The 67,984-nt window shown below is 50.7% G+C and overlaps 3 protein-coding genes across 5 annotated transcripts; 1 reads left to right on the top strand and 2 right to left on the bottom strand.

Annotated features, from left to right (window-relative positions):
• The first annotated feature begins 4,577 nt into the window (after positions 1–4,577).
• On the top strand, positions 4,578–14,192 carry SENP2 (SUMO specific peptidase 2). The gene is made up of 17 exons (XM_077785605.2): positions 4,578–4,707; positions 5,684–5,736; positions 6,421–6,545; positions 6,774–6,840; positions 7,523–7,601; positions 8,226–8,355; positions 8,482–8,585; positions 9,001–9,089; positions 9,701–9,758; positions 10,799–10,862; positions 11,216–11,359; positions 11,520–11,651; positions 12,003–12,206; positions 12,312–12,391; positions 13,052–13,136; positions 13,377–13,472; positions 13,984–14,192. The coding sequence occupies exons 1-17, from the start codon at positions 4,592–4,594 to the stop codon at positions 14,059–14,061; spliced, it is 1,704 nt and encodes a 567-aa protein (XP_077641731.2). The 5' UTR covers positions 4,578–4,591; the 3' UTR covers positions 14,062–14,192.
• Positions 14,193–14,928: 736 nt separating this feature from the next.
• Positions 14,929–37,649, bottom strand: IGF2BP2 (insulin like growth factor 2 mRNA binding protein 2). Of its 2 annotated transcripts, none has more exons than XM_077785607.2 (17): positions 37,357–37,649; positions 36,822–36,882; positions 27,145–27,193; positions 26,744–26,795; positions 26,141–26,204; positions 24,548–24,820; positions 20,824–20,958; positions 20,550–20,672; positions 19,889–20,024; positions 19,637–19,765; positions 18,918–18,938; positions 18,295–18,363; positions 17,947–18,063; positions 17,609–17,683; positions 17,257–17,388; positions 16,859–16,972; positions 14,929–16,462 (listed from the first exon to the last, which is right to left on the bottom strand). In XM_077785607.2, exons 1-17 carry the CDS (start codon positions 37,544–37,546, stop codon positions 16,367–16,369), a joined length of 1,836 nt encoding a protein of 611 aa, XP_077641733.2. In that variant the 5' UTR covers positions 37,547–37,649; the 3' UTR covers positions 14,929–16,366. The 2 variants fall into 2 exon arrangements, with proteins under 2 accessions (XP_077641733.2, XP_077641732.2); XM_077785606.2 differs by having other exon boundaries at positions 18,918–18,941.
• A 5,450-nt stretch (positions 37,650–43,099) lies between these two features.
• On the bottom strand, positions 43,100–58,561 carry TRA2B (transformer 2 beta homolog). Of its 2 annotated transcripts, none has more exons than XM_021541448.4 (9): positions 58,446–58,561; positions 52,200–52,333; positions 48,696–48,858; positions 48,255–48,443; positions 47,333–47,448; positions 46,384–46,467; positions 44,562–44,624; positions 44,029–44,102; positions 43,100–43,519 (listed from the first exon to the last, which is right to left on the bottom strand). In XM_021541448.4, exons 1-9 carry the CDS (start codon positions 58,479–58,481, stop codon positions 43,509–43,511), a joined length of 870 nt encoding a protein of 289 aa, XP_021397123.1. In that variant the 5' UTR covers positions 58,482–58,561; the 3' UTR covers positions 43,100–43,508. The 2 variants fall into 2 exon arrangements, with proteins under 2 accessions (XP_021397123.1, XP_021397124.2); XM_021541449.4 differs by having other exon boundaries at positions 43,100–43,534.
• Positions 58,562–67,984: the final 9,423 nt, after the last annotated feature.

Here is a 67,984-nt window from a genome sequence, read left to right on the forward strand (position 1 = left end):
CCAACCTGGCCTGGAACACTTCCAGGGATGAGGCAGCCACAAGTTCCCCAGGCAAGCTGTTAATTATCCCAAAGTGCAGCCCATGCACAGGCACGAGTGGAGCTGCCTGCCCCAAAATCTCACCCCAGCCCCACTCCTGCAGCCCAAGCTTTCCCAGAGTTCCCCATGGCCATGGGGATGCTCCATGGATACAGATATGGGCTCGTGGCTCGCATGACTGAGGGTTTGCACAGCACAGCACATCATATCATTCCTGCAAGCAGCTCCTTGTGCTCCTCCTCTCTTTCCCCTGCTCATCAGCAGCAGCAGTCCAGGACCTTCCAACAGCCAGCTCATGGCTGGGACATGGATGCAGCCTTCAGGAGTTGGTTTTGTCCCAGTAAACAGTGGCTTTAATGTGGATAGTTTCAGCATTCTCTGAACACTGCCAGGGCTGTTTTGAGTGTGCAGCCCTTTCCCAGAAGCCAGCACCTTCCCTTCCCAGGGCTTTTCCAAGTGCTCTTTTCCAAGTGCTTCCAGCTTGGCAACTCCCATCTGAAGTCACTGGAGAAGCCATCCCGAGGGAGATGAGCACCCCACACCACCCAGGGACCAAGGACCCAGCAGCTGCTGGTGAAACACGATAAAAGATTGTGGGTCAGGAAGGAAGCGTTGTCAAGGATAATCCCTTGCTTGCACTGTAGAGGGTCAGGATAAACTCCCTGGAGTGTGGGGTGCAGGAGATGTGGTATCAGGAGAGACATTGCTGTCACCCATTGCTGGGCAGGCTGGAGGACTCTGTCTTCACACCAGGAGAATTCCCAAGGGCTCACAAGTTCAGAGTGGAGATGCATTCAGGCTCATCCAGGAGACCTCTGGCACCAGGCTGCTCAACCTGGGCATCTTCTGCCTCCTGGCTGGGAGGGCCTGGGAGTGGCAGGTGGGGAAATACTAAGGCAGGTGGAACTTCCCATCCTGTCCTCACAATGGGGTTGGGAGACCTACCCAGGCTGCTTCAGCTGCCCTCTGTCCTGCCTTGCCTTTCTTTACTTTACCTTCTCATTCTTTCCCTTGTTTTCCACTCTCTTACCTTGCCATGCCTCCCCAGCCCTCCCTTTTCCCTTGTTTTCCCTCACCATGCCTTCATTTCTCATCCCTTGTTTTGCCTTCACACTACTTCCTTTTCCTCCTCTTCTTAACCTTCCCATCCCTTCCCTTCTTTTCCTTACTTCCAATCCCTTCCCCTTCCCTCCCCTCCATCCAGGTTAACCACCTGCCCTGCAGGCACAGCTGTTCCACTCCTGCACTCATGTAAAAGAAAGGGATTTAAACGGCTTTATATCACTAAAATCATCTGTGTGCCTAGAACCACCCATCATTTCCCAAATTAACTCCTCAGTGGAATTACTTTGTTATCCCAATAATTTGAAACACGGGGTACTGGAGCCCCACTGCTGTCACATGGAACCTGCACTGAAGGTAGAGATGCTTTGAGCAATGCATAAATAATGAGCCATCATTAATAATTATTTATGGAAATTCTCTGCTCTCCCCCTGTTGTGGGAGAAGGGACAGATGTGATCCAGGTCTGTTTAGCCGGGAACAGCCAGGAACTGGATTTTGGTTTGCGTGCATCAAATATCATCACTTTGAGTCACGACACGTCAGTGCTCTGAGCAAGATGCTCAGGGGCAGAATAAGGATGAAGTCATGGAGGGAACCAGCAGCTGCAAAAATACAGGGATTGGGAAATGCAGCCGACGTCAAACTGCTCTGGGAAGGCATGGCAGGAGTTACAACACAGACACACGTTGTGTTTCTTGGGGGGAAAAAAAGAAGGGGAAACTTTTGCTGCATGGAAAGCAATACAAGAAGAAAGTTTGCTTAGTCTGGTGGCATTATTTTAATTAAAGTTTAATTTATTCACGTATTTTGTTATTGATGTTTCAGAGATCGTGATAGTCTGCATATCAACACTGTGGAAGAGAGAACCAGCTCACGTAATCCCACGTTAGTTATCCTGTGTTTGGGATAAACTCTTCCAGCTGCACAGCTTACAGGGACTTGGATGTGCAGCGATCGCTCCCACCCCACGGACACGGCCCCCAGCTCACGAAAATCCAACCACAGGCGTTAAAAATCATCTGGCAGCCCGAAAATCCTTCTCCTTCTATCCCGGCAGGATGAGGAAGGGATTGACGGGCGGCTCTGCAGGTCCTGCGTGGGGCTGCCGTGCCCTCTGCTGGGCTCTGCATCCAGGCTCAGCTTCCTTCCTTGAGGCCTGAAGCCTGGAAATTAAACTGCTAAAATAACCAGGAAGGTCGTTTTAATTAAAGCAGACCCCACGCTCCTTAGATTCCCTGCGGGATCTCCGGCTGGCGAAGCTGCCCAAGGCGCTTTAATCTGCCCGTTTTCCTCCCCGCTTTCCTTCAAACATCCTTTGCACTCCTGAGCAAAACGCTGGAGCCAGCTTGGAGCGAGCAGCTGGGAAGCAACAGGAAAAGCATTAAAAACCCCTTTTGCCACGGAAACTCGGGAATAAAACTCCTAAACACCAGCGCAGTATTAAGGAGCAGGCACGACTGCTCTCCGGGCTCAAGTTGCTACACGCGTTTACTGGCCAGGAGATTCCAATTTGTCAGCAAAGTGTTACATATTCCCAGGAAATTTGTTACTTTAGGGCCCTTGAACTGGGTTGGGCTCGCAAGAAAAGTTTCTTCTGCGGAACGGAGGACACGTTTAGCGGCGGGGTCATTCCCGGGGCTCCGGGAGCGGGCACCGGGCGAGCCCCGCGGCGCCGCCCGCGCCTCGCGCTGGAAGCCCCGGCTCGAGCCCGGCGGCTGCGGCTCGGTCACAGTTCGGTCGCGGTTCGGTCGCGGTTCAGTCGCGGTTCGGTCGCGACAGCAGCAGGCGAGCGCGATGCGGAGAAGCACAAATCGCCGACCAGAGCCCAGCGCCGGGGCTCGGTGAGCGCCGGGGAAGGGATTTCGCAGCGGGGGCACGAGAGGGAGGGCGGGGAGACACAGGGACCAGTCCCTGCTTTTCCTGGGATGCCGGGGGTTCTGCCCCCCGGAGTCCCGGGAAAGCACCAGAGCCCCAGGATATGCCCAGCAAGCTCATGATGCCAGGTGCCCCACCAAAGCCCGGCGACCGAGCCCTGGAGTAGGGAAAGCTGACTCTGTGCGAGTGCAAAACCTCCTGACCCCCCATAGGGACAAAGTTCCTGACTCTTGGAGTCGGAAAAGCCCCCTGACCCCCCAAGGGGACAAAGTTCCTGACTCTTGGAGTCGGAAAAGCCCCCTGACCCCCAAAGGGGACAAAGTTCCCGACTCGTTGAGTCGGAAAAGCTCCGAGACGGCAAAACCTCCTGACTCTAGGAGAGGACAAAGCTCCGGACCCAACCGTGCCAGCGCTGTCGGGGCCGGCTGGGGGAGAGAAAAGGGGACAGGAGCAGGAGAGGCAGAAATAGCCCAAATTTTAGCCTGGAAATGTTGCAGAACGCACGCGCGCATCGCTCCAGCCCGGTAGCGCGCGCTCCGGGAACGGGCACGGGAGGGGCGGGGCGAGCGGGGCCGGGGCGGGGCGAGCGGGGCCGGGGCGGGGCGAGCGGGGCGGGGCCGGGGCGAGCGGGGCCGGGGCGGGGCGAGCGGGGCCGGGGCGGGGCGAGCGGGGCCGGGGCGGGGCGAGCGGGGCCGGGGCGGGTCCAGGGGCGGGGTGTGTTCGGTCGTGGGCGGAGCCGGACGGGGCAGTGGGCGGGTCCATCAGGGCTGCGGGCGGCTCTATCAGAGTCAGCGGGCGGCTCTATCAGGGCTGCGGGCGAGTCCCGCCGAGCCGCGGGCCGGTCCCTCAGGCAGTGGCCGGCTTTATCAGGACTGCGGGCGGCTCTATCCGGGCAGCGGGCCGGTCCCTTAGACAGTGGACGTGTCACTAAGGGCAGCGGGCGGCTCTCTCAGGCAGCGGGCGGGTCCCTCAGGCAGCGGGCGGTCCCCGGGCAGCGGGCGTGTCCCTCAGGCAGCGGGCTCTATCCGGGCAGTGGGCGGTCCCCGGGCAGCGGGCTCTATCCGGGCAGCGGGCGGGTCCCTCAGGCAGTGGGCGGCTCTATCCGGGCAGCGGGCGGTCCCCGGGCAGCGGGCTCTATCCGGGCAGCGGGCGGTCCCCGGGCAGCGGGCTCTATCCGGGCAGCGGGCGTGTCCCTCAGGCAGTGGGCGGGTCCCTCAGGCAGCGGGCGGGTCCCTCAGGCAGCGGGCGGTCCCCGGGCAGCGGGCTCTATCCGGGCAGCGGGCGGTCCCCGGGCAGCGGGCTCTATCCGGGCAGCGGGCGTGTCCCTCAGGCAGTGGGCGGGTCCCTCAGGCAGCGGGCGGGTCCCTCAGGCAGTGGGCGGGTCCCTCAGGCAGCGGGCGGATCCCTCAGGCAGCGGGCGGTCCCCGGGCAGCGGGCGGTCCCCGGGCAGCGGGCGGTCCCCGGGCAGCGGGCTCTATCCGGGCAGCGGGCGGGTCCCTCAGGCAGTGGGCGGCTCTATCCGGGCAGCGGGCGGTCCCCGGGCAGCGGGCTCTATCCGGGCGCCGCCGCTGCGGCGCGGGGCGGGGCGCGCCGCCGGAAGTGCGCGCGGTCCATGTACCAATGGCTGCTCGCGGTCCTCCGCGCTCTCCGCGATGCCGCCCGCCAGGCCCCGGCCCCGGCCCTCGCCCTCAGCCCGGAGCCGCCGCCCCGAAAGAAACCGCCCCCCAGGTCAGCCCTGCCCGCCGCGCCTCCGCCCCGCCCGGCCGCCGTGCGGGTGTGGGAAATGCCCGGCGAGCGCCAGGTGCTGCCCGCAGCTGTGGCGGTGACTGCGGGTCCCGGATAGCGCCGGCCCATGCGCGGCCCCCAGGTGTTGCCTCCAGCCCCTGTTCATCTGCTCGGGGCGGGAGGGCTGGAGCAGGTGCTGGGGCAGCAGCAGGGCACACGCACCCCTGGGGACAGCTGGCTGGAAGGACGCCACGCACCGCGGATAGGAGCAGGATGCCGCCCCGGGCGCTAGCCGTGCTGCTGGCGGTGGCCGGAGCCGCTCGGGATGTACGGTGTGCAGGCTCCGGGAGGCCGTGCCCGCTGTCCCATCGCCGAGTGACACGAGGGAATGTGTCTGGAAACAGCCGCGCGTTGCTCCAGTGGCTCTCACTGAGGAGCAGCTCAGAAGGAATTGGCTCTTGTGGGGGGGAGGAATAAAAATAGGAACGTTCTTTGCGCCCTGTTCCTAAAGGACACGTTTTTACCGGACTTAAGTAGCAACTGATAAAAATCCTTGCGTTTAGGCTTGTGGGAAGGGGTGAGGTTGGTAATTGTTTCAAGGATTTGTTCCCGAGCTGACTCAGCAGGAAGCTGCTGGAGTGGATGTAAGCAGCACTGGCATTCCCACCTCGCATTTCCTGTTCTACCTAAACTTTCCTTTGCAGCTCAGCGTAGTGACATGGACTTGGGTGGCTTAGTGACCTCTGGAGTGCTTCTTTCCTGGAGGAAAGAGGACAGCGTTACCTATTAAGGCACTTTTTGGTGATAGGAACAAATGCAGAACACGAGGAAGAAAGAGAAGAGGCCTGATCTGCTTTAGTGGGATGATCAGCCCTCTGGGAGATGATCCTGGGGAAGCAGGAAAGCCCCCTTTGGAAGTTTGGGCCTGCTGGGAGCTGAATTGTGCTTGCAAACATGGTTTTGTCTGTTCTTCCCTCAGTCTGTCACCTGTGGAAGATCCTGATGAGATCCCGGCAAAGAGGCTGAAAACAGGTATTGCCCCTCAGAGAGGTTTGATATGCCTCATTTTCCTTGGGTTTGGGGTACCTTGGGGAACTCTGGGATTGCTGCTGAAGCTGAGGATTTTTGAGCCAGTCTTGTGGCTGGAGGGGGTCTCATGGGGCCTGGGTCTGTTGATGATGTGTGCCAGTGTTCATGGATGTGGCACTTGGGCACATGGGTCAGTGGTGGCCTTGGCAGTGCTGTGGGAACAGTTGGACTTGATGACCTTATAGGGTTTATCCAACCTTAATGGTTGTCTGATTTTCAAATCAAGTGGAGGATGGGAGATCCTGGTCAGATGAAGGCAGGAACAGAAGCAGGGAACAACTTTTTCCATCCTGGGAGGGCCATGTCTTTGCACCAAGGATAAATCCTGGCTGGGGCAGGGCATGGCATGTCCCAGCTCTCTCTGGCACTGAGCCCTGCAGGGCAGCACAAAGAGCATTTTCAGTGAAGGCTGTTGCAGTTCCATGGGGGATGTGGAGCTTCCTAATTCCTTCTTGGGAGCAAGATCCTCAGGGATGGGGTGGGGGGGTGCTGCTGGGCTGTTGCTGTGTTGTTGAAATGAGTTACCTGCTCCATGTGGGCTCAAGGAGCTGGGCTTGGGTGTAAGCAGAAATCCCAACCCCTGCTTCCATTCCCATTCTTCATGAGCTGGTGGTGTGGTTTTTCCAGAATGTGTCTCTGGGGCTAACAAGGAGCCTGAAGAGGTTTCTGTGGCTGACAAGTTGCTACCTAAGGCAACAAGTAGAAGCCAGGAGACTGAAGAGAGAGATGACTTCTCTGAGGCTGAAGAGAAGGTGAGCAAGGATTTTGATGGGAACTCGGGGATCAGCTCCCACAATCCCTGCAGGTGTTAGAGCCTGTGTTACAAAAGTGGTGCCATCAGTGCCCCTGCCTTCTGCTGCAACCCAAGCAAAACCATGGGCTCTGAGTCAGAACACAGCTGACTGGATTTCAGGAAAGGGAGGTGCTTGCTTGGATTCACATTCAGGTTATGCTCACTCTGGTATTTGCTTTTATTTCAGGTTGTGTACATTTCTTCTGACTCTTCATTTGCAGCATCTGGAGGGGATGAGGACACGAAAGAACCTGGTAGGGCTGACAGCAAGTCCTTCACTCATTCCTTTCTCCTGCTGCTCTGAGTCTGGGCAGCTCTGCCCAGGCTGGGGACTGCTTGCTGAAGGCGAGATATCTGGGTAGCACCCAGGAATAGTGGAGAGTGAGCTCTGTTTCTTCCCTGCATCCTGGTATTGCTTCTGGACTGGAGGCAGGGCCAGGAACAGGCTCCCCAGGGAATGGGCACAGCCCCAAGGCTGCCAGAGTTCCAGGAGCATTTGGACAATGCTCTCAGGCATGCACAGGCTGGGATTGTTGGGGTGTGTGTGCAGGGCCAGGGGTTGGACTGGGTGATTCTGTGGATCTCTTCCAACTGGGATATTCAGTTGGTTTATCCCAGGATGCTCATGTGATTGTGGATCCTAGATATTAACTGCCTTGGGTGCAGTTCTAGTGTGTCCCACTGCTGGCTTGCCAGAAAGAAATGGGTGTAAATGTTGATTTTAGGTAGTAGAGCCTCAGAACTCTTTTGTATTATACTTAGGCTGGCAACATTCTGTAGTTGTCAATATGAAAATACCCTGAAGCAACATAACACAAATAATATTAGAACATGAGGAATAAAATGGGAGTAGTTTATCTTTGGTGAAGCTCTTCAAACTTGTATAACTTCTGTTTTCCTGACCACTTGCTGATGGCTTGTGCTCTTCTCCCACAGACAAAATGCCTTGTGACACCAACCTGTGCTTGACTGAGGAAATACCATCCCCTCTTTGCAAGAGAGCTCCATATCTGAGGTAAAAATCCTTCTGGTTTTTTCACTTCTGCTTTGAAGGGTTTTTTTGCCTTTCACTTTCATCCTTGAGCTTCCCATGTTGCCCAGCATTTGTGTTTGTGTCCACAGAGCAACATTCTTCCATGTCCTGGGACTCCTCCTGGCTGCCTTACTGAGGGAGGTCTTCAGCTGTGTTCTTGCCTTTTTAAACCAGTTTTAAACTTTCTCTTTAAATCCAGATAGTTGGTAGACTCAGGAGATCAGAGAAGGATGACCAAGTTCAACACTCTTACCTCCTGTGGTAGGAGGAAGTGTTGAATTGGGAAGAGGCCAAACCCAGGAATGCAAACAGAAAAACCCACAACTACAAGGAAAAAAAAATCCCCCCAAAACCCCAGAGAATTTTCATTTCCCCATTGGGAAACACTTTTATGTTTTTCCTGTGAGGGTGTTCAGCTACTGCCACAGGTCACCTAGAGAGGTTGTGGAGTCTGTCCATGGAGATGTTGGAAAACTCTCCTGGACACAGTCCTAGGCAGCTTACTGTGCCTCCTTGAATCAGGAGGTGCTAATTGAAACCTAATTAATAAATCAGGAGCTTTGAATGTTCTCTTAATACCATTTCTTCTGCCTTTGGTGTTTTCAGCCTGGGCAAGAATAACCACATCCAAGCTGCTCCGGAGAGCCCTGTTACACCCAGGCCCCCCATTAAGGAGCTGGGTCCCAACTCTCCAGGAGTCAGTGGCACCAGGAGGCCTTTGTGTGCTGCTGAAGAGGTAAAGTGGGGAGAAGGGAATTCTTTTGGGATGAAACAGCTGTGGAGTTCCTGTGCAGTTAGACTGAGACAAAAGGAAGGGCTGGGAATGCCTGCTAAAGTCTCTTCTTTCCTTCCCTTCTGCAAGGATGTTCAGCAAGCAGAAAATAAGAAATACAAAGATCTCTTGCGTCTGTTCAAGGAAAAATATTCTGGAAGATTTACTTCTCCACGATCAGCAAGACTGAAAAAGTAATTATGAGCAAAATAACCCTTAACTTTGTGGTGGTGAGTTTGTTGTATGTGGAAGGGGAGGAGAATTGATCTTTTTCCTGCTCTCAGAGTTCTGGACAGAATCAAATGTAATGATTGAGTCTCTTTTGGAATCGTGGAGACAGAAAATTTGACTCTTGTATGTTCATGGTGCCTGAGCTGAAGGTGGCCAAACTTCTGGATGTAAACTCCTCAAAATGCCCTTTGCATCTTGTCATGGAACCAGTGACAGCATGGTTCTGTTAAGGATTAAACAGACTAATTTTACTTTATATATTTCTGTTGCTTTCATTTAGCCAGTTGTGTACAAATAGCCATGTCCTCTACAGTGAATTGAGGTGCACTGGTAACAAATCACCTGTAAAAACTGTCTTTTTCTTCTGCTACACCACAGAGTTCAAACCAAGGATCCAGGGATGACTGGGAGTCCCCTGAAAGAACAAAAACCCAGAGGTGCCTCTCCACCTGTGCCAGAAAGGACCAGTGAGTATCCCCAGCATCCAGGGCTGCTTCACTCTGTTGGTAGAAGTCCAGCCCAAACAGGGCATTTTCCTCGTTATTGGCTAAACTGGGTTTGTGAAGTTTTTTACTGAAGGGGAAGAACTGGTTTAAAATGGTATTTAGAGCTGTGGCAGTGCAGTTTGTAGCTGGATGTGACCCCCCCCTGCACAGGAGGAGGTTGTAGTTCCTGTTTTACCTGGGTTTTTTTTTTTACCAGGGGAGGGGGATATTTGACTCTGCATCCTCAGAGCTGCACTTTAATCCCTTTTTAATACTAGACAGGACTATTTCCATAAAAGCAGAGCTTCCAGAGCAAGTAAGCTAATTACATGTAAGTTTAATATTGTCCCAGGATTTTTCCCTGCCTGTTCATTACTTAAATACTTTTTCATCTCTATTTCTTTTATATCTTAGACTTTGTGACATGATCATATGGGGATTTAAATGATTTCTGAGCAGGTGCCAGAGTTTGAACTTCCGAGTTGAAAATGCCGATGAAATGTCTGTGATGCCACCCAGAAACTGAGAACTCTGTGCAGCTGTTGGGATGGGAAGTCACCTCCTTGTTCTCATATTGCTGCTTTTCCCTGCAGGTGTCAAGCATGGGGATGTTTTCAGCCCCCAGCTGCCTCAGAGAGGTGTCATGATCAGGTGAGAGTCTCTTCTAACCATGCCTCTTGTTTCTTTTGGCTCTGTCAGCCTCCAGAAGACCAGTCCTGTTCAGTGTCTCAGCGCTGGGGGAGAGGAACAGCTGGTTTGAGGAATTGCTCACAGCCAGTTGTCCCTCAAATCCAGCTCCCCTGTCACAGCTGGGCAGCTGTGGGGTGTGCTGGGTGTTTTTTGGGAGAAGGAAGTAGGGGTGACAGCCCAAGTTGTCTCTGGGTTTGCAGAATCTGTTTTTGCTCCTAAGTGTCTTTTTGCCACACCATTAATCAGCTGACTTTGCATTTCCTGTGGCTGCTGAGCCAAAGGAGTAGGGAGCTTGTAAACCTGGGGGGACTGAGGCAGTTTTTGAAGCCTGCAGGATGCTTTGGGTTGGAATAGGAGACCAAAAGGGAGTGTTGCTGTCCCTCATCAGGGACCAGGGGACTCCGTGGTGGCAGGATGGGAGTGCAGGAGGCTCCTTGTGAAGGGAAAGGGGCTTTTGTCTGCAGCTCCAGGGAGGGATTTTGGTGTGGCAGCTTGGTGCCCTCCTCTTCCTCCTTTCAGACAAGAGAGGAGAGAGTGCAGATAGAGCAGAGAGAAGTTTGGTTGTGGCAGGTCTGATTTGGGATGATTTTTTCCCTGCTCTCTTTCTCCCTTAGACATGAGCACTGTGCATTTGTCCTGAGTTAAATTGTCACTGTCCGCTGAGCTCAAGGGAAGAGAAAAAATAACTAGTGGTGTGGCATTTGTCACCAGGAGATTGCAAAGCACTTGGTAGAGAAAGTGCTGGTTGCTTCCCTGCTTTCCAAAGATTAAAACTGAGAAACAAAAAGAGTTTGGCACCTGATGGTGGAAGAAAGTTGGTGAAGCTTCCAGCTCTTCATCTATCCTGGTCTGGCTGCTACAAAAGGAGTGGGGAAGGAAACTGAGATGTTGTCATGTGTCAGAATCAGCCTTGAAAATGCATTTCTTGTCAGAAGGTGAATGTTGGAGAATTTCATGGGGCAGTGTGGATATCCAGGTCATTTTTCTTTCTCTTCTGACAGCTACTACACACCACCAGAAGAGTCTCGTGGACAGAGAAAAGGAGAGAAACGAGCTGCTTCAGTGGTAAGCTTCAGTTAGTCACTACTTCACTTTGTTTTCTGGAAAATATAACTCACCTCTGCTCAGGACTGAGATCCAAAATAAAATTTGAAGTGGGGAAATCAGAAATCCTTATCTTAATCTCAGCTTGATACCTGCATGTGGAGGCTTTGCTGGGGTGCTGGATGTTAATCCAAGCCCAGGGAAAGCCCTGCCTTTCTGGGCACAGTTGAATGCAGTCACCAGTCAGATGTGACTTTGGGGATTGCTGCTGGGATGTGTTTACACAACCCCTTGCAGTTTCTTGCAGAATTCTCTGCCCTGTCCCCCAGCAAACCCCTTGTGCTTCTCTGACTTCCTGTCCTTGTGCCTGGCAGGGCCAGCATGAAGCCGAAGTCCCCCAGAAAAAGTTGTTCCAGTTCCATGTGACACCTGTCCTGTCCAAAGACCTCTTTTTTGTGGACAGTGAGCCACTGACATGCCCAGAAAAGCCAGGAGATGATCTGGCTCCACTGACAGAGGTACCTGTGCTCGGCAGCAAGCCAGTGCTGTGGCTGGTTCAGCAGAGGCCTGTAAGGCTCTTTGCTCTGGCACTGGAGCTGCACTTGGAGGCCTTCTGGGGGGCTGGTGTGCTCCATGTGCTGTTCCACGAGCCCTTCCCCACTGAATCCTTTGTTCCAGGCCATGGAGAGTGAGATCTCTGCTGCCTTTGACAGTGGTGAGCCCGAGGATATCCTGAGCAGGGCCTTCAAGCTCTCTGTCACCCGTGAGGACATCTGCACCCTGCAGCCCCTGGGCTGGCTCAACGACAGGGTATGGGATCCTGCACTTCCTGGGAAATCCCCCCCTCCCTGGGCATAGCAGTCTTCCAGGAGCTCCACTGCAGATCCCAGAAATAGCTCTACACTCCTTATTTTGGGTACTGTGTGGGCTGGTGTTTCTGGAAGCTTTCACTTGGATGATGCAGCTCCCAGGAGTCAGTCTGGGTTATCAGAGTGGGTGTGGGGGCTTTAAACAGCAGCACAAGTCCCCCAGTGTGAAATTCTGGGAGCAAAAGCTACCAAGTGAAGTTTTCTCAGCTTGAGGGTGGCCAGCAAGGACATGTTGCTGTCTTTTTAATTGAGTGTCTTATTTCACATCTCACTTTGCCTCTCTCTGTTCCAGATAATGAATTTCTACATGGGTCTTCTGGTGGAAAGAAGCAAGAAGGAAGGATATCCAACAGTCTATGCTTTTAACACCTTCTTCTATTCCAAGCTATGCTCTACAAGCCACAAGGGAGTAAAGAAATGGACCAAAGGTGTGGATATCTTTGAGCATGATGTCATCTTGGTGCCTATTCACCTCAGAATTCACTGGACACTGCTGGTGAGTCAAATTTGCTTTCTATTTAGGGGATGGGGAGAAGAAAACTAGCAAGCAAAGTCCTTTAGTGTTTGGGTGTGCTTTGTCTAAGTCACCTTCTAACCCCAGGTCGTAGACATCCGAGAGAAAACCATCAAATACTTTGACTCCTTGGGACAGAAAGGAGACCACATTTGTAAAACTGTCTTGTGAGTAGCTGCTTTTTTATCCATTTTGGTTGTTTCTGATGCCCTTTCCCCTCCCCATGTGAAGTGTTTCTGCCCTGTCCTGTGGTGCTGCTCACTTTGTACCTCTTCTGTTCTGCTCAGTGTTTTAAATCCCCCAGAGTGTCAGAGGTGCACGTTTTCACATGTGCTGCACATCCTGACTTGTCTTTGTCAGTAAAAACCCTCCATCCAGCAGCTTTGTAGGGTGATAGCAGGAGAGCAGCCCCGCAGAGACAAATCCCAGAATCACTGAGGTTGGAAAAGCCCTCCAGGATCATTGAGTCCATCCCATGACTGATCCTCACCTTGTCACCAGCCCAGAGCCCTGTGCAGAGCCTTCCTGCCCTCCACAGGCCCACCCAGCGTGGTGTCACCTACAAAGGCACTGGGGGTGCCCAATCCCCTCGTCCAGGTCATAGATAAAGATATTACACAGGGCTGTGCCCTGGGGAGCCCTGCTCACAGCCTCTCACTGTGTCTCTAAGATTGGGATTTTCCCTCCACATTCCTCAAATCCTCTGCTGTGAGGATCCCCTGGCATTTCACTGTGATTTATCTTCCTATCACCTTTCAACAGCTTTTTTTGTTGTTGTTGCTCTAAATCAGGGAGATGGAAAGTGATTTTGATGTTGTTTTCAACAGAAAATACCTAGAAGAGGAAAGCAGGGAAAAAAGAAACATTGAATTGACTGCTTCTGAGTGGACCCTTCACAGCATGGGCACAGAGGTATGGGAGCAATGCCTGGATTTAGAATGGGAGCTAGAGCTCCTTGTCACAGAGGATTTAACACTTCCCAGGCAAGCAGAGGGAGATGATGTGCAGTTAACTGGGACTATTCCTTAGGTTTGGGAGCAGCAAATTGATTATGGAAATAGGTTTTCAGGAGTAGGTGTGGGTAAAATGTGTGCTATGACCAGATTGCTGCTCTTTCAAGACAACCATTCTCCCTGTTTTTGTATTCCTCAGGAAATCCCTCAACAAAATAATGGAAATGACTGTGGAGTTTTTGTTTGCAAATTTGCAGATTTCATCTCCAGAGACAAGCCCATCATCTTCACCCCGGTGAGAGGGGTGTAAACAGCTCCAGCCTTTCCCATGCCCATGCGAGAGCCAGGGAAGCTGCACAGCAGCTGGGGCAGGGCCTGGGGGTTTGTTCCTCATGTCTGGTGACTGCTTCCTGGGCAAGATCATGGATTCATGGAATGCCAGGGTGGTTTGGGTTGGAATGGACTTTAAAGACCATCTCATTCCAATGCCAGGATGCTGCAGCCAGTGGTTTGGGATACCTGGCCTTTGTATCTCTTTGTGAAATAGGTTTCCCCCCTTGGACCTACCTGCTCAGACCCTGGTTATTTTCCAATGTGGTGGTCTTTAATAAATGTCCCTGTAAAGAAATGTGGGTGTTTGTTGGGTGGTCGTGTCACCCTGGTGTGAAACCCAGCAGATGATCTGGCTCTGCTGAAGGTGCTCAAAAGCAGCTTCCCACTCAAGAATTCCCTGGGTGTTAATGGAGATTTCCTGCCTCTTTCTCCCCTGGCTTCCTGTGTGATGGATTTTTCCTGTTTCTTTTCAGGAACACATGCCTTATTTCCGCAGGAGGATGGTGTGGGAAATAATCCATCAGCAGCTGCTGGGAGACATGCACTGTTAAGAAAACACTGTTCTGTAAAAGATTAGTATTTATTTCTTATTAGTTAGGTAAGATAAATATTAACTTATGTAAGAGCCTTATTGTATGGGAACGTTACTTGTTAACAGAGTAATTTATTTTTTAATTGAAAATTGATTTGTTGTCTTTGTGGTTTTTAACTTGCCCCCCCCCCCATTTGAAGAAGAACATGGGCTGTCTCCTCTCCTGGTGGCTCTGGGGCCATCCTTGTGCTGCTCCTGACCCAAAAGATCCCTGTAGAGGGGCTTTGTCTGTCTTTGCTTTCACTGATTGGTTCAATCTGCCAAAACCTCGGGGCAGATTCTCCAAAGGAGGAACAATTCCAGCGACACTCGTGTTTTATCCTTACAAATAATTGATCAGGGTTAATTAAACTTTGCTGAGGATGCAGAACAACTGAGCACGAGGATGCAGCAGCTGGGAGTGTTTGAGGTGTCCTTTCCCCTTCCCTTTGGTCCCTCCTGTTTGGGGCTGTAGTTTTGACTGTCCCAGGTGCCACCAGAGCAGCATTCCCAATGCTGGATGGGTGGGAGGGCTCATGGAGCGGGGGTCCCTCATTGCAGCACCTGTCAGCATCCCAGGCAGCCCCACCCTGCCCCCAGGGCCATCCCAGCCCCATTTGGTGCCTTTCCCCACTGGGTGTTCCATCCAGGGATGTGCAGGGAGGGAGAGGTGGCTTTGTGGTGACAACACTTCCCAGGTCCCAGGGTAAAACCACACCTGGCAATGCCTACAACCCCACATCCAGCCCTTCCCTCCCTGGCAGCACAGAATTGGGCACCAGGGAGGAACTCCCAGCCGTGACCACCAAAAGGGACCCCAAAGAAAGCAACAGAAAGCAGGTCAGGCTCTGGTTAGCTGGATATATTTCTCTTTTTTGTTGGTGTCTCGGGTTGGTTTTCACAGAACACTTTGCAGTAGAGGAAAACGCGGATTCGCAGCCCAGGGGAGGGGCGCTGGCACCAGCACCTCTGCTCCCATCCCTGCTCTTGCCTGTCGGCTTTCACTGTTTCCATCCATCACCTGGATTTGCTTAAACCCTTTTTCAAATTGTGTTTGGCTATTTTTATTTTTCCTTTTTTTTTTTTTTTTTTTTTTTTGTTCTTTTTAACCATTTCTCAAGCTTTCTCTGAAGGAACAGCCACTGGCTCTCTCGGCTTGCAGGAGACTAGGGAAGAGCTCTGGGACACGGGGGTTGGTTTCCTTCTTCCACCTTGCAGCTGACTTGGTCGAGATCATTTTTCCAACTCGTTTTTTTTTTATTACAAAAATAAAAAAATGCTCCAACTATCAGTTTTACAAGGCATACAAAAATCTCTAAAAGGGCAACACAAGCGCAAGGTGCTGAGGTACGAAAACCTGAGGTAGTTTTTCTCTGTGTGTGTGTGTGTGTGTGTCGGGAGGGTTATTTGGGTTGTTTTTCATTTGAAGCCAATTTTGCTGGTTGGGTTTTCCAGCCCTGGGCTGACAACCTCTTGTAAATCCATTTTTTTCACCCATTTCCCCCTCCTCTCCCTGCAACAGGGATCTTTCCCCAAGGATCCCAGTCCAAAGCGGGCAGGGCTGGTGCTGCCCGTTATTTTCCACGGATGTCAGTGCTGGGCAGTGATGGAGAGAGGACAGACAGACAGAAAGGGGGGACAGAACAGATGCAAACCCTGCTTTTGGAGTCCAAAGCAAAGAGGAAAAGGTGTGTGAAGGAGAGGAACAATTCCTACACGAGGAATATTCTTGGCTCCTACAGGCCCTGCTCTTCTCAAAGCCCTTCAGAAACTGCTTTTTAACACTTAATTAGTATTTTTTTCCCTGCTGGCGATCCTACAGCTCTGCTCTACGGTGCATTAGAGAACCAATGAACCAGCTCCTGCCATTAAACCTCTAGAAAAGCCTGCTTTTGCTAAAAACAAACAGCCCCCTCCCCCAAAAAAATTTAAAAAGTGAGTTAAAAAATAAAACCTTACAAAACTTAAAAATCGCCGTTAGTTTCGTTATTGATATATTAATTCTAAATTAACGAGCGCCGCGGCCCCCCCGAGGCCGGGCGAGCTCCTCCGGGGTGGAGTGGGCAGGTTTGGGGGAGAATTCCAAAATAAAAACCACCTCTCTCTGCCTGCGTTAGTCCAGCTGCCGGGGGAGGCGATGGATAAGGCGGAAGCTGCGGGGTGGAAGAGCCCCCCGTGCCCCGGCTCTGCGCCGCCGGGGGGCTCGGGGCTCTTTGGCTGTGCCCTGCCCTGCCGGGCCGGCGGCGCTGGCGGGGTTACATTCCTCGGGCGGTGCTGCGGGAGCCTCACTTGCTGTGCTGCGAGGCCGCGGCTCCCTGAGCGTGTTTGTGCTCCTGCTGCTTCACCTGCTGCACGATTTCCCTGATCTTGCGCTGCGCGGTCTGGGGGAGGGCAAGAAACGGGGGCTGAGCACCACAGCTCTGCAGCTTTTAACACCAGGCCAAGCATGGAAGTGAGCCTTTAGCATGTGAGGGTGTGCTAAAGCAAGGGTTTGGCTTGTTCTTCCGTCGCTCAAGATTTTGGGGTATCACCATGCCCTCGCACTCATGAACCCAGCCTGGTTAGATGCACCCAAGTGGGATGCAGGAGCTATTCCCATCCCGTGTCCAAGGCACAGATTTTTGGCTGAATAGAGCCAATCTTTAATTTCAATGCAGACATAAACTCCTTCAGTGCACCTTAGGTGCACAGAAACCACTCAGAGCAGCTCAGGGGATGCTGTGCTTGGCAGCTTTCCTCAAACTGGGGATGCTGGGAGAGCCATGGCCAAACCTTACCTGACTGGCAAAGAAATGCCCAATGATTTTGACAACGACCTCCTCGTTCTCATCCGGGGTTTGGTCTCGCGGCACGATGACTTCTGCGCTCGTTAAGTTCTGCAGTTCATTCACCTGGAGCAAATGACAGAGATCCAGGATTTGCTGGGGAAGAGCCCAAATCCTTCTCTGCTGGTGCCACCCCAGCTCTGAGGCAGGGCAGGCTGCTGTGGCTCACACCCTGTCCCCTCGGGATGGCTGCCATCCAAGAGCCACCCCCAGGACAGGGGCTGGGACCAAGACATCGCTGATACCACAGCACCCAGAGGTGATGGGATGGACAGGGCATGGAGAGGGATGGAGAGGGGATATCCAGCTCTCTGCTCCCTGGCAGATGGGACCACACGCACCCCACCTACCGTCTTGCCACCTTTGCCGATGACGCGGCCGGCGGCGAAGGAAGGCACCTTGATGTGTGCTTCGAGCTTCACTTCTTCTTTCGGGTTGAAGAAGTTTTCTTCTTTCAGCTTCCCAAATATTCGCCCCTGGGCCTGGAGAGGGCACAAAAGGGACAATAGAGATGGTGGTGGGCATGCTGGAGGTGGCGTGCTGTGCCCTTCATTCCCACAGGCAATGATGTGCCAATGTCTGGCAGCACCAACCGTGGTCCCAAGCTCAGAAGCCCCCCTGGCACGGTGGGAACCGAAAGGATGCTCTGACCCTGTCCCTGCCCATGCCCCCAAGCCAGCCCCCACCTTGTGGCCACCCCACCTTGAACTGAGCCTCAGGTGGCCCCGTGATGATCACCATGCGCTCGCTGGCATCCGGACCTTCTGCCGGGGCGATCTGCAGGGGACAGGGAAGGAGTGTGAGTGTGACCCCTCCTCGGGCAAAACCTCCCCTGCGTGGGATGTGCCCCCATGCAGGGACACTCCCACGCAGAGACACCTCCCTGCCCGAGCAGTGGTGACAATCAGGACGCTGCAGGACTGGGTTTCTACTCATATGGGGAGCAAAACCATTCACCAAGGGCTCCCTTCTCCGTCCTCAGCAGTGGGAAAGGGAAACTGAGGCACAAAGCCCTGACCCAGCCCCTCATTCCCACTCACCTTGATGGAGGCGCCAGCAAACCGTGCCAGCTGCTTGATGTGCTGCCCCTTCTTCCCAATGATGGCCCCCACTGCCTGCGTTGGGATGAACAAGTTCACAACCTCCTGCTCCGGCAGCTGGAAAGGGCAGGGAAGAGCCAGAGGGTCAGGGAACAGCTGCACCAGCTTCTCCCTGCCAGCATTCCAGGCCTGAAGAGGTGGTGGGCTGGGTTGGGCTGAGCTGGGTTCTGTTGGGTTGGGCTGTGGTCCTGGCACACATTCCCTGCTCTTTGCCTGCCCTCCCAAGGTGCCCAAGGGAAGACCCCATGGCAGGAGGTGCCAGGGCACTTTTGGGGAAGGGGAACTTACGGGGTGCTGATGGGGGAAGGCGCCAGCTGGGGGGGCTCCATACAGACTCGACAGATAGGCTGAGGAGCCCTGTGGCGGGAGACAAAATGAGGGTCAGTGACATCAGTGATGTCCTCAAGGTGCCAGCCCCTTCCCAAGCACCCCCACCCCGACACTGGGAGTGTGTCACCACCACGAGTGACACGAGGGACACAGTGACCACCCCTCATCCCCTGAAACCCCCCCAAGGATGAGCTGCAGCCCAGATCCTGTGCCCATGGCACAGCACAAGGCTGGGATGGGGATGGGAGCTCCCAGTTAACCCCACTCCTTCTCCACTGCTTCTTTTTTGGCTTTGTCCTATTAATATATGTATCAGAAAAAAAGAACCCCTTCTGGCCTCACCAGGGAGCTTGAAAAGGGCCAGACAAAGCTTTGGGGTGAAGGACCCCACAACAAACACTGCCCCTCAGGAGACCCTTCCTGACCTCTCCATCACACCTATAAATAATTCCCACAGCTGTCTCCCAAAGGTTGTGGATACAGGCACAGCACCCTCCCTGCACAGGCCGAGAGTGACCAACCAACCCTCTTGGAGCCCTCCAGAGCCACCACACGCCCCCCACATCCTCCCAGGCACTCACCGTCCTCCTCCTCCCACTCTGCTGCTGGCATTCCAGGGAAAGAAAACAGCACAGGTAAATTAACCCACAGCTCAGAATAAATTATTTAGGGACTAATGGATGCAGCCCACAGCACCTGAGTGACCTGGGATGGACCTTCTCCACCAGCACCTTGGCCATCCTGCTCTCGTGGCATTGCACCATCCCTCCCTCTGTCACCTCAGGGGTTGTGAACATCCTTGCCCAGGTTTCAGCACCCCAAGAACAAGGAGAACCCTCCCCTGTGAGGTGGGGTGGAGACTGGTTCCCCACAAGCACAGCCCCTGGGCTGCCAGGGCAGGGTCCCTGCTGATGGCAGTGGATGCACAGGGTGAGCTGCTTGCTCCCTGCACACCCTGTGGCCACACCGGGGGCTCTGCTGGCCACCAAGACTAGACCCCCAGGGCACAACCCAGTCTATAATATCACAATCCAGTGGTGGGCTTGGGGTCAGGACTGAAGATCACCTACATGGTTTTCCCCTGCTCTCTTCAGAGAGCAGCACCCTTGGGACACAGCCAGTCCTTAAACACTGGTGAAACCCAGCTCAGCACAACACAGGGAGGCAGCTGATCTCCCCAGGGGGTTGCCACCTTCATTCCCTGTCCTCTCCACTCTCCTGCTGCGATGAGGTGGCTCCTACAGCTACGGAGTCCACCCCATCCCAACAGCTCCAGGCACCAGGAACATCTCACACTTACTGCAAAGGGGTGGTAGGGGGTGGCAGCTGCAGCCCCTCGGGCCCCTGGGGTGGACGGCAGCATGGACAGCCCTGTGGAGAAGATGCCCAAAGCGCTGAGGTTCAGTCCTGGGATCAGGTTGGCCTGTTGCTGGGAAAGGAACGACACGGAGAAAGGTGTGAGAGGTGGAGGAGCTCAGCACAGTGATGGGCGAGGCCCCACCCTTGTAACACACTGATCTCCGAGTTCCTGCCGCGGGAGGGCTGAGCTTACGTTGACGGCCACCACGTCGTTCTCGTAGGCCTCGCGCAGCTTCTTCATGATCTCCACCTCGGCGTTGGAGCAGGCCTCCGTGCTGCCCTTCACCGTGATGGTGCGCTCCAGGTTGTAGATGGTCAAATCCTGCAAACTGCCCCGCGGGAAAACCCACAGACATGCTCACATTCCTTCCTCAAGTCAAGAAAAACCCCGGGAGAACTCAAGTCACAGCTGAGGGGTCCCACGAGACACAGTGGAAAGCCACGCGCCCTCTCCCTGCCCGACACCTGGGATAAGGAACATCCACCTGGATAGGGAATGCACACGGGAGAACAGCTGCTCTGTTTTTAAACTCCGCTGCTTGTACCATGTTGGACAGAATGGGGTGGCCTTGTGTCCACCAGGACTTCACTGAATCATTAAATCATGGAATCATGGAATGGCTTGGAAGGGATGTGAAAGCTTATCCAGGTCCATGGGCAGGGACACCTCCCACTATCCCAGGTGGCTCCAAGCCCCATCCAACCTGGCCTGCAACATCTCCAGGGATGGGGCAGCCACAGCTTCTCTGGGCAACCTACCACCCTCCCAGGGAAGAATTCCTTCCCAATATCCCATCTAACCCTGCTGTCTCACTGTGGGAGCCCATTCCCCCGGTCCTGTCACAGGAACTTACGGGGAGATGGTGATCTTTGTGCCTGTGTCCTGCTCAATCTTCTTGAGGTTGCGGCCCTCCTTGCCAATCAACCTCCCCACCAGGCTGTTGTGTGCCAGGATTTTCAAGGGAACCTCTTCTGCTCTAAAATGGATTTTAAAAAATCAAAACTAAAGGTCCAGCCAGTCGGGCAACACAGAAATTTCCAGCCACGGGTACTAAGGATGTGTTGGAAAGGAGAAGGACCACCAGCACTGTTTCCCACCACGTTTTTGGCCGAGCCAGGAGCACTCACGATTTTGTTTCATCAGCCTCCTTCTGCATGATATCCAGGATCATGCGGCACGCTTCCGAGCACCCCTCCGGCGTGGCGTGGATGGTGATGGGCTTCTCGGCAGCGCCGGCGTTCTCCTTCCGATGGATGTCAACCCTGCGGTGAAACAACCAGCAGAGAGCAGCCCCTCAGATGAGTCTGGGGTCACACTGAGGTTTTTGAGAGCTCAGGAGCTGAGAAAAACTCATTTCAACACTCGCTCAAGCTTTGGGGTGAACCTGGGTCTCAGCTGCATCTACCATCACCTGGCTCACGCAAGCCCAGGCAGCGCTTGGTTTCGGGTGGTTTGGATCGGATTTGGACCACGTTCACCTGTAGGACCCGAGGTCCTGGAAGCTGAGGGCCGTCACAACATCAACCAATGCATAGAGGGGGCAGAACAAAACCTCAACTGGACAAAGCCCTGAGCAACCTGGTCTATCATCTCTGACGCCAGTCCCGCCTGGAGCAGGACTCATCAGAGGCCCTGCCGACCTCCGCCTCTCTCTGCGCAACACCCGAGGCTGTCCAGCGACCACGTCCTTCGGGACAGAGGGCACTTACCCGTGGGCAGCGTCTGTCACGACACGGAGGCACCCGGCAACAACAGCGCTGGTACTCACGCCCTTCCAGGGGAGACCAGAAGGCTCCCGTGCGCAGCGGCAGGGACCGTGCTCTACTCCTCCGGTCCTCCCTCAGCTCATGGCGGGAGGAGGCACGGCCTCCAGCTCGCTCCTCACGCTCAACCGTACCTGGCAAAGCCCTGAGAGAGAGGGAGAGAGGAAAGCAGGGTAGGAGACTCCCGCACCTCAACCACGCGCCTTGGGCAACAGGGGGAAGAACTTTTCTGTCTTCTCCGCGCGATCCACGCGCTCTTCCCACCGGAGGGTGATGCCGTGCGGCCATCCTGCCATCGGCCACCACCTTGGTGTCCCTGTCACTGCTGCAGCCAGGGCCAGATCTTCCGAGCAGGTGTGGCAGTGGCAGCTCAGCCGCCCCGGAGTGCTGCCAGCGCTCAGCTCTGACACGGCGGGTCCCCTCCGGCCACGTCTCCGAGGTCATGTCCCGACGGGATCATCCAGGGTGCTGCTGCACGTGCCAGGCCAAGGACTGCGGGGCAGAGTCACCACACAGTGCCACGCTGGGACGCTGCGGGGTCCAGGTGGGTCTGCACAGGTCAACTCTTGAAGACCCAGCACGTTGGAACACAGACGGTGGAAGGGGAGCAGCTGGGCGAGCCTTCCCCGAGAGAAGGGCAGGACCAACCCCGCCCGCTCCAAAGGGATCCCAGAGAGGTTCCATCCAAGCACTGAACAGGGAGGGAAGAGTGTGATTCCCTTTGTAGGCTCCATCTCTCCAGATCTCCCATGGCTTCAGTTGGTGCTTCCAGCCATGGAGCTCCCTCAGGTTGGCCTGGAGGATCTGTTCCCAGCAGGTACACGGACACTTGCTGCCACACCTTCACCAGGGACAGGGTGAACATGTCATGACGGCCACATGAGGCGATGACAGACCACGCTGATGCTCCCAAGGTAGGGGGAATTGATGAGGAATCCAAACAAACCCCACAGATGGGAGCCATGCAGCTCCTAAGACCCGTGAGCAGCTGAGGCTGGTGGAGAGGAGAACACGGCTGAGCCTTCACACCAGAGAGGGACCAACTGCCCCAGAAGTGCTGAACGGAGGCACCGAGGTGATGAGAACCTTGGACAAGCCTTAGAAAGGGGCAGAGGCCAGGTTCCTGGCCGACCAACCCATCCCACGTTGGATGTGTGGATGTGTGGGCACGAGCTCACTTGCCAGAGAGAAGGGACGCCAGGAAGAGGCCGCTGCATTCAGGCACGTCCCACCCCAGAGAGCTGGAGAAGGGAGAGCTCTGGAGCTCCCAGCACATCCCAGCTCTGCTGAACTGCTCCAGTCCAACAGGAGATGGAGAAGAGGACTTTCAGTGCCTTCACCCCATCACCAGGTGCTGCAGGGAGGGATGACCAGGGCTGGGGGGACAGAGTTTGCCCACGGCGCAGCAGGAAAGCCTCCAAGAGACCTTATGGGGGGCTGGGAATGCTTCAGGGAGTGGCTGCCACGGGGGACAGCTCTCTCCAGGTGGTCAATACAGTGTAGGGTTATCCTGGTCCCATGGCTGCTGGGTAGCCACAATCCTCTCCTGGAGTTCCAAGGGCTGTGGAAGGTCACCTCATGGGTGGGCTCTTGGTCTGGGCTTCTTCATGGAAAAAGACTGCTCAGCCTGGGGACAGTTTTGCCTCCTGGGGCTCAGAAACATCTTTGGGATCTCTGTGTGTACAACCAGGAGTGAAATCCAATGTGACCAGAGGAATCCAGAAGCCAACATCGCTCTGGGGAGGAGCAGGGGCCAGGCACCAGGATGCCACCCTCAGATCATCACCGGCAGATGAGGGTGGCCTGGGCAGGGACAGAGTGTGAGACGACACCCAAAGCGAAGGACAGGGGCTCCTCTGACTGCCTGGGATGGATTCTTGAGGTGCCTTTGCCCAAGCCTGAGCAGAGGTAGTGCCTCACTGTAGGCAGGGCAGGAGAGGGCAGAGCACTGAGCAGGACCTTCCTCCACGGCACCGGGTCTTCAGGAGCCACCCCACAAGGAGGGACAATTCAGTGGCAGAAACTGCTCCAAGCAACAGCATTTGGTTTCATGGTTGGGGAGAAACTGGCACCTTCCCACCTTCCTTACTAGGCTCAGGGCTTGGAAAGGGCAAATTCACTTCTTGGGTGGTGAGGACACAGCTACAACTGCTGCTCATCCCACCAGGACTCACCTGGAGAAGGGCTTGCAGCCAACCAGCATCTGCTCACGGCTACCAGGTGGCCACGCCCTGGGGCGAGCCAGGCTCCAAGAGCTCCTCTCCCTACTCCTCTGCCCCCTTTCCATACAAACCTCTTCCTGCCAAGCCAGCGCCAAGGTTTGGCTCGTCTTTCTACCTCCAGCCACACTACTACCAGAGATTTGTCTCTAAAAACTCCTCTGAGAACTAGGATGCTCTGGGACAGGAGTCCTAGGTCCCATGGGATCACCAGGTTCAGGATGATGAGCACAGGAGAAGACAGCTTTGGGTTAAACACAAACACACCTGGGCAGGAACAAACCATGCAGGAAAACCATGCAGAGAATGAGCGGTGAGATCAGGAGAGTAGCAACAAGAGAAACATGGAAAACTTTGGCAAGACAACCCCACTTTTTGGTTTTTGTTTTCCTTTTTTAGTTCAAAAATAAACACATTAATAGCTAAAAAAGGCTTCAAACAGTTACAAAAGCCCATCCTTCTCGTGGCAGTGCTCCCACAGCGTTCCTTTCCCCTCAACAGCTCTAGCCCATATGGATGTTGCAGGATGAGCAAATCCCAAGAACAAAGAGCACTGCACTGAGGATTCACCTTTAGGATTTCATCCCCAAACTTGCCATTTCTCCCCTAAAGCCTCATCCCCAGCTGTTCTCATGAGGCTTTAGGAACTCATTCCAGGCCTTTTCCAGCACACGTCCCCCTCCTGCCACACCCGGACCACCCTGGCCAGCAGGAATGGTTTAGCACCTGAGCTCTCCCACCACCCCCTGAAGGCTGCACCCCAAGAAATCAGCAAGTGGCTGGCACTCCAAAGCCCCCAGCGCAGGGAGAACCCGAGCTGGGACCTAGAGCACCCTAGGGAAGGAAACAAAACCGTTGGAAGTACTTACTTGGACTGGGTTTGCTTAGTAAGGTTCTTTATGGTCAAGCCCTCCTTTCCTATGATCGCACCAACAAACTGCGTGGGCACCAGCATCCTCAGTGGGAAATCGAGCTGTTTGGGCTGCCAGGAGCCCCCCGGGGAGGAGCCCCGCTCCCTGGAAGAGTGGCCCCCGCGGCGGGATCGCTGGGGGGGCGGAGGGGAGCTCACCTCTTCATCCGGGATGTAGGAAATCTTGAAGGAATAGCTCTCAAACTGGTGGTCGCTCAGCTTCTCTATTGCTCTGCGAGGCAGGGAGATGCAGGGGGTGGTGAGGGGCTCCCCGGGGATACCTCCAGCACTCCCACCACACATGAAAGATATGGTTCCCAACTTGCATCTTCCCAGCTTGCATCTTCCTCCCTCCCCGGTCTGGAGAAGCTGGCCATGGGAAGTCAGAGCCCCACACTCTTCCCACGAGGTGCAAGCTCCATAACCTGGTGGGATGTCAGCCCCTTCCACGTGGGTCAGTCCAAAGCTGGCACAGGACGTTTCCCCCCAGCCCAGGGACCTGCCCCTTCACCTGGGCAACCACGCAGCATGGGAACAGTCTCAATGGGCTCTTTGGACATGGCAAAGGTGACAGAGCAGCTCCAAGCCACCACTGCTGCTCCAGGGAGAAGGATGCAGCCTGTGGTGTCCCCTCTTTTGGGAACCCCGAATCCCTTCCTGGCTGGATGAGGCTGGGAGGCAGCACCTGGACTCTCCACCCCACAAGCCCCTCTCAGCAGTGATGTTTGGCCATGCTGGTGTCTGCCGTGACCCTGCTTGGCTTCAGTTTTCCCTGCTCCTACCACATCCCACTGCTGCTGCTGACAGATCACAAGCAGATCCTTGCCAGGCTTTAATTCCACATCCTCTGAGGAATTCTGCAGCTTCACCATCCCTTTTCTACGTCCCAAAGAGCCTCTTATCCCAAAGCATTAAGCACTGCTGTGCTGGGGAAACTCCTTGTCTTCCTTTATTGCCACATCTCCCAAGACCATGGTGGGATTTTTGGGACCAGGACTTGGATCATTGTGGGCCCCTTCCAGCTCAGTGGATTCCATGATTCTAAGACACTCTTGTCATGTTTATCTGTGGCCCACAGCACATCCAGCTGAGGCTGGAGGTACAAAAAGGATTCTCCTCTGCCCTCCTGGACCAGCAGATCAGTGTCCCCATCTCTGTCTTCACTTATCCACGATGGGTCACCTCAGATGGGAAGCTGGTAGAATGTCCATCAACAAATGGACTCACAAAAGCTCTTTGTGGCCTGGGATCTGTTCTTGGTCATATAAAAAACACCCTGGCCACTAATAATAATAAGCTCACTACTTACTGGCTGGTCTCCAGCACAGGGCTGAGGTCTCTACAAGACTGGAATAAAACGTTTTGTTTGGAACCATGCTTCCACTTCTGAAATAACCCCTAATTTGTACTGACCCATCTCCCATGCCAGGGGAGAAGGCAGAGGACAGCCCAGTGCTGGGCCAGCTTAGACAAGCCTGGAAGATACCTGGGATTCCTTGGGAAAGCTGGTGTGGTGTGAAATCATGGGCAGACCAAGACAAACCCCACTCACACTTTTGCCTCCTCCTTGGTGGCGTAGGTCACGTTGACAACGGCAGTTTCTGTGTCTGTGTTCACTGCGGGGAGCAAGAGAGGCAGGGTTGGAGCGGGGCTGGGAGAGGTGTCACTGCTGCTCTCAGCACGTTCCAGAGGGGGGGATACAGCTGGGATGGGGGCAGGGAGATGCCTGTGCCATGGCACAGCTGGGCACCCTCTGTTTTCCCCCCTGGCACCCTGTGTTTTCCCCCCAGCACAAGGACTGGGCTGGATCCAAGGCTGGATCCAAGCAAAATGCAAGGCTGGACATCCCCAACCCACCAGTGCATCCCAAGCTAGACACAGCTCGTTTTCGCTTGTAGGGATGATAGTTTTTCCAATTTTTCAGGGACCAGGAGCATTCCTGGGAATGGTGGATGAATGGCTCACATCATCCCACCACTGGATGGGTGGCTCCACCTCCACCAGCAGGGTTTGTGTCCAAAACCCATTCCAGACCAGTGTTGCTGGTCTGGTTATCCAAATAGGCAACATCCCAGTGGGCTTCCTGCAGCCTGGGTGGAGCTGGGAGCAGCACTGGGAATTTTACAGGGATAAGGACCACGCTGCACCATCTTACCTTGCTCTACATTCTCCACCGTGCCGTACTGAGCTAAGAGGCCATCCAGCACCTGGGGACAGAGCAGCAAACCAGGCAGGTGAGGCCCCAGGCAGGCAGGGCAGGAGCCCACTCCACCCACAAACACCCTCCAGCACCACCCACCTGCTCCAATGCCTCCACCCACCTGCATCCCATCATCCCAAAGCCGACCCAGCACTCAAAAGTGGCCCACAACCCTGCCACCCAAAAGCAGGCAGGAGCTGGAGCCCGGTTCATGCTCCCTCCTGTGGTTACTGGGAAGTTAAAGGGCAAGCCATGTGCTCCAGCAGCACAGCTCGTGGTTCCTCAGGCAGTTTGGGGCACAGCTCAATCTGCTGGAGGAGATGAGTGGGATGTTTTTGGGATCAGCCACTCCTTACCTCCCACTGTAGGTGGGGAGGGATGTTTCGGATCTGGATCTTCCTGCTCCTGCAAAGACAAAGCCCTGGGTGAGGGTCCGCAGGCACCTCACAGCAGAGGGAAAAGCCTCTCTGGGAATCAGAGAGCAGCTGCTGACAGCTTCCCAAAGCATCCCACTTCCCCACACTGAGCCAGGGCAGCTCATCCCCAGGGAAAGCCATTTCTCCTGGCTGTGCCCTGGTCACCACTGGGGCTGAAGCTCTCTCTGGAATGCTCCCTCCTCATGCTGGCTGTCAGGTTTCCAAGGAAACCTCCTGTAAGGAGCCTCTGCAGAGCCATGACCACTCAGGGATGTGTGGACAGCCCTGCCCATGCTGCTCTGGGCTGGGAACAGGACCCCCAGCCCCACCAGGGCCAGCCCTCCAGAAGTACATCCAGCTAAGGTCCACCACTTTCTAGCACCATGGGGCTGCTTTCCTTAGGGAAATCCAAAGAAATATCCTTGTAAGCCCGAGCTTGGAGATGGCCAACACACCCAGCCTTGTCTAGTGGCACTTCCAAGCTCACATGACAACACGGCTCACTCCCAGCCTGGCTGTGGTTCCATTCAAACCTGGGCATGGTTTCATTCCCAACCTCGCTATGGCTGCATTCCCAAACTGTGGTTGCATTCCCAAGCTGGCCGTGGCTTCATTCCCAACCTGGCTGGGGCTGCACAGGAAGCCCTGCCAAGGCTTCCCAAGGGTAGCAGCCCCCAGACACCTCCCCAGCCTGGCTGTGAGATGTGCTGGGCACTGAGAAGTTCTGACACAGCCCAATCCAGGGAGGATCCAGCCAAGCCACAAGCCACCCCCCTGTTGCCATAAGGTAGGGAAATCACAAAGAAAGGCTTTATAAAATCAAGGCTACTCTCCTCGTCAGGCTAGCGCTTTGCAAGTTCCCGTGTGAAAACAATCCTAGTGAGAGCAATTCATTAGCACAACAATCTATTCCTAGGTGAAAAACCAACACCTGTATAAACTGTATTTACACTGTTAGACAGGAAAATGAAAACCTTCTCTCACAAACAACTTTTCCTACATGGGGAGTTTGAGTGTCCAATCAATACAGGGTAACAACTTGTTACTAACCAATAAAGAAATTGGCAAGAAAACTACTGACCAATTGGAGTCCCACATGAGGTCTGTAAAACTGTATAAAAAGGAGTTATGTGAATAAAGAATGGCATTTCCATGAAGAAAATGGAATCCCACATGATTTATTCCAATACCACCCAGATCAGCATTCCCAGTCCTGCGGGGAGTCACTCAGCTCTGACCACAGCAGCAGGGATGGCTTTCCTGACCAAGCACCCCCATGCCCACAGAGCCAGGTTTTGGGAGCTGAGCAGTTGCTGGAAGCTGGTTTTGTGAAGTTTTCCCTTTCCCTGGGATGAGTTCAAGGAGGATGCTTGGAAGGACAGGTCCCACCAGCCTGAGAGGCAGCCCCAGCTGATGGCCACCACCACCCAGGGGCTTTGGGCCAAACCCTGCAGGACAAGGAGGCAGGAGGAGGTGGAAGAAGACATCAACAACCTGATCCCACCAGGAATCTTCAACCATTTGGAAACAAGACCTTCCAACTCTGGTCCCTGCTCTCACAACTCATTGCACAGACAAACCCTGAGCCCCTGACAACAATTTTGCCAGACAGAGTTCCTTGGGCAGTTTGGGGCCAGACACCAGGGCCAGCGAGGAAAAGACAGGGAAAAAGATGTTTTTTGAGATGTGGGCTGTCAGGGCAAGACAAACCCCACAGCTCATCCCATGAGAAGGATCATGGACAAGCAGGTGAAACCACCAGGGAGCCTGGTATCTCCTGGGGGTGCTCAGCCACGATCAGTGGGACAGCAAAACCTGTGCTGGCATCCAGCTGAGCAGGAGCGCTCAGGAAAAGGCTCCTGTCCCCAGCTGCCACCCTGCAAATCCCAGAATCCCTGTGAGGGGAGGAGCAGGATTTGTCCCATCCCACTCCCAGCCATGCCCACCCAGGCCCGGAAGGAGGACTTGGCCCAAGGGAGACCCTGGCAGTGATGACCCTGCTCTGTTCACCTAACAGAGCCTGAACCCTTCTCCTGCCCTCGTCACCCATCCGTGGCCAACGCTGTTCCCAGTCTAAAGATCCTGCAGGGACCACTGCAGAAAATGGGATATTGGTAAAACCCACCAGCATTTATCTCCCAGAGGGTCTATTTTAAGATGCCCAGGTCCTGCCTGGATACTCAGCTGCCTGGAGACTGCTCCTGCCTGCTCCAAGGGACACATCCCACTGCTGAGATGATGGGTGCCACACCGCGAGGCCAGAGCACCTGAACAAATCCCAGTGATCCCAAACTGGAGAGAGCTGGACACGCTGCCCAGCCACCCCCACCACCTCCCAGACCCAAACCCACGGGGGGCACCTTCATCCCAAGGTGCCACTGCCCAGCTCCAAGCCAAAGCATCACCACAGCCACCCTCCTCTCCCAGTGTGGGATGCCTGGGATGCCCCAGGCTGGATCACGGAAGAGCTGCTCTCCATTTGGGGTTCCCTTGGCTCAGCCCACCTGTCACCAAAGCCCAGGAGCCCAGGGGACACAGGACACTTGGAAGGAGCACATCCAAGAGAAACCAGCACAGCAGCTGGACACGGTCCCTTTGCCACTCCTGGAAAAGCCCTGCCTTGAACTGGATTGCTCCAGCACCAAAATTTCCCTACTCCTCTGCCAAGGCAGACGCCAGGGGAGATGCCAGAGCAGCCCTGGTTTCCTCAGGTGCTGCCTCACCCTCCTGGCCCACCTCCCAAAACACCCAAACAGAAAGATCACAGCGGGTGCCACATAACCCCACCTTGCAACGGGACATGAGCTTATTCCCACTTCCACCATCTATCCAAAGCAGGGCAGAGCATCTGGAGACACCCACAGGGCACTCAGGCTTCAGGGCAGGGCTCCCAGCAGCTCAGCATCACCACCCAGCATTTAAGATAAGGTTATTATTCCTACTGGGTGTGCTTATGGCTCTTGTAATCCCACACCTGGTTGAAGCAGTGCTGGAGCAACACGGCCATCCCTGATGGAGTCATGGATGCACATCTGGAGCCATGACAGATGGATGAGTTATTCCCAGGGCTGGGGCATGGGCCATTCTTCTCCAACACCACCCCCAGAAGAACTTTTGTGGCAGAAACCCCTTTTATTTTTATTTTTGCTTTTATTTTAGTTCCATTTCCCCCTTCTCTCCCCAACCCCAGGGACTGACTCCAGGGCACGCACAGAATGCCAGCACAGGAGCTCATGACTGCCATGTTTCACCCACCCCATTTTGCAGGACACTGGTGGGAATTTAAGGAATGAAATAAATCCTAATAACCAGATGGGGAGAAAAATCTCAACTGTCTGATGCAACTGGCCCTGCTGTAGTGAGTGCCCTGGGATAACCTGGAGAGCTGCAGCCCCCAGGCTCTTCCCTGCCTCCACACACCCACCTCATTGCCTCAGCAGCTCCAAGGGCTGATGAAACCAGGTTCACCTGCTTTTTTCCCTTCTAAATTGATCCCAATCCAGTCCTGCTCAGCAGCAGCTCGAGGAGGAAGCAGCTCCTCCACCCCAGAGCAGGGTTTGGGTACCACGGGCTGCCGGCAGCACGGGGAGGATCAAGCAGTGAATGAGGAGGTGAGGTGGGCTCAGGAAATAATCCAGGATGGAGCTGTATGTCCTCTTCTCCACCCACTGGAGCAGAATCATGGGGCTGGCACCACAATCCTGCAGGGAAAGGGGATGGAAAACCCCCAGCCACCCAGCCATGCCCTGCCAGCATCACCACTGCCACGCTCCTGCTACCTGCACCTGCTGAAACCATGCAGTAAAATAGGAAAGCCTGAAAACTTGGGGGTTATTCCCCAGGATCAGCAGGATTGAGGGGGTTTTGGCACAATCCCCCCTTTTCCAGCATAGCTCCCAGGGAAAATAGTGAGTAACAACCCCACTGAAATCCTGGGACACGGAAATACAAGAATAAAAATGTCATGAAGGTGTGAAATGGGAATGAGCCAGCAGCTCCCTGCCCAACATCCACAATCCCTTCCTGGATTTTCCCTGCTGGCCCCATGGATCACCCACCCATCCTTAGTGAAGGTGAAGCTCCAGAGGGACTGTGTCTCCCACAAGAATTTGGGAACTAGAAACAAGCTGGCTTCAATATAAGCTCTATAATATAATAATAAAACCTCAACAAAAGAATTCAATAATAAAATAATATAGCAATATAATGCTATAGAATAATATAGAAAAATAAGATATATTGGTATAAAATTAATACAGTGGAATATAAGGGATGGCTTCAACACTCTCTGTCCTAAAAACCACAGATTTTTTCCTACTTGTGCTTTGTAATATCTTCCTGTAATAAAGCTTAAAGGGATTTTATCACCTTCCACCTCGGATCAGTGCTGAGGGCAGAGAAAACACGCTCTGCAACCTCCTGTTTTCCATAAAAATCAATTTCCAAGAGAACTGGGGAAAAAAGCAAAGAGAAAACACGCTGAAAACCCAGTGGGGGCTCTGCTTGGTTTATGAAATGTTTGTCCCAGGCAAGAAAACATCTACAAAAAACCGATTCCCATCATCAGGCAGGGACCAAACTCTGTCCCAGCTGAATTTTCCAGACCCAGCAGCTCAGAGCCTGAGGCAGCCTGACGGGGCAGGGAAGGAAGTGGCTGCTGGATTTGTGATTGCTCGTTATTATTGATCTTTTCTGGGGCTGTTGGGGCTGTCCTGGAGGAGTTTTGCTGTCACCCAAGCCCACCCAGCAGCCCCCCTCCAGTGCCAGGAGCGTGGAGAGGCTGTGGCTGCTCAGGTCCCCTCCCAGCCCGGGGGTTTTGCTCCTAAGGAATTAAAAATCCCTGGTTGGAAAAAGGGGGAAACAAAAGAGGAGGGGAGAAAGGTACAAAAATAGAGGGAAAAAAAAAAAAAAGGAGAGGGGATAAAAAGGATAAATGGGAAGGTTGGGGGGATGGAAAGAAGGGGGAAAGAAAGAAGGGGAAAAGAAGGAAAAGGGGTAAAAGACAAGGGGAAAAGGAAAAGGAAGGAGGGAAGGAAGGTGGGGGAAAAGAAGAGAGGGGGAAAGGAGGGGGGGGGGAAAGGGGAAGGAAAGGGGAAAAGAAGAGGGGGGAAAGAAAAGGATGAGAAAAGGAGATAAAGGAAAGGGGAAGATAAGAGGGAGAAAGAAGGAGGGAAGAAAAAAGGGGAAGAAGGAAAGGGGAAAGGGGAAAGGGGAAAGGGGAAAGGGGAAAGGGGAAAGGGGAAAGGGGAAAGGGGAAAAGGAAAAGGAAAAAGAAAAGGAAAAGGGGAGAGAAGAGAGAGAAAAGAGAAGAGAAGAGAAGAGAAGAGAAGAGAAGAGAAGAGAAGAGAAGAGAAGAGAAGAGAAGAGAAGAGAAGAGAAGAAAAGAAAAGAAAAGAAAAGAAAAGAAAAGAAAAGAAAAGAAAAGAAAAGAAAAGAAAAGAAAAGAAAAGAAAAGAAAAAAAGAAAAGAAAAGAAAGAAAAGAAAAAAAGAAAAGAAGAAAAGAGGTGGGGGGAAAGGGAGAATGAAGGGAAAAAAGAAGAGGGGAAAAAGGGGAAGAAGAAAGGCAGAGAAAAAAAAGAAAAGAAAGGGGAAAAGAAGAGGGAGCAAATAAAGGAGGAGAAAAGAAGAGGGGCAATAGGGGAAAGAAGAAGAGAGGAAGAAATTGAAAGAAAATTATAGGGGAAAAGAAGGAGGAAAGAAAGAGGTGGGAAAAGAGCAGCAGAAGAATGGGAGGGAAAAGAAATCAGGGAAAGAAAATGGGGGAAAAAAACAGGGGAAAGAAGGAATAAAATATTAACGGAAGGAAAGACCCACATGGAAAGGAGTCTAAAGAACACCAAAACACAAACACCACCAACCCCCAGTTCACCCACACCTGCAAATAAAATAAAATAAAATAAAATAAAATAAAATAAAATAAGCACTGGCATCACCCCTGTCCAGAGCCAGCGCTGGAGTCTGGGAAAGAATCAGTTCCAAGGGGATTCTCCTGGTCACCTCCATTGGGATCAGCATCCCAGACCTATGGGAAACTGGGCACACATCCAGTGGGCAGCAGGAGGGGGGTTTCCCATCCTGGATGTGACCAACATTGCCCTGGCAACTCCATAAGTATGTCTATATATATATATGTGTATATATATATATATATATATATATATATATATTTTTATATATATATATATAAAGTCCCTCTTTGTACATAAATACGTCCTCTAAAATTTTATATATTATATAGGAATATTTTGTGTATTTTATGTAATTTAATATCTTTATATGAATGTTTAATGTAAACATACATAAATATAGAATCATAGAATAGTTTGGGTTTGAACTTTAGTGCTCATGCAGTCCATATATCTCATAGAAAAATATGTATTAGAAGTATATTTTTAGACTTATAAAATATATATATATGTACCTTTTAAATAGTGTTTTTATACATGTAGTATCTTTTATTTATGTCTACATAAAAGACGCTAAATACTCTAAACACACCACTACACATTATTAATTTGTATCAATATGTAGCATATTAAAAGTTTTTAAATATCTATTTAAGGATACAGGATTAGGACTGAGAGCAGCCCCACTTCTAGCACCCCAAATTCAATTTTCTGCTCCCCATGACCATTTCCAGACACACGTGGGGAGGTTCCAGGGGCTTTTTCTGCCAAAGCAACAGGAATTCCTCTCTACTAATTAAGGAGTTCACTAACGACAAGCAATTATTGATAAGGAAAGCAAAGATGGGGTGTCCAGAGGAAAAACAAAGGGCCTGGATATTTATCCCGAGCTTTAACATCACCAAAATTTCTGGGTTGAAAAACACAGGGAAATAAGTAAACAACCAATAAAGCAAAACCACACAGAGACGAGAACCGAATTGATACTCAAAAGATAATTATTTCAAGGTCATTCTTTCCGAAACAGGAGAAAGTGCCACAAAATCAGCCCCAGCAAAGGCACTCGGGCAGGCTCCAGCCACCTTTATCTGGGACAAAACCACCCGAGTTTTAGACAGAATAAGGGATTTGCAGATAATCATTTAATATTACAGTGATTTCCAGGCTCCCATCACTGCTCTTCACATCTCCCTCGTGCTTTCCTTTCTCGTTTCTGACACTTATGGCACAAGCACAAATTAAAAGGCACCTTCACAACCAAAACCCCCCAAATTTGACTGGTTTGGGGACAATAAAGAGGAGCTCTGCTACTTTTTAAACTCCTCATATTAATACAATTCTTGTCTAAAAGTCAGCACTGGGTTAGCTGATTTTTACCTCCCATTTTCACATTTTTATTTTTCTAAAATGCTCGTTCTTTATATAACTTTGTATGTTCTTGCTTTTTTTACCTTTCTTTTCCATTAACATGATTTTTTAAGATTTTAGGAATACACAACCAATCTTTAAGGAGGAAGATGCTGTTGCTTCCCCCACGGCCACGCTTGAAAAGTAAAATACTCTTGGAGTGGGATTGCTTCAAGCAAATAAAAGTACTCCCTGCTCCTGCTGAGTTTAAAATCAATTTTAAAAGAATTTAAAAATTGAAAATGTTGGTTAAAATATAAAGTGATTTTTTTCTTTAATTCCCCAAAGCACAATCTAACATATACAAGGGTAAAAAAAAAAAAAAAAAAAAATTGTGAGGCTGTGGGATACTTCCTAGAGCATTGGGGTGGCAGCAGAAGGGCTGATTTGAAACCCGTGGGAGGTGAATCGATGGGCTGGGCAGGATTCAGGCTCCTTCACTGTCACATTTAATTCCTGCCTTCGGAGAAACAGCAACAACCCCTCTGCCAGCACCTCCCCTCGAGGAATTCCCTTCCCTACTTCCCATGGCCAGATGTCCCGGGGGTTTTCCAGCCAGCTCCTTATCCACATGCATTTATACGGATATAAATCTGTTGATGGCGTAGATGTGTATTGGATTTGCATGTGAAAATTCAGCGTTCCAGGTGAAGTCGGGCACGGGGGGAAGCGCCGGGCACCGGCACCTCCTCACATCCCCGTGACGCAGGAATGCCGAGGGATGAGAGCCAGCCCAGCTCGGCTTCTCCAAACCGATCACCCCAAATTCCTTTCAGCAACTGGGGGATTTTTACCATTTCGCTCCCTGAAATCTCAGCATCTCTCCGACACTCAACCCCCACCATAAAAATTGGATTTTCTACAAATTTAAAGACGGAGTGGGGGGAATAAACACGACCACGTGAGGCTCCGTCCCCTGCCAAAAATCACATTACAAAAATAAAATCTATAATCTACCGAGTCAAGGCACAGTCCCTCAAACTGGAGATATTAATATAAATTAGCAGGGTATATTTTTTTGAGCTGGGCATAAAAAGACACCAGTTTAAATTAGATCTCAATAATCGGAAGAAACTTGGGAGTAGAAAACTTGGAGCCAGCTGAACACAGAGCGATGTAAAATAAATCAGTATTTATTTCTGGGCCGGTTAAATGGCTTTTTTTTTTTTTTTTTTTTTTTTTTTCCTAATTTTAAAACTCGGGAGGAAAAACAGGCGCACCCCAGCCCCGACGGAGAATTTAAAGATGAATTCCTTGTTTACATCCCCTGCTACATGGTAAAAGGTCGAGCCCTGGTTCGGTACTATCGCCTCAAACTCTCAATTTCTGCCTCCATCCCTCACCCAAAGTGACCGCCAGCGCAGCCTGGGGCTGCTGCAGAGGCTGGGCTCAGAACCAGCGCACCTGGGGATGCCCGGGGGCTTTTTGGATGGGTTTTTGAAGGCAGGGAGCGTGCGATCCCCGCCGAAGCCGAAATCCCACTCCGGCACACGTGATGCCGGGCACAAGCCTTTCCCCCCCCCCGTAAGCCTCAATTACACAACAGCATTTCCAACCCCCCCCGGCATTTCCAAATTCGTACCCCGGCGGCAGCCCCGGCCCAAAGCCGTGCCCACCGCCCAGCCCAGGCCGAGCCTCCGCGCCAAGCGGCGCCGAATTACCCGCCCCGAGCAGCCCATGGGGTTTTTTTTTTTTTGTTCCCTTTTATCCCGACACATGACGGGGGGATAAAGCTCGGGATGAGGCTACGCCACACGGTGCCGGGGTTTGTTTTCCCTGCGGAACGAGTGTGCCCGTCAGCCCGGCCTCGGGCACCTGATGGAAATGAGAGGGCGCGCTCGCCGCCACGCATTAAATAGAAAACGCTTCGGGTTTTGGGGTTCTCCGGCTGGATAAAGGGGGGGTGAGGTGTTTGCAGAGGGAAAATTGATTAATTACCCACTAAAAATAATCAGCCTAATGGTGCGGGTGGTTGCGCTGCTGGGAAAACCTCCGTCCGCGCCGCGGAAAGTGGGAGGAAAGGGGATTTCTCGTGTTTTCCTGCTAAATAAGCGTCTGTTTTCCCTGGGAGCGGTGGGCAGCGTGGGGTGAGGGGGCACCACGGGGGTGCCCACCCGTGGGAACGCGGCCGTGGGCCGGTAGCTCCTTCCTCCTCCCCGCGCTGCGCTCCGGAGCGAAAGTAAAACCGACGGGGCTCCCCCGCCCCCCCCGCGCCCCGCATCCCGGAGCGCCCGGCGCGCCCCCCGTCCCGCTGGGATGGACACGGGCACCGGGGGCAGCCCGGGGGGACAGCGCGGGGTTACCTGAGCTTTTTGGGCACGGAATAATCCACTTCCATCACTTTGCCGTGCAGCTCCACTTTCCCTGCGGAGACAGCGGGGCGCTCAGCATCCCCCCCGGGATGGGGCAGAGCAGCATCCCCCCGCCAAATCCCGTCTCACCCCATCCCACCCCATCGGATCCCACCGCATCCCAAGCCCCCGGCCCTCCTGGGCTGTCCCCGCGCTCCCCGCACCCCCCGGCCCCCCGGTCCCCCCCGCTCGGCGCCCCCGGGGAGTTGGGGCTGGGCACCTCGTAATCGGGTCCCCGGGGGGCCGCGGGGGGCGGCGGGGCGGCGGGGCGGGGGGCGCCGCGCCCCGGGGGCTCCCAATAAAATCGGAGAAAAAAATCAGCGAAAAATAGAGGCGAGGTCGGGAAGAGCCGGGGCGGGAGGAGGGAGGGAAGGAGGGAAAGGAGGGAGGGAAGGGGGGACCGGGAGATGCCCGGGGAGGGGGCGGCGGGGGGGGTGATGAGGGGGTCGCGGGGGGGATGCGGGGGGCGCGGGGGGGGGTCGCTCACCCGAGAGGGTCTCGATGGCCCGGATGGCCCAGTTTTGGTCCGGGTAGTCCACGAAGGCGTAGCCGGACTTGAGGAGGACCTGGCCGGGCAGGGGCAGCTGCCGCTCCCCGAAGAGCTGCCGGAGGTCCTGGGCGGTGGCGGCGGGGCTGAGGTTGCCGATGTACAGCTGGTTCATCCTCCGGCGCCTCATCGGGAGCCCCCCGGGCTCCTCCCCGGGAGCCCCCCGGCTCCTCCCCTCCCGGGAGCGGGACGGACGCGGGCTCGGGAGGGTCCCGCTCTGCGCCACCGGCCCCGGCCCGGCGGAGCCTCCGAGAGCGGCGGGCGGAGCCCGGCCCGGCCCGGCCCCGGGGCCGCCCCGCGGGGGGGCAGGTGGAGCCGCCAGACCCCCGCGGGGACGGGATGGGCTGGGGGGCCCGGCGCTGAGCCCCGCCCTGCCGTACGGGAACCCACCGCAGCCCAGCAGCCAGACCCCTCCGACCCGAACCCCCGCCACCCCGCACCTCCAGCCGCTCTGCCCTGGAACCCGTGAACGCCATTCCCCTAAACCCCGCACCCTGTCACCGCCCCCGAGCCCTCTGCCGTACCCCAGTCCCTCCCTCTGGCCTGAACACACCACCCCACTCCCTTTCCACCCCTTTGCCCTGGAAACCACAGCCCAGCACCCCCAACCCTTCAGGAGTTCCTTCAGGGTGAAGAAAACCGTTTTGCTCAGGAACCAAAGATAAGAAACACATATTTATATATTTATCTACATAATTACTTAATACAATTAAAACAAACACACAAACATGATCAATAATATTGCTAATAATTTTTTTACAATGCTTCTTTTTTGAAAACAAGAGTGTGTGAACCCTTCCCAAGCCAGAGCCAACCATCCATCACTGTGTGTGATCCCATTGTCGGAAAGGCTCCAGGAGATGCCGAGCCGGTGCCAGCCACTCCAGCCATGAGCTGTGCACGTTCTCTGCCCACTCTTAGATGGCTCCTGCAGCCTCTGGGGCTCTGCTCAAGGGTGTCCTCAGATCACCAGGAGCTAGTGTCACCATCTGCCTGCAGGTTAACTGACATTTTTCTCTCTCCTTTTGAGAATAAAAGCATAATCCTTGTGGAAGCACATCGAGGACGTGATTGGAGACAGAAATAAGGTAAAATAATCCTGGCTGGGTGGGTGACAAGTGGCCTTGTGCTCTTGGAACGGAGCACTGTGTCCAGGGCCAGGTGTCCCTTCCTGTGCTGGGGGGTGAAGGGCAGGAATCTGAATTCCCCAGATTTTAAGGCAATTAAGGACACCTAAACCACCGCTCCTCCTGCTGCTCCATCCCACTGCCAGTCTTCCCTGGCATACGGAGATGGATGGAGTAGGAATAGCGGTGACGGGTGCTCAATGCCATGCCTACAGCAAAAATAGATGTGGTTGGGCTGAGATGATGCAAAGCCAGAAGAATCCTTCTCCTCCGATTTCTCCAGCTTTGCTTTCAGTGCAGCTCCTGCCTGGCTGTCATTTGTCACCGGTGCTTGCGGCTCCTCCATCCCCAGCACATTTTTTGGGGTGATTTTAGGCTGAAATTGGTGGATAAAGTCCTTTTCAAAGATCTTGTTCAGGTCATTCCTGCCTCCTCAGGGATGAGCTATCAACAGGAATGGGGCAGGAGGCTGCTGGTTCATTGTGAGAGGTCACTGCTACCGGGAAGCAGTGGGAGAAACACAAGGTTTTGGGATTAATTATTGTCCATGGGATGCAATACTCATTTACTATTCCTCAAATCAGCCTTCTGCTGGAAATGGATGTAACAGAGGAATCTCCTGCAGTTACCTGCACGAGCTCATCCCTCCTGCCCCTGATTTTTGGCTTTGCATAAAGAGCTCAACAAACTTCTGCAGATGCTTTCCCAACCCTGTGGAGCTGATGTTTCCCAGTTTTGGTGATCTGTCTTGGTCCAGATGTGATGTTCAAAGGAAGTTTGTGTTTTAGGGAGGAAGATTTCAGAGCTCTGGTACGAAACAGCTAGAGAGGCAGCAACCAGATGGAAAAAAGGTCCTAAAAGTGGTGCAAGATCCAGCAGGAAAGGGAAAGCATCTTCCAAGGGCAGCCTTGTAGGCAAGATTATTCCTTCCTAGAAAGTGATGCTGGCATGGAATGAGTCTGGAATGCAGCAGCAAGACTGATAAAATGAGCAAAACGCCACGAGAGGTTGAAGGAGGGTTTGTTTAGTCTGGAAAAGGACAGGATAACCTGCTGTGTGTGAAGGGCTGCCTTGAAAAAGCAGTACAAACTAGGAAAAAACTGGAGTGTTTGGTCAATTGGACCGAGGAAGAGGAGGAGATGTTGTTCCTCAGCTGGAGGTTTTGGGAGGAGGTTGGGCAAACATCTGGGACTACCAAATCCATGCTGGGGCTTCCTGAGTCTCCTGCCAGCTCAGGAGAAAGAGTCTGGCCTACAACTCCATTTTATCCCAAACCTTTGGTAACCCTGTCTCAGAGCAGGCAGGTGGGGACCCACAAGGTTTCATCACCCTGTTCTGGCAGACTGGCCTCACTGGAGCACCCACGATGGGATCTCTCCTTGGATCCCACATCCCCAGAGGGTGTTGGGAACAGGACAGAGAAAGGACAGCAGGGGGAGGGAGGATCCTGCCCTGAGCCAGCAGGGATGTGGTGCCTCCAGGTTACCCAGGAGGCTGCAGTAACCCAAGTGGGAAAAGCCCAGTGACCTGGCCCAGGAGGAACCCACGTCACCTCTCTGACGTGCAAGTTTTCCCTGAAGCCTTAAGGGTATTTTTCACTATTCATCACACAGAGAATCTCAGGAGAGCTTCATGCCACCCCTGCACTGCTGGGACTGGGAACAAGGTGGGAATGCAGCTGCTCATTGCTCTATGGGGGACACCCCTGGCTGCAGAGACTGCACAGGTCAGGCAGTGCCAAAACAAAGCCCCGAGTAAACCCTGTCCTAAAAATGAACGCATTTCCTTAACAAAAGGACTTGGTTTGCTGTCCTCTGTTCTCCCAAGCACGTGGCAGAGATGACTCTGTGCACAGTGGGATTGGAACACACTGCCAGAGCAGCTCCCACCTGTCCCTCACCACTCTGAGCAAGCCACCAGGCAGCTCCAGGCTGGGCCGATCCCAAATTTCCCTCATATGGTGGTGACGAACTGTCTGAAATGTGGTTTTTGGCTTTTAGAAACCTCCCAGCTGGAGAATGGTGCAGCTGCTATAGAGGTGAGGGAAGAGCATGAAGGACTGCCACAGAAGCAACCCACCTTGGGAGATAGGAGGAAAAGGAAGAGCAGAGAAAATAATTCACAATTTGGTTGGAAAATGCATCCATGGTTTTCAACCATTTTGCTCATGCTTTGCTGGGACATGAGTTAAAATCTACTCACTACTCAGTGGATTTCAGAAGTTTCCAAGTCTGCAACAGACAGGAATGCTGAGGTGGAGGCACTGGCATGGCTGGGTAATTAAATTAGTGTCTGTGTTAATTACAGCTGCACTGGGGCTGAGCATGAGTGAGACATTAATGATGGGAATGATGGACAGGCACCAGTAGTTCCTTCCCAATGAGCTCCAAGTTTTGCTGACCCTGCCGAGGTGATGTCAAAGGTATGGATCTGTGGGAACACGGTGTGGAGCACAGGCCAGCTGCCAGAGATGGGCACTAAGGAAGGTCCTGTGTAGCTACACACCTCCTATCCAAGCAGGAAAATGAAAGGATCAGCTTCTCCCAGCTTCAGAGCTGCTCCACTGGGATGGGTGCACCTGCCTTGTGTGTGATCAATCTGCTGGAGCTGGGATGTGAACTCCAGAAGAAATTGCTTGAACCCCAATGAAGGAGTTGCAAGGAAAAATGGGATTTTTTCCATGAGGAGCAGAGAGCTACTGCACTTGTGCAAGGGGTACCTGAATACTGAACTCATGACTGCCTGTTACTGCACAAGTCCCTCAGGCTCCACAATCCCTCCAGGGCCCCTCCTCGTGCCCAGGGAAAGCCAGGAGATGCCACTGAACAGCAGCATCCCCTGTATAGGGAGAGGCTCAAACTGACCCAGAGGAAATTCCACCTGCACGTGTGGGGAGAGGACAGCGGCACAAACAGCTCTTGGTTTCCTTTTTCCCCTCCATGTGCTTCCAAGGTTTTTATTTGTCCTCTGCTGACAGGAAAGCAGGTCTGGAAAGGGCACAGCCTGCCACATCCAGCCAGCAGATTCCTTGCTGTGCTGGTGGGATCCATGCTGGGGGTCAGGGTAGGCTCCCCCCTCCCATGGATAATTCCTGCCTCACTGCTGGCAGAGCTCCAGGCCAGCCTGCTGCGGGTTCCACCACACCACATCCCACAGCCACCCGTCAGCCCCGCCACAGGGCAGCACTACACCCTGGGAGCATCGGAGTCTGGACTGAGAGCCCTTGGAATGATTCAGCAGCAGAAGAGCTGCACAACAGGCTCTCCTTCCCAGGGCAGCTACAGCAGCTGCTTCCCCAAACCCAGGAACAGTTCAACATGGATTATGGGGTGCACCTGAGCAAGTGCTGCTCACAGACAACACCCATTTCCATTGGCAGCCTTGGTCCTCACAATGACATTGAAGAGCTGGGGAAGGGAATGGAGCCCCAGGAGAGGCTGAGGGAGCTGGAAAGGGGCTCAGCCTGGAGAAAAGGAGGCTCAGGAGGAACCTTGTGGCTCTGCACAACTCCTGACAGGAGGGGACAGCTGGGAGGGATCGGGCTCTGCTCCCAGGGAACAGGGAGAGGACAAGGGGAAACAGCCTAAAAATGTGCCAGGGGAGGTTCAAGTTGGACATCAGGAGGGATTTCTTCATGGAAATGGTGGTCAGGCACTGGAAGGAGCTGCTGAGGGAGGTGGTGGAGTCCCCATCCCTGCAGGGATTTAAAACCCTGTGGATGTGGCTCTTGGGGACATGGCTAAATGGTGGCACTGGCAGTGCTGGGGAATGGCTGGAGTCCATCTTAGAGGGCTTTCCAAACGGAATGATTCCACAATGCACTACAGCCTTGCAATGCTCACAGCAAGCATGGACTGACCCGGCACAGGGATTTGGGACACCCAGCACAGGAGCCATGTGACACATCGCAACAAATGTGTCACCAGGAACAGCCAACTCAGCCCTGAATGGGCTATTACTGCTCACACAATTTCAAGTAATTACTGCCATGGTCCTGTTGTCCACCCTGGAGAGTAAACCCAGGGAAGTTTTAACAAATACCTGGATAATTTATAAATCCCAAGACACCTGGTGTGCTGCTGCTGGCCACCTCCTGTGCAGGCAGTTGAAGCAGGTGGGGCCTGCTCCCTCAGTCTCTTCCTTTGCATCATGGCACACCATTCCTTAAACTTTGTTCCCTACATCCACAGAAATCATCGGTTTTGAGTCTAGAAATTTCTGTTATTTCCACAAAACCCCACTTTCTCACCACAAATCAATGTGAAAAGCTCCTCCAACACAAGATTAAAAAGTAACTGGCTCACAGATCCAAATTCACTACGTGATATGACAGATACACATGAAGTGCTGGCCCAAAAACTTTTACATACAAGAGGCAACAGCTGAACACTCAAATGAAGGATTCAGTGCTGATTTCACAAGTGAGAAATGGACTTGAGAAGCACCTCAGGTGCAATTTACTTGTGGGACACCAAAATATTGCTTTTTCCTGAACGGAGGGTATGGCACTTGCCCTGGGATTACCTCAGTGCTTTTGTTTTCTTGGCAAAAAGAAGTAGGAAAAGAAAAAACAAACGTCTTTTTATTTTATTTTCTCACTTTCGGAAAGCATTTTACACAGGTTTGGATCTTGGGAATAACTTGGAATCAGTAGAAAAAACTAACTGAATCGTTTTTGTCTTTACAATAGAAACCTTTCAGGAGTCAAAATGGAGACTAAAAAAATACATGCAAAACATACTCCTTTCAAAACACAACTGAAAACAAAGCACCAAACTACACAAATATGCAGAATGAAACAGCATCAAACACCACAGAAGTTGTCTTCATAAAAGGTGTAAAAGTCACCTAATCCACTAGGCACTGTCACTTGGTTAAACAGAAGAGACAATAAAAAAATATTGTCCACAAACTTGCAATTTCAACTCAAAGGCCGTAGCTAGAAATTCCTCTATGTGTCATGCTTTAATAGCGACCTGAAAGACAAAAACCTGACAGTCAGATTACATGGATTGAAAAAATTCTGGCTAAATCCACTGCCTCTCCTCAAACCTGCATCAGATCCGAGCCCCATGTCCTAGAGGTAACCAAACTCCCAAACTCCTGTTTTAATAGAGTTCTGGAGGAAGAAATAGGATCTCAGACTCAAAACAAGGGCTGTTACCTCACTTGGTTTTTCCTAACTATTGGCTCTGTCCTCAAGGTTTCTCAGTGAAGCATTACAGGAACTGTGGCTCAATAAAATATCCACACCAAAGTCAATCTTAGTGGACACAGAAGCTCAAAAGAAGTTCAAGGAATTGGAAATTTACTTTTGAGACGTGAAATGTGACTGGGCTAGGCCAGCCCAGGGAAGGTGAGGTTGGACAGGGCTTGGAGCAACCTAGTCTATGGAAGGTGTCCCTGCCCATGGCAGGGGGTGGAATGGGATGAGCTTTAAGGTCCCTCCCAACCCAAAACACTCCATGAGTCCACAACTACTTACGAGGTGAGTAGGACCGGGATCTGGACCGGGATCTGTAGCCCCCTCGGCTGTAGTAGGGGGATGGTGACCTCCTCCTGTGACAGGGGTGACACAAACAATCCCTTTGTTAAAACCTGCACAGGTGAGTGGCAGCAGCTTTATGTGGGTAGCTCTAACCCCATCCTGGTCTCAGGAATTCACTTGGGAAAGCTCACAAGCATGGGAGACCTGATCAACATTTCTACTGGGTAACAAAGCAAAGATCTGAATTTTCTTTTTTGTTACCAGTATTATTTTTGCCTAACATAACACATACAAGCTCTTGCACTCACAATCTGCTTTCATGTGAATTTAGTCTGAAGCCAGGAGCATCCCACACAAGCAGGGTAAGCCAAATCCACCTTCACTTTTAATCTGAATTACTTGTTCAAGGTGAAGCTGTCCTTGATTTACAGTCAGTGCTACAAGCCAGGCACCCCCAAACCTCTCCAATCCAATCCAGGCACTCCCAAGTTTTGTGTTTGCTTGCCTAGTTCCACTAATCCAGCACACACCTGTAAAACTGATCTCTGTCCTGAACAGCTCTCCAGCCTCCTCCACCGCCACCTCCTCCTCCTCTGTGAAAACAAAAGCAGAATGACTTTTAGGAATTGAAAAAATAAGAAGTTCACTGTACAAACCCCCCCATCGAGTACGAAAATGACGTGAAGAAAAGACAACATTAGTTCCTACACTGGGTGAAGCTGAATTACTTCATTTAACATTGATTTTTAAACACCTACTTGAGGAAAACCTTTTTACTTATTATTTTCAAGTAGCAAGATCAACTCACTATCCCGAGGAAACACATTGATTCTAAGGTGGAGGCAGGGAAAACCCTCCTATCCTGACATTTTAACACTTTAGAGTCACATTTAAACAAGAACTGTGATGTAACTTCTTATGGAGAACAAAAACAGCACCTTATAGCATTAATATTGAGTGGCTGGACTTTGGCCTCCTCAGATTCAGATCAGCAAAGCTTTACCAGGAGACTAAATCGAGTTTCAAGTCTTCCCCAGTTGTTTTTGGGGGACTGTTTTTTTTAAAGGTTAATCCATTATTTACAGACACCTTTTCGGGCAAAATTAAGCCTCCCACTGCAGCAAGGAGGAACTGAAGTTTTAACAGGACAATTCCCATCTGATATTGCATTTTCCTTAGGGCATTATTTTCACAGACGGCAGGGAATGTAATGGAATTTTTAGGGTGGGGTATGCAATGCTCCATTGCATCTTGAACAATTCCAACTTTTCCTTCCTCAGGGAAGCCCTTGCAACATAGCTACACTTCTCTCTTCCTCAACCAACCCATGTCTGTAGGAGGGGAAAGTAGCAGACCATGACATTTTTCAAGTAGCCACACACAAGTCATTTGTGGCCCCATATTCATTCACAGAATCCCAGAATGGTTTGGGTTGGAAGGGACCTTAAACACCATCCAGGGGCACACCCCTGGCACAGGCAGGGACACCTCCTCCTAGAGCAGGTCACTCTCACTGGCTCTCTCCAATCACAACTTCTGGTAACATCCACAAACCCTACCAGAATGAAAAGGCAGCACTTAAGCACTTAAGGCTTGTGCCCATACCCTAACTTCAACAGAATTCTGCAATTGCAGGAATGTTTGGTAATGCAGACAGAGACAATTAACTCGTATCTTTGTGTTCAACTTAACAGTGTCCCAGAAATTTTAAGGATTTTGCAGGGGTCAAGGGTTTTGCTGGAAAATGCAGTAAACCAATTTCTCTACCACCAAATCCAACTGCACCCCAACCACGATTACACACACATCCAACCTGACAAGCAGTGTTAAAAAAGCCTTTAAATGCAGATGTCCAATACACAACAAGTCATGCTCCAATCCCCAATTCCTTATTTTTGGCAACATTTGAGATGTCATAATTATGAGCAGGAGATACTGGGAACCACTGAAACTTCCCACTTTTCATCTACTACACTGTGCTCAAAATGCAAGCTGACACTGTAATACCAACTCAAATCTTAATCTGCACCATTTCAGTGCTAACAGAGGAACCAACTAAAGATTCTAAAATGAAAATGCAAAAGAACACACTTTGTTTTTCAAAACTCAGTGTGGATTCAGAAAACATTCTGGACTAAGCCAGGCCACAGGTTCAACACCATCAATTATTTCTCAATCCAACCAATTTGATTTGTACTGAGCATTTTGGTGGAGATTTCACAGAAGATTCCAGAATGACAGTGAGGGCAAAAATATTCTGGAATAGTTATGCAGGATGAACTGCCTAATGCTTGCACAGGTAGATGAGAAAGCAGAGTTGAGAAAGCAGCAAAATATTCCAAATATGCTCACCTGTACGACCTGCTGTAATAGTCGCGGTCATCGTAGCCTCTGTCATAGCCTCTGTCATAGTAATCTCGTCGCCGTGAGCTGCCACTGCAAGGAGTGAAGGAAACTGCATTTACTAAGATACAAAACCCTAACTTTGTCTGCAGTCTGGTAAATTCACACTATTTAAACTAGGTTCTATTATTATGTCACATCCTTACAGCTGGAAGACTGAGAGCACTCCTGTTTTCCCACCAGTGCACGTGGGAACAGAACTACTTGAACAATTGCTTTTTCAATGCTTGAACTTTCAGTTGTTTTCCTCAACCCTTATAAACCTCAACGTTTTGGTATCACAAGCACATGAAGAACTGCATTCTGAGACAAGTCTTCATCCCCTTTTAACTCTGAAAAAGCTTCTGTTCAGTCAACTTTCTGACTAAAAAAAAATCGGAAACCTGTAGCCTCAACTCAACATCACCACAGCCATCAGTAAGCTGAAAGTCTTGGGAATGAACAAGGGAATGACTTGGGAAAACAACTGACACTGCTGGCAACTTGAAGTCAAAAGTGCAGTGTGTGAACACAGCAAACTGCTAATCCCTAATGTTAACTGAGCCACCCAGCTCCTTGACCATTATTTGTTCATTCACTCTTTAAAACCTAAACTTGCAAATGACATGAATATTTGAAGGTACACAGGAAAACGACATAAAATAGTTTAGAAATTGTCAAAATGTCTTCCTGTTGACACAAGCATTATTACTGATGCTCATGTCTAGTGTTTTCAGTACAGCACAGCAGCTGTGAACAAGGAAACACAACTTGTGCATTAATGCATAAGCCCAAGGAATCAGGAAAACCACTCAGAATCGGGTGTCTCAGAGGAGAAACAGGAGTTTTTACAAAACAATGAATCCTATCCTCTACTGGTTGGGGGAAAAACCCAACCAAAACCATGGACAAAACTTACTAAGTGGGTCTTCCCATATAGATTCCAGGGGTAGGTGTGTGAGGTCTTTTGGTTATGGAGAAGTCTACCCGGATCCTTCTTCCATCCAGCTCCATTCCATTGGCACGTTCCTTTGCCTAAGGAATGACAGAAGAGCATTAGCTGTAGGTACATGGACTTTAGCAACAACACTAATTTTTAACCACTGCTTTAAGTGTTAAAATATCCTAAAAACCAGCCCAGTTTCGAGGCAGGTCTGAGTATCACATCTTACAGTGAATGTAACCTGTAAGATACTCTAGGCCAGCTGGACTTATGTGCCAGTAACCACTGAAAATGTGACTTCTGTGGCATTAAAATCCTGAATGGAAACATCACTGGGCAATTGTTTCAGTGCCTCTAACATGACTAAGAGCAATCTTTGAACATGCTGATGTAGAGAGATGTAAATACTCCACCATACAACAGAAAACATTTACAGGTTAAAAGAACATCATTAAGGTATTTAAATACATCCTTCAAACTACCATAACCTTGAATATAGTATCAGAGTTACAAATAACAAGTAAATCAAAACCAATTGTGCTTTGGTTCTTTTTCTGTCTGCCAAATAGCAAGACCTACATATCAAGCTCCAACCCAAAATGGAACACTTCATGCCAGATGTGGAAAGGACTGGGGATTTTCTGGAGTGGAGTTTATGCAGAACATAAGCCTTGTTCCAGTCCATAAGGGGCAGCTTTACAAGGACTAGTATGAGTGTAGGATTCTCTGCTTGGGTGACTACAGCATTCTGCAGCACTAGTAAGCCCAAATTCCGTGATTACGAGATTCCAAGTATTTTTCAGGCTGTGAGTTTCCCCTGGCTATACCCTGTGACAGAACACAACTCCAGGAGCTCAGAGCCCAGCAAACATGGCCCACACTGTGTACCCCAACCTACTTCCTTGGCATCCTCGACGTTCTCGAAGTAGACAAAGGCGAACCCTCGGGAGCGCCGTGACTGCTGGTCGTACACGATGGAAACGTCAGCAATGGGCCCATACTTGGAGAAAACCTCTCGCAGATCTCGTTCTGTAGTGTACAGACTCAGCCCAAACACTCCGAGACAACAGTTTGGATCAGGATTTGCCTAAAGGAAAGGACACAAGATATTAAAATCAACTTGGGTTTATTTGCAGTGCAATGTATTTCTCAAGTTGTGACCGTCAGAGCTTCAAGAACAACAAAAGTGTGGCTGAGATTTGGGTCACCTGCTAAGAGACAGTAATACATTAAACCTAGAGGAGCAGGAGCCTTTCACAAATCCCCTTCATGTTTCTCAGGGCACAGAGACTGATTCCAGGATGCATCCAGGACCGTGACTCATCCCTCACACACATACCCTGTTCCCAATGTGACGTCTCCGAGTAGACATGGGGGAATGGCTGTGACTGTGCCGGCGCCGGTAGTCCCGACTGTACGACCTGCTTCTGGATCTTCTGTGGGAGCGGGAACGGGAGCGTGACCTGGTGTAGTGTCTGCGGGAACTCCTCCTCGATCTAGACCTGAGGGAAAGAAGAGAAAGGTACAGTGCTGGGCTTGTTGGGGCCATCAGACAGTCACAAAAAGCTCACACAAATAACTGTTTTCCAAAATCCTGAAGTACCACATGCCTCAGCTATAATTATTTACTCACTACTCTCAAGGACTGTAAGCTAAATCTATATTATCAGATTGCTGCAGATAGTCTCAGGGCATTCCTGCTGCAGCCCAGGAACTTGCACTTGATCAGCCAGCTCTTCCTTCCACAAAGCTACCTGGGCGTGACACACTAGTGCTTAGAATATTCAGTGTTTAGGTAAAAACAAGTGGGGTGACTTTCTTTTCACATGTATCAGACAAAGGAACAGTAAACATGCTTTAACACAAAGCCTACACCGTACTAAGGGGGGCACTCTTTTCAGTGCTGCCTTGGGTGACACTGAAAAGCAAATGCCCCTGAAACAGAGCTGAACACAATCTGAAGAAATCAATCCTGAGCTGGCTCGTTTACCTGCTGGTATTTCAGCAGTTATTTAGCACTCTTTGTCCATGAATATTTATATGTTCATGCTCTTAAGTGCTCACTAATTCTTTCTCCCCAAAAATATTTTCTTACATCACGAGCTCTGTGGACATGAGGGTCTGAAACTCTTCAATTCCTTCTCCCAAAGCCTCAGCCTTCCCAACACAGCCAATCCTAGAGGAGAAGCTGGGCACTCACACGGGGCTACTACACCGGGTCTTGGTCTGCTGATGGCTGCACTGATTAACTCCACACCACTCCAAAGAAAAACCCCTCAAGGCTACGAAGTGCAATAAACAGTGTAACACTCAAGGGATCGAGTCACAAATTGCTGATTTTCAGGGTCTTGTGTCTTTAATGTCCCCTTCCTCTTAATTCCACAGCAGCACCACCCCATTGGAGTGAGGGAAGCTCTGAACTCTAGCTGCTTTTCCTCCTGAGCATTTAACAGCTTCTTCCAGGCTTTCTCACCAAGTGTCACCAGGCAGCCAAACTGTTCAATCTACCTCCTCAAAAAACACCTCCAACCTCCTCAGGAGCGAGCCAGAGAAGCTCAACTTAAAATGCATATTCATGTCCAAAAGAAATTAATTCACCGTGTCCCATTACAGCACTTCTCACTATGTATTTATACAGAAAACATTATTTTTGGCAACAAAAGAAAAAAAAAAAAAAGAAAAAAAAAAAAAAAAGAGAGAACTTCCCTGAAGTTGGGAAAACAGTAAAAAAAGACAGAAATATTAAAAAAAAAAAAAAAAAGGCAGCTCCACACATGCACACAGTCACATTTCAGCCACTGATACAGGAAAAAAAAAAATAATGAAGGCAAAGACAGAAGTGATATTTCAGGTACCAGAATGGTATCAGCTAAAAGATAGGAGCTACAAATATCAAAAGCAGATTTTAAAAATCAAGTATATCCACACCCCAACTGATAAAAACACCAGGACACAGGTTGGTTCCCAAATCAAAGTTTAATTTATAAAGCTGGTAACTCAAAAATACATTTGCAACAGAAACTACTACAAAATATAGAAGTTATCACGTGGTTATTTCTCTAGGAAAAGCCAGAGTTCAAAGATCTGCCCATGACCACATCCCAACGTGACACCAGTGAACAGAGATTAAAGTATATTGTTTCTAAATATGTGCCTCGACACAATTCTGTCCAAATCTACTAATCAACACTAACTCTGGCACGTAATTCCATTATTTCCAGCCATAGACATCTTCAAGACAGCTGTTAAATGCTCAGGAAGCCATGGAAGTTATAAACTTCTACTTTTGGGTCATCAGAAAGTAGAAAGCCAGTTGCCAGGGTATTATTTAAACACTGTTTATTGCAAAAGTAAGATGTGCCACGTCTCTCACAAATTCTACATCGTACAGTTGCTTCTTCAGAACTGTGTACCATTTTTGACTGTATTTTTACTCAGTATTGTGGTTATTCTGCAAGTGGGAAATGCTTAAAGGAATATGGAATCCCTACAGTCATATGGATTAAAGGGCACAAGAATATGCTGGGAAGGTGTTCTGACTTTGTTGGTTTAATATTAAAAGACTCCCCAGAGATGTTTAGCAGCTTCCCTCCCCCAAGGTTTTCAAATCCCAACTGGATAAAGCCCTGACAGCAGGGTCAGAACCCAGAGCAGGACCTGGGACAGGGCCCTTTCTGAGCTGCCCCATCATCTCTCACTGCTGGCACTCCCACAGGTCACTCCAATTCCACATCTGCTAATGGTAATACTCTAACAAGTACTCATTTATTTTATTCAACACATTTCTTCTTACACTACAGGGACTGCCAGGTGCATGATATGATACTTGTGACTGTGCCTGAATTAAACAAAAAACCTCGTTCTTCTGCTGTCACAGGTTCCCAATTACATTCCTTCTCACAAAAGCCTTTGTTTGATCTTGCAAGATTTAACACACTATTTGATTATGTTTTCAACCCTGGGTTATTGCTGACAGCACAGTGTCTTCCTCCAGCCTGCCCCGAGGCTTTGGCAATTCATTGCTTGTTTGCATAAAAAGTGTGTTGTGAACAGCTCACCTGAAAACCACACTACTGAAACCTCACTTTTTTTAGGGTGAATGCCTACAAATGAGTAAAGAAATTATCAACGCATTAATTTCTGTAGCCAGCAGTCAACTATCTACTCTTTTAAGAGGAATTCTGACCCTGCAAACAGCTTGTTTGGCAGGTGAGTATCAGGAGAGGTAATATAGTGCAACAAGCACGTGGATGTTTGTGCTACCATGTAACAAATACAGTAAGCAAGCTCTCCACAACTTTTCTGGAGAGCTTACAGAGCTGTCTAATATTCAAAACTTCCTACCCTGTCAATTTTCAAGTTAAATCAATGTATTTAAAATGCCAGACTGTGAAACTCACATTTATCTGTACTGCTTCTTTTCACTACCTCCAGGAACATCACTGCTTCCAGTGAAGAAACATAATATCCGAAAGTAGCTTAAAATGGGAAATCTGCTGATGCACAGAACTCTGTTAATGCACAAAAAACCTAAACCCTGGAGTTCCTATACTCCACACTCAGACACAAGTCAGTATTCCACGAGATAAAGGGCAGGCACTTCCAAAGTGAATCAGCAAGGATACAATGCTACATAACTGATTTAACTGTTGGAAGAAGCAGCAAAAATATCTGAAGTTATATTATTTGGCTTTCCCAATCCTGAAACCACACACGCCCCTTTGTATTTCATATCCACAGAAGATCCATTAACTCTGGAAACAGAACTGGCTAAGCTGGGCCATCTCTGACAATCATCTGACTTGTGAGGAGGAGGAGGAAGAGGTAAAAGAAGCAAACTCACCTGGATTCAGACCTGGATCTAGATTTTGACCTGGAGCGCCTGGAATCCTCCTTAGAGCGAGATCTTGCAGGGGTGTGCCTCCCCGACTTGCCAGACCCATGAGCACTTCCGCTTCTGGAAGCAGAACGGGATTCCTGCACGCAGATATTGAAAGCCTAATTTGTACACAATTCCTTGTTCACCTAGGGGCTGTAAACAAGCTCCAGTGAAATAAATGGTAAATATTCATAGCTATGTGTCCGGGCAGTTGGCATTAGCACTGCCTAGATTTTTAAGTTTTTTTTCCCTGGTAGACACTTCTTTACCCTGCATGTACTTTTGCTATTAAACAGATAATGCATGCATGTTTAGCAAAATATACAGGGACACATAAACAGACTAGTAATTACTTAGCGTAGTGCTTTCAGATTCCAGATTACTTCTTATCTTAACTTCATTTTTATTCCTTTTCTTCATTCTTCCGTTTCAAATTCTGACTTCTTTCATCTTCCCCACTTCACACAAATTGCTCAATATTCTACAAGTGGGACTTCTGGTCTGATAATTAGCATGCATTCACTTTCTTTTTTTTCAAATTTCAGCTTCACTTATTCCTGAGCTTCAAATAATTCTCATTTATAAAACTTGTCAAATGGCGACTTCCGCATTTTCCTTCTTCAACATTAACCTTAATAGAAAAAGAACAGGATGAAGAATATTTAAGAACTCCAGGATAAAATCTAGTGCCAAAACTGAAACTAGAAAAAAAAAAGTGTTGTGGACTTTTACTATAAATGCAGTTCAAGAATTTAATCTACCAAAGCCCTACGATTTTATCAACAGGTTCAGTCAACTCAGTTTAACTTAGCTCTAAGTAGCTGAATTTGCTATTTATGCCTGCATTTAACAGCAAGTGCAACTGGATCAACTGAGTACCTATTAAGGAATTGTAGCATTAGCAAGCTCGAAATAATTTGCACTATCAGCCACACACTGAGACAAAATCACCGAGGAGTGACTCCAGTGAGGTCCTGCGGCGGCCACTGATGATGTGCTTTGGAATGCAGAAAGCACAGCACAGTTGGTCCTTCCATGAACTCCAATTATCTCAACTTTGGGCCCCTCCTGCAGTTTGGCAGCCCTGGTGTGAAGGTTCAGGAGCACACACCCCCAGCTGCCTGCACAAGTGGGATTACATGTGCAGGCTTTGTATTTCCACAGAAATCTGCATTCCCCACTGACCAGAACTGCACCTGAGCCCCACACTCCAAACTGCTCTGGACTAACACCCCACCTGCTCTGTTACTGGCTATTTCCTCTGGCAGTGACATGACCTAATTAGCAGTTTCAACTTATGTATTTTTAATTTTTAATTCAGTATAATGCTTGGCTTGAGTCATATGCCTTAAACACTTGAACACACTAGTAGTAGAAAGTATTCTTCATTTCAAAATATTAGAGAAAATTTAAAATTCAGCAGAATTATACTTCTTTCTGAAAACACATACTTACTTCTAAGATCCTAAATGTAGTGTAAATTCTGATGAAGAAAGGTCACCAATGACACTAGGTACCAGATTTTTTTTCCAAAATCCCCTATTTTATCTTTCTAACATCTCTTAAACCTGAACACTAACTTAATGGGAATCCTGTACTAAGCATTCAGAAATTCATTTGCTAACCCCAAATCGACATGCTTCAACCACTTCTATGAAACTTCAAAGAAAAGTTACCTGTTTACAACTCCCTACCATACAGGAGAAAAGAAACATGATGTAGAGAACAAAGCATGTTTGCAATTAAGCCCAAGAGCAACAGAAATAGCACAAAGTTGGTCAAGGCCCTTCTCTTCATACAAGTGTTTAAAGTTTTGCTCTAAACTACACCTTCCCCATGTACCAACACTGCAAAGGGCAGGGGGAATATTTAGGAGCAATTAAAGTTACAATTAACTAATTTAACCTAAATTCATTACTACCTTCCAAAGAAAACACTCCACAGAGTTCTGAGTTAATATATTAATTTTGCCATAAGAAGTCTTAGCTCTTTAACAAAGCAAGATTGAAGAAGGACTAAAACCCAAACTAAGGCTGCTTTTCACCTGAGGAAAAAATACTTCAATTCACAAAAGATAATCTGGGCTAAACAGAAGGAGCTGTGTCCAAGCACAGGTGGAGACCAGAAAGAAAAGGAGAAATGCAGGATCAGAGGGAAGCAATTGGGAGGATTTTGCCCACGAACACACACCAAACCCTTTTTCAAAACTCTTAAAAGTCAAAAAGCTTTGAAGAAATGAGTAGAGAACAGGAAAGTCTTCATATATTTGGTACATTTTTCAGGCAATCTTGGCTTATTATGTTAAGGTTGATATGGAATCTGGACACTGAGGAGCTGAGCAGAAACTTGTGAAGAAAATGTCTTAAAGTCAACTATCTACCAAAATCAAAACAATTTAACAGCTGGCCTATTTTCATTCAAGTCCTTTGCATTTCACATTTCCCAATCTTTAAAAACACACTATTTTCCCAGATCATCCTTCAATCCACCACATTTTACAGGATTATTGCACTTCTTTATTCCAGCCTTAAAGGAATTCAATGCACCCCACCTGCTCTGCATATCACCAGGACTGGTAATAACCCCCAAAATTACCATGCTGCCCCTTTTCCACCCAAGGCCCAGGAAATCCTCCTTATCCAAAATCCCAAGTGCCAGGGGCCTGCAGCACTGCAAATTTATTTTACACCCTTGAGGGTTCACATCAGTCACTCCCACAGCTTGTTTCTCCCATCTTTTTTTGTTGTTCTTTGTATTTTATTTTCCTACTCTTTGCTCCTTCACTCTGTGAATTTTAAGTTACTGAAAAATGCTCAAGTGTGCTCCTGGCATGACATGGGGAAGAGGAAGAAACAACCTTTTTTACCCTGCCTATATTCCAGCATTGCTAGTCACCAGATCCAGACTGATATTCACTAAACAATAACCATACCCCCCCCCCCCCCCCAAACTTTAAGTTTGTCAAGTCTGAATTTAACCTCCCTCCCCATATCCCTGGGTCTTTATCAACAGTTCTTCCCCTTCCAGGCACTTCTGGAATTCACATGCAAGCCCTGAAGTCCAGGCTTGTGGATTCCAAATGGTTCATTCCAGACCTTGAGCACATTCAAACCAAGTGCTGGGATGATTCAAACAGCTCTAAGCACATTCAGAAAGAGCCTTACAGCCATGCACTCTGAGCAGGGAATGTCCTAAAGCAGGATTGTTTGGGGGGCAGTCAGCAGGAAAGGCTTCCATGGACAGAAGCATCTGCAAAGCATGGCCACAGTTCTTTGCACTTCTGAGATCCAGGTTTTCCTCACAGGGATGGAAGTTAAAGATTGCAATCAGTAATGTAAGATACAGAGAAATAAAAGTATTAAGGTTTTACAATCGTGTATTCCTATGAACCTATGTATTTTCACTTATTTTCCCTAAGCAAAGCTGCAGCCTCACGTGACATTATCAGATCTGCAGCCTCTTTATTCAAGGTGTCTGCGCTGACTGCACATTCCTCAACCTCTCCCTTATGGAAGTTGCCTCCCTTCCCCTGAGGGACCCGAGATCACTGCTGGGGGAGCTGGGGATTCACTGGAGGGAAAGCAGAACCATCCCTTTCTGCAGGTTCCCAAACTCCACAGAAAGAACACAGCGTGTTCTGAAAAATCAGGCCACAACTTCCTCCCACCACCTCTGCCACTGGCTCTGTGGGCTCCTCCAGTGCCCAAGCTTCAAAGAAATTAATCCACCAGCAAAAGCCAAATTATCTTCTGACAGGTTTGGGCACTGAAAGAGCTCCCCAAGAGGTTCCATCAAGTGCCAGGTGGTGAAGGAAGAACACAGGGCATGGTCCATCCCTGTGGTGGCACTGAGTGATCAGCTCATCTCTAACCTCAAGCTGCTTCCTCAGACCTCCTTCTCAACAAATTTAGTAATAAAAATCACTCGTTCTTGAAAATACATGTATTAAATACTTGTAAGTAATCTGCAAACTGAGCTTTCATACATTAAAAAAACCCAAACAAACAAAACCCCCCACCCTGACTTGCACATTGAACAGCTTCTGACCCCATACCAAGCCATCACTATCACAATTAACTAATTCACAGCGTAGGATTCATTAATTTGGCCTTGAACTCATCTTTTTCCAACCCCTTCATGCCTGAATCCCATGTACTTCTGTGAGAACCATTTCAGTAGAAACAAAATTAAGCTGTAAAACTATGGCACTGCAGCATAACAACAGCATCTCAAGGATAATCCAGTATTTAAGTATTGGAAGTATTTCATAATTTACAGTTTCTTCAGCCAAAAAGTTTCTAGAGTTCATCCCCCTATGGAGCATAAACTGTAACAGAGAATTCAAGTGGGGATTTTTTTCTTATTTTTCCTTCCCCTTTTATAAAACACCATAATCCAAAGTAAATTCGTGCTGCTGCTTAAACAAGTCCCAATCCTGGCAAAAGCATCCAGAATTTCTTCATCCCAAAAGCTGCCATGAGGGCTCAATCAAGTCAGGCTGCAAACCAATGCAACTGGAAATGGAGTAAAACAAGATCCAGCTGACTGAATTCCCAGACCTGACTGGCTTAAAACACCGCCACGGGAGAGAGCAGGAGCACAATTCCTGCTGGCAGCCTGCACTTGGGACAGTTTAAGACAGTTGCAATCATATTCCAGATTATTTATTCAAACACTAACTCAACTCTGCAGAGACTCCAGCTTGGAAAAGCACAAAAGCCATTGACTCAGTAAAACCTAAGCTTTAAGTAAGCAAAAAGCCCCATAAATAACATTAGCAAGAGCAGAAGGAAAACCAATCCCTGCTCCAGTCTAGAATAATAGGTGTGCAGCTCTATGGTTTCACCTTTACAAACACATCCATTTCAAACAACTTACCTATTTAAAGGTCACAAAAGTTCAGACATAACTCATTCTAGGCACTGGCAAAACTGTCTATAAATGCTTTAATACATTTTTTATATTAAAAATACAACACAGCAGTAGACAACAATTTCTGCCCCAGTACTCTGCACGATTGTTTCACACAAAAAGACTTTACTATAGAAACTTTATTATTTCCACTCTTTCTGACTGAAAAGATAATGCAGGTTATCCTGGCAAAATTTATTAAGACTACATTGGCTTCCAGTCCGACCTGCACAATAATTAAAGCATCTTTAAAAAAACTAACACACAGATAATTCACCCTGAGCAAAAGTTACCCCCTCACTAAAAAAACTTCAGAGTGAATGAAGATACCAATGAAAACACAGGCGCTGGCACAAGCCCATTCCTTAATCCCTGTCTTTCACCATTCATTCCCATTTTTAGCCCCCTGGAAACCGTTTCTTTGCAATCTTACATACCTTGAAGTAGAAGCACTCACATATTACAGCTCCTTGTAGTGCATTATTAAGATAAAACCATATTCTAAGAAAGATACTGCTCAGAATGGCTACGTTTTCTAATATTTCTTGCCACCTCCAGTTTAAAACTTAGGAACTTATCACCTCCCTCCGATGCTGCAGCAAGATATCTGAATTATGCTAAAAAATCCCCAAAGCACAGTACTGACCCTAAATAAAAACATCAAAGACAAACAAGGCTGATCCAGTAAATAAAAAGCAATTACAAATGTGCATCAGAAATGCGAAGCTTAGCAAGTCGTCTATTTCTACGTTAATAAAAAGCTCATCCGGACTGCGACATCTTCCCGAAACTAGGCGCCTTGGTAGGTATCTGCTGCAGGTTTCACAGAGCCAAGGGGTTGCCTCCGATGATCAAGTTTAAATTAGAGGAGAGCCCGAGACACCGGGACGCCAGGCCCGAGGAGCAGAGTTATTGTTACATGGGGGTGGGAGCGAAGAGAGGTCTGAATTAGAGAGCGACCCAAGAGCGGATTGCGAGGCGGCTCTGGAGGGAGGATGAGAACAGGATTCCCCTTCCGCAGGGGTGGGACGGAGGGCGCGGGGCCCCTGAGGGCTCGGGGCCGCCATTTTGTCCCTCCCGGGCGCGCGGTCCCAGCCCAAGATGGCGCCGGGCGCCTCACGCGGGGAGCGGCCCCTCCGCCATCGACCTCACCGCTCCCGCAGAGCCTCCGCCGCCCGCGAAAGGGGACAGGGGGGCACACGAGGGAACCGGCGCCACCCGAAGGCGATGGAGGGGTGTGTGGGGAGGGAGGGGAGCGGGGGGCCCGGCCGCGCAGCGCGCTCGGGCTCCGTGTATTACCCGTTCGCCGTAGTTTTGCTCCCCGCTGTCGCTCATCGTCCCGTCCCGCTGCTCCCACCACCGCCGCCGCCCGAACCGGACACGACCGTCCCCGGCCACAGCGCCGTCCGCGCGGGAAGTGACGAGAGCGCGGGGCCGCGCGCGCGCGCCCGGCGGGCCCCGCCCCCGGGGGGGACGGCCCTGGGCCGGAGGCCGCGCCCCAAAGCCCCGCCCCCGACGATGAAGCCACGCCTCCAAACCTAGGCCACGCCCAGGGGTTTGCGCGCCTTTTTAAAGGCCACGCCCCTGCTCGGAGGCCACGCCCCCAAGCCCCGCGGCCCTCACCGCCCCGCGCGCGATGACCACGCCCTCTGACGTCACACCGAGGACCCGCCCACTAAGCTCCGCCCCCTGCCCTCAGGTGAGGCCCCGCCCCAAGTGAGGCGGCGGAAACAGTTTAAAAATGTGATGGCGAGGGAGTTTTTTTTGCGAGTTAAATCCTTAGTTCAGAGCACGGGGGCGGGGAAGAGCGGGGTATTTCTCAGGCACCCACTCGAGGGCAGCAGAGTGTCGCTGAAATGGCGGGCTTGCCTCCATCCGTGGCATAGTTTCTCCACGAAACACGTGCAGCGAGGAGTGTCACAAACACCTCCGTTGTATTTGTTTCATGTCACAAGCAGCACCGGCAGCCCCAAAGGGCCAGGACTGCGCAGGGATTAGCAAAGGACACCCACACAGAGAGGACCAACCTGACTTAAAACACGACAGGATCTTAAAGCTCATCCATTTCTACTCCATGTCATGGGCAGGAACACCTTCCACTATCCCAGGTTCTCCAAGCCCTGTCCAGCCTGGTCTTGGACACTTCCAGGGATGCAGCAGCCACAGCTTCAGTGGGCACCCTGTGCCAGGGCTCACCACCCTCACAGGGAATAATTTTCCCCTAATATCTAATCTAAACCAACGCTCTTTCAAGTTGAAAGTGCACCTGATATCCCACAAACTGCTGCCGCAGGACATAATCCTGCTCCAGAAATGCTTCCATAACCACCTGACATCCCAGGAATCACTATTTTTCTTCACTGAAATGCATTTCCTGTGCAGTGAGGGCTGGGTAATGCCCTGCCTGCCCCACTGTGGTGTAAACAAGCAGCGAGGCGGAGACCTGAACAGGTCAGTACCTCTTCTAAGTGGGATTTTTGGCGGCTGGGGGTTATTCTTGGCACCATTCCCCACACAGGTTGAAGAAGTGGCAGCAGCTGGGAATGCCAGGGGAGCAGGCTGGAGGCAAAGTGCAAAGGGAAGAGAGCAAATTGCTGATGGCTTCGCTCTGCAATCCCAGGTGATGACTACAGAGACACCCAGGGGCAATCCCAGCTCCTTTGCCATCACCTCTGACACTCATGAGAAGAGACAAGCCAAAAGGTTGCCTGGCTGTCTTCCCTCTCCCTGCCAGCCCTAGAACACAAACGTGAATTTATCAGCTAAAGAGGAAGGTGAAGAGTATTTTCACAGCTTTTGCTGATTTAAAATCACCACAGGGTTTTCTATGTGAGTAGTTTAATCTCAATGCTTTGCTTGTGTTACAGCCCAGTAACTGACACACTGATCCTGAGTGGGTAGGGAGCCACAGGGATCATGCAGTCCAAACCCTGGCCTTGACAGACACCCCAATAATCTCACCCCGTGCCTGAGGGTGTTATCCAAATGCTCCTGGAGCTCTGGCAGCTTTGGTTCCCTGGGAGGTTGGTCAGTGCCCCAGCACCCTCTGGAGGAAGAACCTTTTCCTGATATCCAGTCTAACCCTCACCTGCCACAGCTCCAGCCATTCCCTGGGTCTTGTCTGTGGTCACAGAGAGCAGAGATTGGAGCTGCCCCTTGGGAGAAAACTGCAGCCCCTGATGAGCTCTGCCCTCATCCTCCCCTTCCCCAGGCTGAACAGACCAAGTGACCTCAGCTCCTCCTGCCTTTCTTGCAGGAAGTTTCATGGACATTTGTTTTCCTCTCCTTGATCTATATTTGCAAATCTAGGCAGTACTCGACCCTCAGACACTGTAAAACCCAAAACTGCCTACAATCCTCACTGCAGGGCAATGCATTGCCCACCTCTCCTCAAGATCTTCCCTTTCACTAGTGGGACAAGAAGACACCAGCAGGGATAAATCATCTGGAATTTCTTAGGAGTGAGGGCCTCTTCCCTGTCCCATGGTGGAACACACCCCAATGCTTCCAAAAATACTCTGAGCAGAAGAGGGCATGGAGGAAAAGAAACAGCTGATGTGAGCATGCTTTGATCCTTTGCTTCACATTTAAATGTGGGTAACCAGGAGATAGGGAAGCCTCCCTAGGTTTGGGGAACACCTGAGCCTGCTGTGCCTGGCCTCTGCAGCAGTGACACAGAGATGTGTGAGATGATCCCAAGGAGATTTCTCCCTGCTCCCAGCAGCACCCAGAGAGGCAGCCTTTTGTGCAGGGAGTGCAGCTGGATTGAAGAGGCATTTTTCTGTTTGCTTAGGCCACTTCCAGTTTGTATTGCACTGTCACTCTGGATTTGGGGGCCTCCAGGCCATGGTCTCCACAGACATATTCCTACCACAGTTTGTGAAACACCTTTTGCAGTTAAATTAACAGTCTCACCTGTGCCTTGGACACTGTTTCCTGCACATTCTCCCTGAGAAACTGGCTGCTCGTGGCTTCCATGGGCACACTATTTGCTGGGCAAAAACCTGGATGAAGGATGGACACAGGGAATGGTGGGAATGGAAGTTACAACCAGCTTGGGTTGTAACCCCAGGGCTCTGTGTTGGACCCAGCACCGTTAAATATCTTTATCCATGACCTGGTGAGGGGATTGGCCACCCTCAGCATGTTCATAGGTGACATCAAGTTGGGTGGGAGTGCGGAAGGCAGGAAGGCTCTCCAGAGGGATCTGACAGGCTGGATCCATGGGCTGAGGACAATGGGGTGAGGGTCAACAAGGCCAAGTTCCAGTTCTTGCCCTTGGGTCACACCAACCCCATGTAGCTCCAGGCTCCCAGAGTGGCTGGGAAGCTGGGGAAGCCCTGGAGGTGCTGGTGACAGTGGCCAGACATGAGCCCAGGTGTGCCCAGGTGGGCAAGAGGCCAATGGCCCCTGGGCTGTGCCAGCCATGGTGGGTCCAGCAGGCCCAGGGCAGTGACTGTCCCCTGTGCTGGGACCTGTGAGACACCTCCAGCCCTGGGACAGTTCTGGGCCCAGCAATTCACGAAGGACATCGAGGGGCTGGAGCGTGTCCAGGGAAGGGAACGGAGCTGGGGAAGGGAATGGAGCCCCAGGAGCAGCTGAGGGAGCTGGAAAGGGGCTCAGCCTGGAGAAAAGGCTGAGGGGGGGACCCTGTGGCTCTGCACGACTCCCTGACAGGAGGGGAGCTGGGGGTTTGGGCTCTGCTCCCAGGGAACAGGGACGGGATGAGAAGAAACAGCCTCGTGGTTACAGCTAAAATGCTAAAATAAGGAGCAAGTTCCACTGCACCCAATGTTCTGTAGAGACAGTTGTTATCAGCTCCTTTTGCCAATAACATGCATCCTGTGAATACATTTACATGGGAATTGGGATCCTGCTGATTTGCAAATCAAAGTAAAATATGATGTTTCTTTGTGCAGAGTGTGTGATGCTGTGAGGTGCACAGGAAGGAGCCTGAAGGAATCAGTATGGTATGTCCCTCCCTTATAAAGAGACCAAGGGCAGAACATTAGAGTCAAGGTGGGCCAGGAGGCTCCCTCTTGCCTTCCTTCTTTCTGAGGATTTAGTGAAGGGAGTCCAAACAGAGTGGGAACTGTAGGGAGTTTAAAAAGGATCTGGAGAAGGGCACAAAGAGGCACAGGGAGCTGAACCAGCACTTTTCTCCACCCAGATCTACCAAGGACAATGCTGCTTTGCAGGCAAGTTGTTTCACCTCTTAATCCTGTTCCTTCCTCACTCCCCCCTTAGGAGGGCAGTGTCATGCAAGGACAAAGATTAAGTGACTTTTAAGAATGTTTAAGTGAAGATTAAAGATTAGGAACAAAGAGTGAGTGAAAAGTCATGAGTAGGAAACTTTTGTGGCTCAGAGGTGCTGTAACAGCTCCCAGAACAGCAATTTCCCTCTATCCAGTTATGTATAATCCCCAAAATTGATCCCAAGTGGAGAAGACTGTTGAGGCTTCTGGGCTGCTCTGACTACAGCCGAATCAACTCCTGGTGAAAACCTTCCAGCTATTCCTCAGCTGAGAAAATGTTGAAGTACATCCATAGGTCATGGGTCCTGCTAATCCATGCTGGGATTGAATTTTGATGTTAATTTTTTCAGGTTTTTTGTCCACTGCTAACCAACCAAAGGGGAAAAAAAAAAAAAACAAAAAACAACATAAAAACAAAGGTGGGAATTATTTAAATTCCTGATTCCAAGTCCATCTTGGAAGTGTCACAAATCCACCTGCACGGTTTCTTTTCAGGATCGATGGAATGAGTCACCTGCTATATTTGCCATGTAAAAGGCAAACAGGGATGCTCAGCTGGGTTGTGGCATTTTCCTACTGAATTGCAGGCTGAAAAAGCCACACTTGTGGAAGTTATAGAAAGGAGTTTGTTTGTTCCAGCAGCACACGTGTGCAGCTGCAGAGCCAGCCTGGCAGCTCCTGCTCCCCTCCACTTCTCTTCCCCCACACCACCCACACAACACATGGACACGCTTCCAGAGCAACAGGAGCCACAGGAGGGTGTGAGCCAGCTCAGGAATCAGTAGTGAACGCTGTGGGCTCTGCTGCCGAGGGGGCCAGGCTCTCCAACAGCTTTTCCTGGAGCAGCTTTTCCATGTGAGCAGCCCTTCCTGGCTCTGCGCTGCCCGGAGCCCTGCCACGCCCAGCACCTGTGCAGAGGCTCACAGAAACCATCCTGCTAGGAGAAACCTTTAACCCCAAGTGCCAGCTCACCTTCCTGCCAAAAGAGCAGAGGGAAGTGAGCAGAACAGATCAGAATCATTTAGGCTGGAAAAATCAAGCCCAGCCATCAACCTTACACTGCTGAGGCCACAACTTGTTCCCTGGGAATAGTCTGACCCTCACCCTCAGCTGTCCCCTCCTGTCATAGAGTTGTGCAGAGCCAGAAGGGCCCCCCCCCCAAGCCTCTTTTTCTCCAGGATGAGCCCCTTTCCCAGCTCCCTCTGATAGTAAAAGGGTTTTAAAATCATGGGGATTTAGGGTTAAAAGGAAATTCAAGCTTAGTAGGCCCTGAAAAAAAAAAATACCCTAGGTACATGAAGGCCTTGCACCTTGCTAGAACTGCACCTGTGTAGCTTGTACATGATAAATGATATGATTGCTAGATGTGATAATTGTTTAGCAATTAAATATAATTACTGTTTAATCGTAAGAATAATCATGAGAAACTGTGGTCAGGGGCCTAAGAAAGATCACGAGAAACTCATGTCAATGTATATACAATAGAACAGTATAAGTTTAATAATTAATATGCAAGTTATATAACGATAGAATATAAAACAAGTTCAGCTTGAAAGCCATGTCGGAGTCAGATTTGGGTCTGTACCCCTGACTCCCAGAACTGCATATAATTATATCCTGTGATTATGTGTGTTCCTGAACACTAACACCTCGGCCCCATTCCCTTCTCTGGACTCACACCAGCCCCTCAATACTCATTTTATGCAGTTGGCTGTGATCTCCCTTTACTGTGGATGTCTGCCTTGGGAATTCATATTTGTTTGGTGAGACAGATCTTGTCTGTTGGGAAATTCCTCATCCTGGTCAGGCCACTGGAGCTGTGCAGTGTCCCCAGGTGGCTTCAGGTGTGGCTGTAGTGTCTGTACAGCTGCTTTCTGGTGAAACAGGGCTAATGCTGGGGTCATCATGAGACAACAGAGGGAGCTGAAGCTTTCCAGGAAATCTTTTTCCTCAGAACTTCTGCAGAAGCTCCTCTGTTAATTTGGCCCTGGAATGCTCATCTGCCTTCCTGCTCTGGAAGTGTCCTGTAGACACAGGTGTTCCTCTCGGGTGGCTCTTCAGAGGGACTAAAGAGGGGACGTTGCCCAAACTGAAAGCTGACAGAGCCTACGTGACATGCCTCTCTCCATCCATCACGATAACATGATTATTTTGTTGGTTCTTGCCAAACTTTGGCATTTCCTGACAACATCTAAACAGTGATAACACTTGCTGTTCTGGACCCAGGGCAGTGAGAGCTGCAGACAGGGAATGTCCTGTGGCTGGAAGAGCTGCTGGAGAACTGCCATGAGCATCCTCAGAAACACAACATGGCCAAGCCTGCTGTGACCCCATGCTGCAGCAGTTACACAAAGAATCTGTTGCTCAGAAATGAGGCATTCTCAAATGCATGAGGCTTTTCCAAGGAAAAGGAAAGGGCAGGGAACAGAGCCCATCTCAGGAGAGCCGAGCACCTGTCCAGGATATCAGGAAATAAAACTCTCCCAAAGCTGTGTTGCTCCTTCTAAACCTGTTTAACAGCTTTTTCTCAACAAGGATGGTGCTTCATAGGGATCAGCTTCAGAAGCACATAAAGCTGCTGTCAGCAGTGGGGTTGCACCAGGAGAGGTGGCTCTGGTTGCCCTCCCAGCTGCCAGAAATCAAGAGGTGTCTCTATACAGGCACTGCCATCTATCTCCATCCCCACAAAGCGTTAGTGAGATCTGACATGGCCAATGGAAGATGAAACCACTCCATCCAGGACCTGAAGGAATGTCAGCAAGCTATGCTGGGGGGAGATTTAGGTTGGATAACAGAATAAGGATAATAGGAAAAGGTTCTTCCCTCCTCAGAAGTGGTGGAGCACTGCCCAGGCTCCCTGGGGAGCGGGCACAGCCCCAAGGCTGCCAGAGCTCCAGCAGCACTTGGATAATGCTCTCAGGCACAGGGTGGGATTGTTGGGGTGTCTGCAAGGAGTGTGCCAGGAGTTGGACTCGATGATCCTTGTGGGTTCCTTCCAGCTTGAGGTGTTGTGTGATTCTATGATTTCCTGATACCTGGGTGGGCAGACACCCATCAGTGACAACCCTGGAGAGCAGTGTGGATGTGTGGCTGCACCTGGCAGCAAGGGCAGTCATCGCCATCACTGGCAGCTCCCAGGTCCTTCAAATCCCCTGTGTGTGACTCCCACTCCAGCAGCAATCCCCCACCACAGCCAGATGGTTCAGTTCAGCAGCCAGGACACTCACAGGGTTACACCTTTTCCTTCTGAAGCTTTTGTGGGAATCACAAGTGAGCTGTGAGACCCTGCATAAAGGAATCACAGATCACAGCAAATGTCCTGGTTGGAAATGAGAGGGAAAAACACATACAAGGATTACATGCAAGAAATTACTTTCCAGCACCCTCCACAAAGCCATTAAACAGGTTCTAATAGGCTCATGTTATAAAACACTGCTATGAAGCTGGAAAGGAAATGTGAGGCTGCTGCATAGTACAGACCTGATTGAAGGTACTTCAGATATGAGCCCAAGGATGCAAAGAGCTTTTTGCTCTCTGGCTCCCACAGACTCAAAAAGTGACCACAACCCACCACCAGGAATTAGGGGATGAGGTGGGGCCTCATCAGAGCCATGGGAATACCTGACCCCTGCTTTGGAACATTGAAAGGTCTGTTAGTGACACTGCAGGGCTGTGAGCAGGATGTGGACGTGCCATGGATTGTAGGTGATCCTGTGCAGCCTGGAGAGGCCACGTGGTCCCAGGCCTCAGGGGTTCTCCTGTTCTCTCCATGCACTTCACAAGCCTAAATGCATTATTTAACTGCTCTCATTTTAAAACACTGGGGCAGAGGTTTGCCTGAGATGATTATTGCTACTGCTTGCAGAATTAAACTGTGGATTAAAATAGATTTTATTTAATTAACCTGAATGAAATAAATGCTTGTGTCTGATTCAGTCTCAGGAGAGGTGTCAGATCCGACAGTGCAAGTAAAACTGACTGACCTGTGCTTTTTCCAGCAGGATGAGCACAAAAATCTCTCTGTGGCATCTAGAGAAGACTCCTTAATCTCCTTAGCCAGTCTTGGGGACAGGCTTGGCTGCCAACAGTGCAGCAATGCAGGGCTGGGTCGTTGGAATCATGCTTAGGTGTTCCAGTGGAAGTGAAAGCAGCCTGGGATTCGGTGAACAAAAGTACCACAAAGTCCTGGATATCGCTCTTCCTCAGGTCCTGCTGCTGCTCTCACCCCCACACATCTCAAATACCCAGCTCCTGAGTTTCCTCATGTCAGCTGGCCTGTGGACAGCTACATGCAGAAAACCCAAGGATTCCAAGAATTGGTCCATCTGCCTCCCAGTGCTCGTGTATCCAGCTCCAAAATCCTCATGCACACCTGGCTGTCTGTGGGAGTGATGGCAGCTAAGTGCTGAGAGACAGAGGGAAGTGCAGTGGAATGATCTGCCTAACCCATTTATCCCACATTTTCCCTGAAAAGTGCATGCTCACGGATCCCAAACAACGTATCCCTCAGCCCTTCCCTCATCTGGAATGAGAGAGGGGAGGGAGTTCAGTGCCACCCATGTCCTCTCCCAGCACAAAGCCATCACTACAACCAGGGTTCGCTTCCAGTGTGTTCCATTGAATCATTAAGGCTGGAAAAGCTCTCTAACTTTGAGTCCAACCATTAATCCTGTACCACCATGTACTCCACCGGCTCATATCAGGAACAGGGTGTCCAGAAGGTCCAGGGCAGTGACTGTCCCTCTGTGCTGGGACCTGTGAGACACTTCCAGCCCTGGGGACAGTTTTGGGCCCTCACAGCAAGAAAGACACTGCAGGGCTGGAGCGTGTCCAGGAAAGGGAATGGAGCTGGGGAAGGGGCTGGAGCACCAGGAGAGGCTGAGGGAGCTTGAAAGGGGCTCAGCTGGAGAAAAGGAGGCTCGGGGGAACCTTCTGGCTCTGCACAACTCCTGACAGGAGGGGACAGCTGGGGCAGAGGGGGTGGTGTTGGGTTCTGCTCCCAGGGAACAGGGACAGGATGAGAAAGAACAGCCTCAAGTTGTGCCAGGGGAAGGTCAGATTGGACATCAGAAGGAATTCCTCCACTGTAAGGATGGTCAGGCCCTGGAAGGGGCTGCCCAGGGAGGTTTGGAGTCTCCATCCCTGCAGGTGTCCAAGGAATGCCTGGACATAGCACTCACTGCCCTGGGCTGGGTGACAAGGTAGGGCATCATAGCATATGTTGCAGTCAAGAGAGCCACAATACACAGAGTAACACCACAGAATTTCAGAAAGCTTTAAGCATTCACCCAAGCAGAGTAACACCTTACCTCTTCAGAAAGCTTCAAGCATCTGCACCTCTTCGTTGTTCTTTAGCCCAACCTTTTATCCCCTCACGTTGATGCAGTGCCCCTGTGAGCTCTCTGTTCCCTTTGGTGGTTGCTCAGTGCACTGGGCACTCCATGGCTCATTGTGTCAGTGCTGCTCACCTGCTGCTCACAGCTGAGCCCATGGGGATGAGGCTCAGCCCATCCCAATCACCACACACTGTGTGCCTACAGCAGTGGGGATTGGTCACAGGCTGGACTTGATGATCTTGCAGGT

This window comes from Lonchura striata, chromosome 9 (assembly GCF_050655825.1).
Source record: "Lonchura striata isolate lonStrDom1 chromosome 9, ASM5065582v1, whole genome shotgun sequence".
NCBI classification, from domain to species: domain Eukaryota; kingdom Metazoa; phylum Chordata; class Aves; order Passeriformes; family Estrildidae; genus Lonchura; species Lonchura striata.

Bases quoted from the DNA above. Each gene is read 5' to 3' on its own strand.
- SENP2 (XM_077785605.2), top strand. From the start codon at position 4,592: ATGTACCAATGGCTGCTCGCGGTCCTCCGCGCTCTCCGCGATGCCGCC. The intron at 6,546-6,773 runs GTGAGCAAGGAT...CTTTTATTTCAG, and splicing joins TCTCTGAGGCTGAAGAGAAG to GTTGTGTACATTTCTTCTGA. The intron at 12,207-12,311 runs GTGAGTCAAATT...TTCTAACCCCAG, and splicing joins GAATTCACTGGACACTGCTG to GTCGTAGACATCCGAGAGAA.
- TRA2B (XM_021541449.4), bottom strand. From the start codon at position 58,481: ATGAGCGACAGCGGGGAGCAAAACTACGGCGAACGG. The intron at 48,859-52,199 runs GTGAGTTTGCTT...TCTTTCCCTCAG, and splicing joins AGATCCAGGTCTGAATCCAG to GTCTAGATCGAGGAGGAGTT. The intron at 46,468-47,332 runs GTAAGTTTTGTC...CACTCCTTGCAG, and splicing joins TATATGGGAAGACCCACTTA to TGGCAGCTCACGGCGACGAG.
- IGF2BP2 (XM_077785606.2), bottom strand. From the start codon at position 37,546: ATGAGGCGCCGGAGGATGAACCAGCTGTACATCGGCAACCTCAGCCCC. The intron at 19,766-19,888 runs GTAAGCTCAGCC...TTCCTTTCCCAG, and splicing joins ACGACGTGGTGGCCGTCAAC to CAACAGGCCAACCTGATCCC. The intron at 18,364-18,917 runs GTGAGTGCCTGG...CTCCCGCCACAG, and splicing joins AGAGTGGGAGGAGGAGGACG to GGCTCCTCAGCCTATCTGTC.